At 38.7% G+C, this 72,089-nt stretch overlaps 1 protein-coding gene across 1 annotated transcript; it reads right to left on the minus strand.

The window, feature by feature from the left end:
• Positions 1 to 2,059: 2,059 nt before the first annotated feature.
• CACNG2 (calcium voltage-gated channel auxiliary subunit gamma 2) lies at positions 2,060 to 25,079 on the minus strand. Its single transcript, XM_081958358.1, has 5 exons — positions 25,030 to 25,079; positions 20,580 to 20,663; positions 11,676 to 11,816; positions 9,129 to 9,227; positions 2,060 to 6,883 (listed from the first exon to the last, which is right to left on the minus strand). The coding sequence occupies exons 3-5, from the start codon at positions 11,761 to 11,763 to the stop codon at positions 6,348 to 6,350; spliced, it is 723 nt and encodes a 240-aa protein (XP_081814484.1). The 5' UTR covers positions 11,764 to 11,816; positions 20,580 to 20,663; positions 25,030 to 25,079; the 3' UTR covers positions 2,060 to 6,347.
• Positions 25,080 to 72,089: the final 47,010 nt, after the last annotated feature.

The raw sequence follows: 72,089 nt of genomic DNA on the forward strand, positions 1-72,089 counted from the left end.
TTTTCTGGTCATGCTTTGTCATGCTGTGGTGTTGAAAAGGTAAAATTCTTTAAAAGTAGGTTTTCTTTTTTAAGACTTGGTATTTTATGTTTGAATCACGTTTCCAGGGTCGGCAGAAAATGACACAGAACTAAGAACTTTGTTGGGATTCAGAAAGCCTTATGATACAGTAATTCAGTTTAAACTGACTTTGAAGACCAAGCAAAAGGCAGATGAAATGATGTTGGCTTGTATTTTGTAGAGAAGTGTGAAAAGGAGCTACCTGGTCATAAAATAGAAAGAGATACAGATCAGGATGGATGACAAGGGAAAGCCAAGACGCCAGCCTTAAGGCTGAGTCTGGCTGATGACATTATTACTGATATTGAGTCGGGGGCTTTTCCTGTCTGCGCTATGCAATTAATTATTGAGATCAATCTATTGTCAGGGCACTCAGTCACTTTGGCTTGGAGTCCAATAATGTTAATAATGAAACTTTGTTTCAGGTTTCCATGCTTCACTTTGTATTGTAGTGGATCATTTCCCCCCACAAAACATATTTATTATGGTTCATCGCACAGTCAGCCAGATGTTCAGACTGGATTTGCCATTTTTATATCCCCCTCTGGAGACTTTTCAGGACCTGGGATAGGTAGATGTTGATGTTTTGTTGTATAAGGGAAATCATTGCAGGATGTAGGCTGTTCCGAGTAAAGCTGACTTTTGCAATTTAGGAATGGTGAATTTGTCCTTGCCAAGTGGGGCTTCCAGTTGTTTTGGGATTGCACCCAAGGTATCTATTACTATTGGTACTACTTTTGTTTTCTTTTGCCATAATCATTCTATTTTATTTGCAGGTCTTTCTAGTTTGTTGTCTTATCTAGTTCTTTCTCTTCTCTTTTGCTGTATCCAGATACTGCCATGTTCCATTATCCAGACTTTTTTGTTTTTCTTATTGAAAATTTGTTATTATCGTCCATCGCAGAGTCAGCCAGATCTTCAGACTGGATTTGGCATTTTTGTCCACCTATTGAGTCCTTCCGAAAGACCTTGGCTAGGCAGATGTTTATGTTTGATGGTGTTAAATTATTCTCACAAGATGTAAGCTGTTTTGAGTAAAGCTACCTTTATTTTTGCATTTGATTGATGGTGAATTTGTTGATGATGATGCTGTTCAAGTGATGCTCCAGTTGTTTTGGGATTGTACCCAAGGTGCCCATTCCTATTGTTATTATCTTTGTTTTCTTTTTCTACAGGTGTTCTATTTCTGTATTTGCCACTTCGCCATTTGAAGCAACTCTGACTGGCTTAGATTTGGTCCATTATGCATGATATGAATGTTTAGATTATCCAAACATTATATTATCACAGGATCTGAAAAAAAAAACCCTTTAAATGTAGTTATAGAAAAGTAAGAGATACTGGAAAGATTGCAATTAAGATCATCATCAAAATGTTTTCTCTGGATAGGAGAGAGGGCATATTGAGTGCACACTTATGAAATTGCTTATTAAGAAAGGTGTATTCAGTGCCTTTTTTTTTAAGATGTCAAGGGAACTCCATTTTATAGAATTTTCTTTGGCTTTTTATTATGTTGTTTCTTTAAATGTTTCTCATGATATACAAGTGGCTTTTTAAAAAACACTGACTCTAGATTTGTATTTCTTATTGATTGCAGACAGTTTACTTTTTCTGTATTCTTAATATTTTCATAATTTATCATATTTTTCTACTTTGAACTGCTCTTTAAACTTTGGTAAATAAATCAGCACAAAAATAATCACCATAACCAAAATTAAATGTTGACTTCAGAAAACCTTTGTGAAATTGACTATAGATAGAAACATTTATTATAGGAAGATACCTATTTGCACCTCTAAGTTCTGACTTGTTCAGAATGGATACTTTCATAGTATGAATTAATGCTCTTATAATTTGCAAAATGAATCTATTAGTGGAAATTTATACTCTTTGACAGGCAGAGAAATATATTTCTCTGCCTGCCAGAGAAAAACGAACCATTCCAGTCAATTGCACCTTATTGCTTTTACATATTTTACCAGGTATCTAGACCACTAGCAAGACTGGACTTGGCAAAACCATGGCAAAATAGCTTCCATTCACCTCCACTTGAATCCTGTTTTCTTGGACATTTTTCCACAGAAGAATGGAAGGAAGAAAAGCCTTCACTTCAAACTACAAGACAAATTCATATAAACAAGGACCAAGTGATATATTTTTTTTTTAAAAAAAACTTTATTTCATGTACCAGGATTTTTTTTTTAATTTTTCCTCTTTTTAAAATTTTTCTTTTTAACAGTCTGAAAAAAAAGAAAAAAAAAGAAAATGGAGAGTTGTGTTGAATTGGTTTGAGATGAACATAAGCAATACCCTTGGGAGTAAAACAAAACCTTCGCCAGTCCCAATCTTTCCTCCGTGTCTCTCTCTGTCTCTCTCTCCCTCTCCCTCTCCCCCCCCTCTCTCACACATCTCATCTCATCTCATACACATTTACATGCTCATTCGCATATGCACAAATATTCATTCATGGTATTCGATTAGAAATACTCAAGAACATCACAGTAGCAAAGTCCTTGATAACTGTTTTGGGATTTCAATCAAAATACTATCCTCTGCTTATGCTGGAGTAGAGGAAGCCAATTTTTAACTCATTTCTTGGGCTTTCGGTATTAGCTTATTTAACTCCTCCCAAGTCTTTCATTGTTGATGGGCAGGCTGAGGCTTGGGCTATAGTTGCAGATTTAGACACTCAGTACTGAATGGGAGACTCCCATACTGATTGCTAACAATACTGTGTCTCGGTATCTATTTCAATTTGTTCCTGTCCAGTTATTTTGGGATTGTATTGAATGAGTTATCAGCTAATGCCTGGGGAAGAACTGATTCTGCTATTGTCTCACAGTTTCATATATTGCTCCTCATCCTACCCTGAGTGGGACTCCATTTTTGTATCTAAGAGAATAAACTTAGGAGGAAGCAGCATTAAACTGGGTGGGTAGAGGTTTTTCTCTGACCCTATATAGATCCCAGCAGGTACAGAGTAGCTATGGGTGTGAAGGCTCTTTGAGTTTGAAGCAGCACCAGCATGAGGAGGAAAAATCAAGCAGAAACCTAAAGGTACTGGATATAATGGCTGGGTCAGGTTTACTTAACCCCCAATCTTCTTTCAAGGCAACATAAAAGGCTCAGATATTGCAAGACCACAGAGAATTAATTCTATATATTTTTGTCTAAAGCTCGATCTGCATCTTAAAGCTAACTTAGTGCTACCAACAGTATAACCACATCTCTGCTCTGACTCAAGACCACACTCTTGATCCCTCAGCTGCTGCGGCGCCAAATGTTCTTAACAAGTTTCATGGTGATTTAGATGGATGCTGTGGGCATGTTATGTCTGAAATCTAAGAGGGATTGAGGGTGAGAAAGGGAACATGTCCTTTTTTTGGCTGTTAGGCAGTAGGAGAAGCAATGACATGATTTATGAAGAAGACAATCAGATACTTGAGAAGGAAAGCTAGTATCACTACTGCCCCACAAAGTTTTCTTCAACTGTAAGACCTCCAGATATGTCAACTTTTACTCTCAGACTGTTAACAACGGCCACCTGGAGGACCTTCAGATTGTAAAGGTTGCCTTGTAGAGTTTATGTTCCCATCCTGGGTCAAATATAGAGTTATTTCTGAAATGAGCAACTTTGAGAATTTAGCATCCAAGCTTAGCAGCAAAGTAGAGATAGGAAGCTCATTTTCCAACTGTTTTAACTAAGAATGTTTAATAGATATTTTAATCTCTTTATTTTTCTCCTCACCTTAGATTTTGCTAAGATTATACAAGACATAGGAGACACGTCTTCACCTGGCAGTAGGAACCTACCAACATCAGTTTCTTACTCACTAGTAAAGTCAAAGGAACTCCTTTCACATAAGATTCTAGCAACCTCTGGGATAAATTTTTCAATATTTCTTTAAGGCCATACACAAGGCAGGGCACCAGTAAAAGAATGGAGACCTGGCCTTGGAAATTAGCAAGCCAATTAAGGGGGATTTTAGAAAAACCTTACATAAGCCTGAGAAAGAGGAAAGAAAGAAACTCAAAATAATTCCACCTTGATTTTGTCTGGCATAAGTATGGACAGAAAGAGCCCCTCTCAAATTTTCAAGATTCTGTTATTCTATTCGACAGTAATAAAGAACATTTTTGGAATACCTGCTATGCTGTTTCTTGACTTGACCTATCTCAAAGAGCTGACACCATCAGATCTGAGGTGCAAAAATCTGGACAATGTCTAGATGCAACAAAGAGATGCAAATATATGGAATGCTTTGTTGTTGTATGGTAGCCCTAAAATAAGGAAGAGTCTTGGTAGGTATTCTGTATCTCTCTTTTCCTGTAGCCACCTTCCTTTTCTATCTTACTGCATTTTCTAGAGCTTCCTTTTCTAACATGATCTAGCTAACCTCTGTGATAGAACATACACTATGGTCCCCGCTTTCTTCCTGTCAGATATATCTTCAGTGAGAGGAGGACCAGGTAGAGAGCCTTTCTCAAATTCGGTCGAAATCTATAAAGCTGCCAGATTCCATGTTTGGAGCAGGAAAAAAAAGAGAGAGAAGAAGCTGCAGTTTCTTCCAAATGTTGTGCTCCAGAGGTAGGGAAAGCTGCACTTACCAAGTATTTCCTCTTCTGAATGACTTTTAAAAGCTCATTTAAAAGATAAACTGTCCCGTTCTACATATGGCAACACCATAAGTAGGCCTCAGAGAAAGGCAAGACTGAATGTACAGCCAGGGACTGGCTAGCACTAGCAACAGAAGGAAACCAGAGCATATTTCTTTTAGTGTTATAGATTTGGCACCGGAGCTGAATTTCAGCCAATGACAGCCTGTTCAGTGTACATGAGAGGAACTCCAATGGTTTTGGCAAGATTGATCCACAAAGCAGAAAAGCTACCGATGTAAATGAAGCTGAGGTCAGTGAGCAAATAATAGCTACTTCGCCTAGCATCTTTCTAAAGCCTGCAAATGACCGCAAGGCAGGGGTGTCCACAGAGTTTGGTCAAAGAAAAGTCAAAATAGCAGAGTTTTGCCTGCTTTTATATACAATGCACATTTTAAAAAAGGGTGGTGCTTTGATCACGCCGTTGCAGCCACCATCCTGACCAAAATGTTTTTTTTTACCATGCCCCATGGATATCCCTGCTACGGGGAGAATAACCTCTAGATATTTTTATCAATTTTTCTAAACCAAATGATAGTGGCCTCATTCTCTCCATGGGGAGATTGTTTTCTTAGTCCATAATTTTCATGACTGGCAAGGGAAGTGGGGAGGGAGGGAATGCTATTAATGTCAAACAATAGGTCAAGTACCAGGGTATCTTTTTAAAAAAAGTGCTGTTGATTTTCTTCTAAGATTTTAGTTTTCATAGTTTTAAAGTTGGAAAAAGATGAAAATAAAAATACTATCTCACTTTCTGGCAAGTAAATCCCCTCATTATATTTACATTTATTTATAGCTGTTTTATTTAAAAAATGCCACTTTATATTAAGCTTTTTTCTTTGTTGCAATGTCCCGGTTAACCCCAGAATAGTTGTAGGCTAATGAGGCTGAGCTGCTTAGCTTTAACATCCTGAGACCTGGAGATCAGCACACTGGCACTAACCTTGCCAATCCCCAAGGACAAAGAAGGTGACTGTTAAGCTCTATGGACCAACAAGGACACGTTGAATCCCCAGTCATTCCTGGGGTGGCGGGTTCAAAAAAATTAGGTACGCCCCAATGCATGTACAAATAGGGTAGACACCAAAGTCACTGCATTTTATTTCTGGCTGGAGGCTGCCAGGGACTTGCAAATTCACAATGGGCTAAAAATGAAAATAAAAATAAATGAAGAAATTAAAGAGTAGTTCTTCCCCCCTCCCCTCCCTCCAATCCAAAGAGCTGCCTCCTCTTTTTCCCACTTGTTTTTTTTAAATTATTATTATTATTTTTATTTCTTGGTTCCTTTTTTAAATCTGCTTTTATTAAATGTTAAAATAATGGTACATGGGAAATCATGCATTTTCTTTTAAATTTATTTTCTATTTTTTATATTTTTAAATTTCTTTCTCTTGATTTTTTTATTTTTTATTTTTTTCCTTTTTTTAAAACTTTTTTTTCCTTTCTTTTTGGATGTTTCACTTAAGTTTGCTTGCTGCTGCTGCTGTTGTTTTTTTTTTTTTTTGCTTTTGGAAGGTTCCTATGGTTGCTTTCTTCTTGCCCATACAGGCCCGTCCCACTGTTCCTCCCTCCTGCACCCAAGTCCTTCTCCCGCCTTCCCTGCCCCCCAGTTTCAGCCCCTCGTGACAGCTTCATACAGGGGTGGTCCGGCGGTTGGCTGTGTTAGTGTGGATAGAGTCTTTGTTTTCTTTCTGGATACAGTTGTGTACCTGGAGGAAGCTGTTATCCCTGTCTGAATTGTAGGTAGCTGTGGGGGTAGTAGCAGCCTTCAGGGGGTCCCTGGTCAGGGTATACATCGAGATTTCCGTGGATGGGAGGGTGTTGAACCCTTTGATCCCAACAGGAGAGGCATCCCTGGAGTGTGAAGGCTCAGTGGAACGGGAACTGGAGCGACTGCGTCTCTGATAGCGGTAGCGGTAGCTGGGTATGCGGGTGATGGCAGAGGACTGGAGGTAGTCCGTGGTGTGAGTGCTGGCACGCAGCTGTTTGTGCCGGTCAATGAACATGTGTACAGCCAGCACTCCAACCATCTCAGCTATAATGAAGGACAAGGCCCCAAAGTAGAAGGACCATCCGTAAGAGTAACTGTTCTTCTTGGAGTCACTTTTTGAAGGGTCTCCAGCATTGGCTGATATGTACACAATGATGCCAATTATATTACTCAGACCTGTTGACAAAGAGTAGGAGAAAAAAAAGTTATAAAATGTCTCTTATGCGTACCTAATATAATTAGAAGAGGCTTTGTAGTCAAGGGGGACTATTCTGTTGCTACTGAGATGTTTTGATCTATTTCCCACTAGGATCAATGACATGGCCAATTTGAAAAGCTTAATAGTACAGGACAGCCATTGAAAGACAGCATTTGGGGATTTGTCTGAGATTCTGAATGTTCCAATACTGTGTGTATTCACATCACAGTGACACTTTCTGACTCAAATTCCTTTTGAAAAACTTTTTAGAGCAGCCTTCCCCAACCTGATATTCTCCAAACACGTTGGACTTCAAGTTGTACAATCCTTAGCCAGCACAACTAGGAAGCTCAGTTCTGCTTAATATTAACAATTAAAATCCTTACTTTGGATCACAAAAATATAGAACGGCAGTAGAGGAAACACAACACAATTCTAGCAAATATGTGAATCTGTGTTTGTGTTATCTTGGACTAGTAATTGTCTCCACCATTTGATGACATTGATTTTTCTCTCTACAGCTTTAAATTGATGCTTTTGATCGGTTGAAGCTTACTTAATAATACATAGAAAAATATATTTTGAGGGATTTTTCTAAGATTAAAGTTCAGAGGCAATACATTACAAACCAGATGACCTCTGAAATGGGTCATCTATTATGTGCCTGTTAGTAATACATCTGCATCCAAAACTATCCTTGCCCACTGTCTATTATTATAAGTACTATCCTAATATGTTGTCATATAGATTATTATTCAAATATTTTTGCCCTCTTGTACTGATTTCTTATATGCTATATTGCACCAACCTAACACAGACATTGCCATATCCATAGTATAACATTCACCAACTTGAATTCCTTATCAACTATTTGGAGATACATTTCATTGTATGTTGGAAAACTATTTGGGTTTGTTTTAGGTTCTGTGTTTAAAACAGAATTATACATTTTTTGTCCAAAGAAACCTATTATGATTTGCTGGAATCTCAAGACAGAGATTCAAATTCTTTCCTGATGAAATCATTATTATGATGCCATTTTACTAAACGAACAACTTTACCCTGTTTTGGTAGTTTTTGTGAGTTTGGAGTTGAAGGGATAAAAAAACAGAGAACTTCTACTTCTAGAGTTTGGTTAGCGGGTATATTGTAGTGCCTCCGCTTTGTTGATATCTTTTGTTAAACTGGAATTTATTAGACCTAAATTTTGCCACCTTGGAAAATTATGCTAATGGGCATTAAATAAAATATTGCTATCTGGCCATCATTAAATCTTTAGCAAACTAAAATATAAAGAAAGTGAAACAACTGCTGAATCAGCTTGGCATACTTTGGCATACCTTTACTAGGACTGCAAATCTCTGGACAGCCACCAGATGACAGTCAACATTAAGATTTTCTGTATCTCTGCTGTCATTAAGTAATAATCTGGTTTTGGAGGCCTGCTTGCAGAAGACCTAATCTTAGAGTTATCATGAGCCTACATGTACAAAATCTGAGCCCTTTATGTGAGAGGAGATGAAGCATGGACTTTCATTGACAGATGTTGTACAGTTTCTAACTAAGCTAAGGCTTATATGAATACTGAAATAATGATTTGCCTGCTATGTTTATGGGCATCTTTAATTCAAACTCCTAAAGTTGGTTGCATTCTAGACCCTCATCCTGGGGAGATCACCACGAGATCCTGGATGTCTCATAGAAATCAGATGCGCCAAAGTACTGCATGAAAGCCCCATGCAGAGCATTGATATAATTTAGCCAATAGTGATAGTGGAAGTAGGAAGGAATGGACAAGTATCATCACAAATATTGAACTAGACTCATCATTGACCTTAAAATATGAGATTCCTGATGGATCGGGCCAAAGATTGATCTAATCCAGCATTCTCTTCAGGCAAATATCTTCAGGAAACTCCTAATGTGTGAAGGTGCTAACTTCCCCCTACAATGTGGAGTGTATGTATAATGTTACAGGCATTCTGGGAGAAAAATTAATAACCGACTTTCATCACTAGATGCTGCCACAATCAACATATGAACAGAATAATTTGAAACAAGAGACAAATGCCACAAATAGAGACAGGCTCTTAAAGAAGTCCACATACACACTCCAACATTTTCATTGCTTGAAAGAGGATGTTACAAAGCTGGACTTTTTACACAAGGGGTATATATCTTAGGCATTATTTTGGCCTAGTTCACTCTCTGAGGTAAAAAAACCTGTGTTTAAATTGTACCACTTCTTATTGCAGCCAGGGTTCACATGATCAAATGTTCCTCCATTAAAAAAAATGCTTCTGTATCTGGAAATATTTCCACCTAGGAAAGAACATAATTGGAAGAAAGGTTAAGCAAGAACTTTTCTTCCTGGCATCTGATTTTTCCTAAGATTCCTTCAACCTGTAATGTTGGCCAATGAGAAACTATTCTGGAGGGATTGTACTTCTTTGAAAGATCAGGCAGCCCTTGACCTCCAATTGTCTCTGGATTTGCAGATAATGGCTGTACCAAGGACTGCATTTGCAAAATTATGCCTAATGCACTAGCTACAATTTTTCCTGAGCTGCTTAGATCCGGCAATAGTTACCTGTCCCTTTTGTTACATTATAGTTAAAAGTACTGCAACATGTTTCATATGTGGCAGTCTTAAAGCTGTTCTTTGAACATAAAGGCAACGTAGATGTCATCAGGTAAACACAAAATTAATTTTAACTTGTGCAAAATGCAGCTGCTATGTGGCTTAACACTTCAAAATACCAGTCCTAACATATCTCCAAGTTGTTTTCTAAGTGTAACTTAGGAAGTTATATTTTATGTTGTTGACTATAGGATACAGGAGCTTAGATTCTTTTATCTGAATAACTTTCTATTTGTGTAGATATTAATTTGGCTGATAAAGAAAGACAGCCTTAAACATGTCCCCTGATTTAAGAGACTTCTAGGCCCCCTGAGTGGGGTCTGCTGCATTTTCCCAAGCTATGATACAAATTGTCTTAGGAAATGCATTTTGGAAAATGAGTGAACCCTTGGTCTTCAGCCAGGATCTTCTAATTGGTTGGGGATGACTTTAGCTATTAGGTCATCCTACCTAACTTAAATGGAAGTACATACAGTATTGTTGGTGTCTGTCAGCCGCCATGAGTTCTATGAATGGAAAGGCAAGATTCAAATTGAAACAATAAACAAATATCTATTGTTTGATATGGAGGGATGTTTTCCTACTATTTATTTTGATATGGAAGAAATTGAATCCTGTGAGTCTTCCCCTGCATGCTGCAGTGGTAAAGCCCAAACATAGGCTTATTCTTTCAGTAGTAAACACGCATAGGAGGCCAAATAAAATGTCTTCGTTTTTCTGAGCTGCTCTTTCTTAAAACAACCTACTGGTAGCAAACAGGGCCTAATGTACAAAAAAACTTTATGTGTTAAGATGCTCTTTTCTTCTGGTGAAAGATTATCCATATCACCATCCAATCTAGGGTCAAAGAAAAGATGAAAAGTCTTCTACTAGGGCACTGCTTCTCAACCTTGGCAACTTTAAGATAGACAGACTTCAAGATTGAGAAACATTACACTAGGGGTAAAGAAAAAAAGAGAGGCAGCAGTTAGGTTTCTCTCTTGTGGCCAACAGAGTCATTTCTCTGTATAAAGTACCCTATTTGGCACATGCCTGAACAGACTTGCCACTTCCTTCCTAGAGCAAAAAGAACATGTTCAGCCTAGGAAAGCACTGATAGGGAACTATCAGGAGAATGGGAATAGGAGAGACACATGTCTGATGTTCTTTGCCAAATATGTAGGTTGTCATCCAGGATCTTGGGTTTGCTTTCATTAGTGTTACTTTTAACATTTATGAAATCACGTTACAAACAATGCACTTGAAAAAAAAAATCCTGTCTGAATACAATGTATGCAAGGCAGCTGAATTCTCTCTGAAATTTTAGAGGCACTGTATTGCATTGCCAGGGTCAAACTAAGTATGACAGCAGAAGGTCTATTTGTTTAGACATGATTGGAGAAGCCCAAGTTTCATACCAGGACAGATTTAAAGTGAAGGTGGAACTACATCTCAGGATTTCCAAATGAGGGTGGAAGAGTCTGATTTTTAGAGCAAAAGAGCAGGTGAATATGTGGGATATATGCTCCACCTGCCCTCACCATATATTGAAAACATTGTGGATACATTATCGTTCATCATGCTATTGCTTGGTGTGACTTTAGTTTGTTATTTTTTTCTTCCAATGAACTCCAGCACAGAACTGAATCTGGCTGGGTTTTGGAGGGTGCAGGGAGGGAAGTAATGAGAAATTCCAGTGAAGAAAATAGAGGGCACTAGTCATATCCATGTGTTGCTCTATGATTGGACCTCCTGTTCCCAGCTCTATGCACAAGTGAGACAGACACAAGTTTAAACAAATTATTCTTCCACTGTCAAATCTAGTTGGACTTCCCCTAAAATAGGTTGCAACTCTGAAACATGGAATGCAACTGCAATGCATTCTTCCTCTCCTGCAATCACTTAAGAGTAGAACATCTCCTTTTTCATTTTGCATGATTTAATTCAGATGAGGAAATGAATAATTGTGATTGGAGTTGGGAAATATTAGCATTCCCCGTCTTTTCCTTTTCATTTATGTCCCATCCCAATGCTCTGGGAGCCAGTTGTTCCCTTTACCTCCCAACACATTGGGTCCCTCCCTCCTTTTTGATTTTTGTGATTTTATCCCTGTGCAGAGAGGCAGCCCACTGGTCCCTCAGCCCTTTTACCTGCAGACACGAAGAAAATGCCGGCACTAAGGATGATGTTATGTCGGGTTTTGTAGAACTCGCTGGCTGCAATGCAGAGTCCACCCATAAAAAGCAGAATCACACTCAGGATCGGAAAAATACTAGAGGCTCTTACAGCCCCTGTAAGCAAAGAAAACCAGAGGGGTAGGGGAAGGCAAGGGAGGGGGAGGATGACAGCAAGTGTGGAAGACAAGGAGAGAAGGGAAGACATGCAGTTGGGGGGGGGAATTAAGGAAGAGTGTGGAAGATTGGTGAGGAGTGCAGCAAGGTGGAACGAAAAAGACACAGCAAAGAAGCACAGGAATTGGAAGGCCAGTGATAAGGAAAGAGAAAGAGGAGGAGAATGAAACAGAGCATCAACAGAAGAAGAAAGCTGTTACAAATGAACTATCAACATATTGGATATTAGAAGAGAGCAGTGTACTTAGAGCTGGGGACAGTCAAATGGCGTCTGGTAACCAAAACAAAAACAAAAACAAAAGCACAGTGCCATCCCTTTGAACATACAGAAACTGTAAAGGCCAGAAAATTAAAACGATGCCATGTACTATTCAGCATATTGTTGACAAATTGCAATCAGCAGGAGATGTCCTGAAAATAAACACAGATATTGTGCAGTAGTGGGCATGGAAGACTCTCCAGATGGACCCAGTCCTTGCTCACAGGCAGGCCTGCACACAGACACATGGTGGTGGGGTGGGGAGCAGAGGAGGTTTTTATCATCCAGGATTTGTGCCTCAAGCATGGAATCTTATGAAGATTCCATTTGTCCCAGTCCCCGCTTTTTGGGCCATGTTTCTTTCCACAAAAAAAAAAAAAAAAAAAAAATCATTAAGGAAGAAGAGAGGGAATTGCTGCCCAATTGCCTTTCAGCTGCTAACACTTGACGCTAACTCCCCAGAAGCACATTATGCTTTGGAAATGTGTACATGTATTGCAAATTAATGAAGGCTGTTATAGTTGTTTGTACTCATTTACTGTATTTACCCCAAAGGAAGATGACAACTGATTGAAGGCTTCCTCCAAAAATAAAATTAGACAGGAAAAAATGTCTTGCAACTCCTAGTGTATTATCACACTCCCTGGAAATCTAAGATGACCTTCTCCTTTTAAAGGTAAAATATTTGGGTAAATTTTAACTTCCTTCCATATATTACTTCACTCTTCACAGAGGCTAGCCAGTAGATGGCAGTAGCATGCAGGTACATAAATGCACATAGACAGAATGATTTTCAGATTAAGCATTATGGAGAACGGGGAGCTCTTGCAAAAAATGTGCGTGACTAGTATGACTTTTTTCTGGGAAACATTAAAGCACTCTCTCGTGCACAGTTGTAAGCTTGTACACATATAAAATCTGACTCATCTGTGGTCTCACAAACATACAGTATATTCGATGATTAAACGATAAACATGCACTTTATGGGGTGTCCGTATAATAGACTCAATAGTTTTTATTTCCAGTGTAAAACATAGCAGTATCTAAGTCAGCCTTCCTCAGCTTGATTGCTTCCCTAAACCTGCTGTTCTCTAAGCCTATCCTGGCTGGAAATTATGAAAGCTGAAGAGCAATCTGAATGAAGAGTACCTGGTTGGGATAGACTGATATAAATTATTCAGATTAGAATAATCAGAAATACACTTTGAAAGTGTGGACAAAATCCATCAATTTACAATTCTTTCACCATGGGATGGCTTAGCTACATTAAAATGTATAAACAAAACGTAACAAAATATAATATATTGTTAGGTGTCTTGTGCTTAACTAGATGAAGTATATGTTTCTCTTTTTAAAAGATTAAAAAATTCTTTAACCTAGGGATAGGGAATAAATAACCCCACCAAGATTTTTAATGCATCTGATTTCTTTTTATAAATCTGTATCCAAATGTTCCTTTGTATCCAGTCTTCCATCCCCATTAACTCCTGCAAGTCTACAGGAAAACTTTGCAAGATGCAATAGCAAGACAAGTGTCACGACAAAGAAGTTCACAGGAGACCTTTGGCCCAAGGAACTAATTAATAGCAACTTTCTTTCTTGAAAGGCCCATGTGATTCTAAACTGAACTGCCAAGTTTGGCTAGTGGGTGGGTTATGCAACACAGTAACTGAAGTCTCAATTTACAAAATCTGGTGGTTGTATTTACATCACATCACATACCTCAACAAATCTTACAGCTTGATGTAATGGCTCGGTTCATACGTGTTAAAACAAAGGCTGTGATTCCCACAACATGCTGGATGACAAAGTACCCAACCAGTGGTGGGTTCCGGATCCCGTTGCAACCGGTACGCTGCAATGGGGCCCACTGCCCTGTGACGCTCCAGCTGCTTGGCGGAGGGTTGCACAGGCACCGTACGCTGCATGCGCATGCGCAAATGGCCCGGTTGGCTCAAATACAGGTAAGGAATGCAGGCGGGTGGGTGGGCCCTCCAAAGTACCATTCTGGTACTTTGTTTAGTATATTGTTTAAATCCAATTAACCAAAGTTATCAGTACATATTATTAGGTCATATCCTCCTTGCTGTAACAAGAGTCATATAGGTGCTGAAGCAGGATGATCTGCATGGTACCCTTCTATCAGGGTAGCTTTATCTGCAGTTGTCCCTGCGCTGAGATGCTCTCTGGATCTAGCAAAAGGGCTGAATGCAACAGGAAACTTGACTGCTAATGGGAAACCATCAATGAGTGGTTAGTCATACAGACTGTGACTGGTTGGGGAGCTGAAATCCCACATCTTAACATTGTCAAGATTGGGAAATCCTGGTTTTAAATGGATAGTTTTATTTTCGCAGAGCCTAGGAATTCTAAGAAGAAACACTTATTTATTTGAAAACAAAATGAACACAACACTGCTGTGATATGTCCATTCTTGGGTCATGATACCTGCTTTATTTGGTGTGAATTTTAGTTCTCATGCTGCTTTGGCCTTTTGGTTACCCAGAGGGTGGCACTCACATGCCATGCAATTCTATTTGTCACCAGTTTCTCAGGGGTTTTACTGAAGAATGCATGAGTCAACAAATGATGGAAAAGGGGATAAACCTTTAAATTACAACAAAATACTTAATGTTTAGTGCTTAGAGTCTATGGATGTAATAGACTGTAAGTGCTAAGAATGTTGCTTTTCAGAATTGCAAAGAATTGTTTTGTTGGAAATAAACAAAAGAATTGTTTTGTGGAAATCATGGACATGATTCTGTTCCATTCCAGAGAATTTAAAATCCACTGATTTCAAGTCTGTATTAAATAAGTATCTTTGGCCATGTTTCAGAGATGGAACTATGCTTCACTAAGGACCTCTAGAAAACACTAATGAGATTTAACACTAAGGAATGTCAGTAACTGCCAGGAGAGGCTCATGCTCAAAGGTCTTTTAGAACATAGGTGGATTCTACAATCTCCCTTTTTTTCCACACATTTTAATTAGTCCAACACAATTACAATAAAGACTCTTTTACAGTAACATAAGGCTTTTTCTGGACCAGTTTTGACTGGTTGGAAAAGAGCCATTTCATGAAAAAGTAAGCTGTTTGCTGCGAACTAAGCTTAATTTGCATGATTTATTGCTGTTGCAGGGCATAAATTTAATTACAAACACACTTATCTGCACATCCCATTATTATTACTTTATATGTGTATGTGTATATGCACACACAGACAAACACACACACACACACACCTCAGCCACTCTATGCAGTTGATAAAATACATTAAATTCATCATAAAACAACAGATATAAAGCATGGAAGCTAAAGCTCTTCAATTAGAAAGCCTGGGAAAATAAATATGTTTTGAGTCCCATCTAAACTGTAGCAAAGAGTGGGCTTAATTTAATCATTAATATAGAATTGTGGCCTTGTAAGGTAGGTAGGCAAAATAACATTCTTTGTTACACCATTTGGCGTTTACAATTTGCATATTTGTGTACAGATGATTTACAGAGGCATAGGTGGCTTTGCTGACTGTGGGGTATTGTAGAAAATAACAAATAATGTGGGATTATTGCAACATGGAGCTGCATATAAATACTTTACAAGCTTTAGTTATTATAAAATATGGTAGCAAGAATATGGAACGTCTGTAATATTTTATCAATAATGCATCATTTTCATTCATTCTGGTTTCATTTCCAGATTCAATTCATAGCTTTGGTTTGGGCTGCTGTATTAGACTAAACAGGAAAGTCAAAAGCACCTTAGAAGGTGACAGTGGCAAACCACTTCCATAAGTCTGGGAAGTTTCGGGTGGGCAGGAAGAGAGGTTTCCCCCCCCCTGTTGTTACCCCCTCCTTATGGATCATTCTGCCTCCAGAAGTGAGGCTGACCACCACTCTTCTGGTTTTCTGGAAAGGTGTGAAGACCTTGTTCTTCCAACTGGCATGGGGATTGAAGAGTGGCATACATTCCTGGGGGTGTTTGGTAGCTTGAGGGCACTCCCTCTGCCTTTTAATTTGCTTTTTAACTCTGTTTTGAATTGTGTTTTGATGTGTATATTAAATTGTGCTTTGAATTGTGTTTCATGGCTTTTATTTGTAAATTAGAGTCACTTGGACAGTGAGGTGGATGGTGTCCACATTTGATAAATAATAAATAAATACAAGAAAATTAGATAGATCTACTTGCTCATGAAATGTCTAGGAGTGGAGTTGCCATTGAAGGACACTTTTTATCTGAAGGATTATCTATTGCCTTCCCCTGATCTCCTCCACATATCTTCACATACTGGAATGCAAGAAGTTGTCAGTTATGGTCAAGCACTCATAGGACACATTTCCCAGATAAACCAAACTAGTGCCCGTCTAGTATCTTTTTTAGTGAGAGACTAATTCTTCTCAGCTCATATTGTCACCTTTTAAAAAACCAATTAAATTGACTGATTATGCTTGTTATTTTGTGGGGCTTTTTAAATAGTTTAAATAGTTTACCTGCTGCCTAATTTTACGTTAAAATGGTTTCTTTCCTGGGGAGGGGGGGAGATGGAGAAAACCCGCTTCTTGCATTTTGTTTTTAGTAGTCGATAGTTAACAGATTTTAATTTGTTTTGCTTTGAGATGATTGATTGTAGTTTTCTGGATGTGGCTTTCATTAGATTCTAATTTTTGTGTCATTTATATTTATATAAAGCACCCTGAGAATAATTTGTTTTTAGAGCAGATAATTCATTGATATAAGAATATTATTATTTGGTGAAGGTTCAAGAATTATACTCCATCTTTCCTGGGTATTTGGCATTCATCAAAAAAGCTTCCGTTCTTCTGCTGAAATATCAGCTATGGTTTCAGTCCGTTCCTCATATATTGAAAATGAGGTGAAGATTGTGAAGTTTGGATCTGCACAATATCTCCTGATCCTGTGTAGCTCAAACTACACAAGTGTTCACCTGTTGTTTTCAATATATGAGGAGTGGACAGATTAAGTAAACACAATCTATTCGATCAACTGAAAACCCCACAAATAATTAATAATTGTTGCTGTTATTCCACTCTTCAAGACTATATATGATTACTCCCACTATTAAAACCATGGAATCTGGCATCGCAGACGTCTCAAGGTCAAACTATGTTCAGGATGTATTTATCTCTTAGGCACCTTCTACAAATGGAGGCCACACTATCTGGGATCAACGTTGTTCTCTAGTGTGCCCAGGACATCAAGAGGTTTGTTTGGAGATTGGGAAAGTGGCACAATTAATTTTAGGCGAGCTTCCACTTTTGCAGAAATATTGAAAGATAGATAACGACCTTATCCCACCTAATTATTCCAGAGATTTCCCCTTCTTTTCTACAGTCAGGGTGGACTGGGGTTGATGGCTCAGAAGAGTGGCTTTACTACTCAGCATCAACTGTGGCAAGTGGGCCTTTTCCTAAATTTCTCCTCTTAGTCCAAAAAGCAAACACAACAAAGGGGAAATAAGGATGTGAACAAGCACTTGCAGGACATTATGTTTTGGCACTCTCATATTGCACTGTTGAAGGGAGCATTGGGAGAATAGAGCACTGGAAGACACTCAATTCTGGCTCTGGACCTGTGGCAGAGAGGTTGCCAACCGGGTGGAAATGCTTTTAGTGGAGAGACAAAAGGGGAAGGGCCACAGCTTACTGACAGAATCCATGCTTTCAAAGGCAATTTGCCTAAGCCTTGTCCTCTGCAGTTGCACTGGGTAAAAATTTCCAGAATTTCAGCCACAAATCATGGGTTAATACAATGTGTGAACCCAGGCAATTACTGGATTGGGTAAATAGTTTGAATGAATGAATGAATTCATATGCTCAACATTTTGGCTACATGAAAGGCTAAAATATAATTTTTCTATAACAGTTTGCTGTCAAACTGTTATAGTTTTATATTGCTGATGATTGAGTATACATTGTACATTTCTGTCAGTGGTGGATTTCTAATTTTTTTCCTACTGGTTTGCTTGTGCGCACTTGCGCACTCGCGATATTTCTGCGCATGAGCAGAAGCATCCGGGTGGGTGGATGGAGCCTCCCGCTGCTACTGCTACCAGTTTGCCCAATCCGGGCCGAATCGGGAGCAACCCACCTCTGATTTCTGCAGCCTGGGAGACTGGATCCAATAATATTTTACCTCTTCCCAAATATATAAACAGAATCACGGCGATATAGTGTCCCTCAGAAGGAAGCAAAGAAACCTTGTGTTGAGGTTTAGCCTCTATTTAAAGAAAAATATGTGAATACATTTGGAGCTCAAATTTACTGCAGCTTTTTCTAACCTGACATACCCAAGTAGGTCAACTTGAACCAAGGGCTCAACTGCTACCGTATCATCCCCAGCCAAGCAGGCTATGCTGGCTAAGAAACAAAAATGGAGCGGAAGATTTTCCACACAGAAGCAAGCTAGATTCGAGAGTGGGTCTGGAAAATTGAGACTGGAAAAAATTAGGTTAGAGTCCTAACCTAATTAGAGTCATTCAGTCTTGAAGTATACAATTCACCAGATTAGGTTGTAAAGGGATTGGATAATTTGTGATTCCAAGTTATATTGTGGGAACTCATCATTCCATTATTATTTAGAATGTTGCATAAACCAGGCCATCAGATTAAACCATAATACTGATATCCTTCTAACCCCGGAGGAAAGACAATGTATTAAAAGCATACAGTGTAATAAATACGGTGCACAATATGTGCTAAAGAGGTGAAATATTCTCACTGAACACTTTTTGTTGTCTTTTGCCCTTCAGAAAGTCAGTCTATATGTGTCCTCAGCTGTTCCAGCTTTAAGATTTCAGTCTATTGCCAATTTACGCTTTTGCTTACAGATAATCTATTATGTCTCATGAAAATTCTTGGAGATGACCTGATGATGGAGTGGCATCTTTGGTGTTCCTGTTGTCTGGTTAATGCTCTGCAGGGAGCTCTTTCCTCCATTCACTACCAGTAATCATTGCTGTTCATGGGCAGTTTGGTTTGGGCTACAGAAGAATCCGGATATCTATTCTGTGGTGATGCCTACTTGAATGCTGCCTGACATCTTTTGTTTGTTAGTTTGGGTTGGTTTTTTTTTTTTTTTTGCAATTCATATTCAGACTTTACTTAGGTTCCTTAAATACACTAGTATACGGGTCTTGTGGAAGGCCACTAGCCTTTTTATTACACTTATGTTTAGTGGTCTTTCAAAAACTGGTCAGTAAAAAGATTGGCTGCTAGTCAATTTAAACTGGAAAAAGGGTTTTGCTTCTGTCCCAAATGAGGTTTCTACTAGAGAGTTTCGGGCCTCATAAATCGGGGACTTCTTTTTTGTTGACAATTGATTTGGAGTGGAGTGGACAGAAAGCCAAAGGACTGTATGGATCCCTGCCCTTAGATGATTCCCCAGAGGAACTAGACACACAAGTTCACTTGCAAGATTTGCTACTCAAGCCAATTAGGATTTGATTATCAGGGCACTACAAATTATGTTGGCATATTTTTCTGCCCTCTTGGGAGCTAGTGGTGTGTGTGTGTGTTTGTGTGTGTGTGTGTACATACACCCCCCACACACAAACACCCCCCCACCCACACAAACACCCACACACACTACTTGTGACTCCATAAATGCCAAGATATCTTACGTTCTAAGATCACACAAAAGAAACAATTGGGACAGAAATTCCTCTTGTGCTTATTGCGGAATATGTGTGCATGCGTTTGTGTGCATGCATATACACCATTCACTACAGCCAGTCAACTTTAGTACTTTCTTTGATTCAGTTTAAAACAACAGTATATGAAATGGATTCCCTCCAATTTAATTTATATTATTCTATGCGTATCTATATTAGTTTTATAGCCTCCCATTCTTCCAGGAGCTCAGAGTGGCATATTTCCTCTTCTAATTTGCCCCCATGATAACATCCCTGTAAAGTAATTTGGGGTAAGACATGATGACTGGTACAAAGTTGCCTAGGTCAGTTCAAAGCTGCATGTCTCCACAAATACATGAACCACTACACCATGCTGTTTCTTCTTAGACGTTGTCCTACGGCTGACAATTCTGGGGTGCTGACAATTTCCATAAATAAAAGATGCGCACAACTGGTGGGGTTGTGGAATAATAACCTATCTTAGAAATTAATGTCATGCCCTTGGCTTTTGCAATCTTCAGAGCATATGGAGGCAAAAGTATCCTCTTAAAGATTTTCTTTTAAATAAATTATCAGGGAACCAAATGAGAACATGTATGCAAAAGACACAGCATGGGATTTTAACAGAACATTTTAAGGCAAATACCCAGAAAGCCTGAGAGGTGTTCTATTCAGGTAGCTCAACCAGGGTGTCCATCCTTTGCTAATACATTTTGTCTAATGTCATCAGAAGAGAATGAAGGGCACCCCTGTTCTGCTCAGAGAAGAAACAGAAAGAGAAGTTGCAGACTTACGGAGGAAATATTCTGCTGTGTCGGCTTCATACTCTGTGTCCTCGAGGAAGTGATCGATTTGCTTACACAGACCTTTAAAATTCCCTACAATACAAGAGAAGAAATAATAAATGAGGACACCAGAAATTGGAGGAGGAGCTTCCTTTCAGTCTTCTTTATTTAATTTGATTTAATGTTATTTCACCATTCACCAAATGCCCCATTTTTTGCTATAGGGCATCCAGATGTTCTACCTCTGCTATACTAGTATGTTTTCTGACTGCTAATAGTGTGCTGTTGAGGAAATGTAACTTTCTCCCCTTATCTGTCTCAGCAAGAATTTATATTCATTACAGTGAAGAGAATGTGGAAGGAGATTACACAGGTATCAAAGTCACCTATTCGATAATGCTCATGGCATTATTGTGCTGAGTTTGAGGCATCCATTTTAAAACAGCCCATGCGCACACAGAGTGACATGGGGACATACACAATTTTCTGCAGAAATCCAATTCATTAAAGACAATCATTTAAGACTTCCTTTTTACTTTGAAGGTTACACATCAGTTGTTCTATACACATTTCTGTGTTGTCTTAGCAGCTGGATAATCAGTCTAACTCCTAGCTCAAAACTCAGAGCTACCTTCTTGGTGTCTTCCCTGCATGAGTAGCATTGGATACATTATTGACCCATTGAAACCGTAATAAGATTATATTGCAGCTAAGAATAAAATATAAGTTTTGTTTGTAACTTCTTTTCCATCCCTAGCCAGATACCCATCAAACAACCAAATGCAAATGATGTGGGGTATGATGTCCTTCCATCCACTCCTTATAATTATTTGGTGATATAGCATAACTAGTCACATACACAGAGACACATCCATTTCATATTCATATATACAGGGATTAAATCTATGTCCTATATTCAGATATTGTAATTGTGAATGCCTGTAGCAAGTCATTTTTCACTGACATCAATGAATATGGCAACTCTATACATGGCATTAAGACAGAGGAAATGTTCATATAACACACTGACTTTAGTTATTCAATTAATTTATGTTCTGGCTTCATAGAATTCACTGAATCATAAAGTAATTTAATGGGATGGATTCATACAGACCTTCTCTCCAAAAAATAAACCTCAGCAAATTTAAGGTTAGGCAGACTTCATCTATTATACAATCACTAGATCTTAAATTGACATGGATTAATCATGTTGTATGAAAACAGACACAGAGTCTGCTTCCCAGTATTTACAATCCCATCTCTACAGTTATTTCGGTTGAGAATTACTGGAGAAGACAGCTCACTGTAGGCTGATGACCAACTTCATTGCTGTCATCCTTACTACTGGTAAGTATCAGCTTCACTCAAGCTAGTATCCTACCAGTTGTTGGATCTCATTTTCCATAATTCCCAGACAACCTGGCTAAAGATTGGGTATGAATTAGGGAGCTTCTACCATATTTTTGAAAGACATCAAGAAGACAAGCATGCTATACATAATGGACATTTTAAAATAAAAGAAACCAGATTAAATTCGCTATCATACTAGAAACATTAAGTGTAAAGGAAATGACTGCCAAGTTGCAGGACCAACTTATTCATTAGGCATAGTTGTTACAGTGCCTAGGGACCATGAAAATATTTTAATTTTTAAAAATCAGCAAGAATAAAAATAAAGTATTTTCATGCCTTGAAAACATACACAACAAATAGAATGCAAGCTCATAAATTACAAATAAAATATATACACCATTCAAATTAAAAGCTCAGTCATATATTAAATGCCACTGTGGAAATAATGGAAGCATAATTTTTAATAACTCTATTTTTATAGAGTAAGAGGCCCATGAAGGCAAAAGTGCCCAGGGCCTATAAAAGTCCTGTCCAAGTGGTAAACAAATTAGCTACAGAGATGGCAAGTTACATATCTGACAATTATGCTGGCCTTTGACCAAAGTAAAGATTTGATTGATATCTGACAAAAGAGAATAGAAGAATCTTGCAGTCTGCCAGCTCGAGATCTAGCATGAATACAGATCTAATTTTACCTTGAGGAATAATCATAGATTGTGAGATGGGTTTTCTAATTAAACATTGTGGTTGGATAATTTTGGTCCAATATATTGTGTGGGCCTCGTCAGTATGTATCTTATAAAGATCAGTGTGATTGAGTGTTATTTGCCATGGATTAGTGTATTGTGTGGATATAGCCTGAAGGCAAGGCATAAGTTAAGAAAATACATTTTTAAAGAGGCAATATTTGGAAACCCAGGAAGCATCCTTAGAGCTGAACTCAAGTCTTGCTGAATTCATGAGCACATTGATGTGGTTTTCTTTTGTGTGTTTCTTTGATGTTATGTTTAATCTACAGGCCTGTTATTACGTAGAAATCTCCCACCTGAATACTAACCAAGCCTAATTGTGTTTAGCTTTCAAGCTCATATACTGTAAGGCCAGCCAAGTAAATACTAATGGAGAAGCAAGGCCTCCTTATTCACACTTGTAACTAAAGTGACCATGATTTAAGATAAAAAGGAAATGGCAAAATTACATTTCATTAAATCATAGGCCCCAAAGTGAACTAAGGTCTCATATTGTGTCTATTCGTAATAAAAGAGAAATGAGTGCTTTGGTGATAATGGAAGCTTTCTTTCAGTTACAAGTAGCTGGTGTAGATACAACCGTCCCCCAGTTTTCATAAGGACTGCAACTGAGGTAAAATTAAAAATTTCTCCTGCCATTTTCTAGGGTATTTTATTTACTTATATTTATCAAGAGTTTTCATATTATAAAAGATAATCAGGAACATGCAGGAAAAGAAAAACTAAAGTTGAGAAGCATATAAATGACTTCCAGTTTTTTGAACAGAGTAATATAATCACATTTGTCCTTTGGTCCTCTTAAATATTTTGCAAATCCCCACACACCCCTCCTTTAATTCACATCTTTCCTAGTCTTCAAATCCACGAATCATTTTTTTCTTTTTTCAGCAAAAAATCCATATAAGGATTCCTGGCTCTCAAATATATATATATTATATATATATTTAATGGCTTAATGGCTAAGACTCCTGCCTAAGATATAATAGAGCCCAGGTTCAAATCCCAGTAAGGGTAGGGCTAGCTGATGAGAGCTAATTAGCTCAAAATAGATCTATACTAGTCTCCCTTTATTTATTTATCAGTACAAATACAACACACACACACACACACACACACACACACACACACACACATATGCTGGTTTTGTTGTATTCGGATCTTTTCCCGTGTAAGGTTGAGATTGTCTTTGCAACATTTCGTCAGGATCTCACCTGCCATCTTCAAGCGTGGGCTTAAAAAGCCCACTCTTTTTAAAGCCACGCTTGAAGATGGCAGGTGAGATCCTGCCGAAACGTTGCAAAGACAATCTCAACCTTACACGGGAAAAGACCCGAATACAACAAAACAGCATACCTACACCCATGAAAATCTATATATTTGTTCTCTGATCAAACTGTTCAATTTCACCTTTTCAGCAAGTTCGGACATTTTCAAAATTAAATTCTTCTTCACTGAGGGAATACCATAACTCTTCCATTGTTTTGCATAAAACATCCCTGCTGCAGTTACCTGTGCAACATCAATCTACCATGGGTCTTTTTAAATTTATCATCCATCAGTTCCAATTAGCAATATTAATCTTTAAGTTCTTTTGCCTCGTTATGTCAATTTATAGCCAAATTTTCTTAGCTTTCTGAAAACTTCCAGGGAAGAAATGATGACACGAATATGGCTTCAATGAGAACAGAGACTGACATGAAATAAAGACCCTGAGTCAGTGGTGAAATTCAATTTTTTTTACTACAGGTTCTTTTGAGCACGGCTTGGTGGGCGTGGCAGGGGAAGGAAACTGTATATATATATATACAAAATTTCATAGCTTTTTCATGTCCAGCATGCTTGATAAAATGTCCCCTCATGTTTTTCACATTTCCAACACTGACTTGAAATATATTTGTACATTTTTTATAGTTTCTCTTATGTCATATTCCAATGATATATCAGTTTATAAAAATACAAAACCCCAACTCAGTTACTATGGTACTTTTTATCAGCTCTTTATTTTTAAAGGAAATGAGCACAGTGCCAATGTTTGAATATTGTCAATATAATTGGGCTCCCTGAGCTTGTTTCCTTTTCAAATGTAAATACAGTACTTCTGCAACAAAGGCATACTCTGGAAAAAAGAGTTTTGGATATGAATGTTTTAACAAAATAAAGCAAAAAGAACATTAAGCAAAACTCCAGAAATAGCTTGACAAATCAAACCAAAGTTAATTTGTCCCTATAGTTAACTAGAAATTCAGTTACTGCTCAAGGTCAAAGTATGTTAAGATCCAAGGATCTCAGTAGACCCCCATGTATTAATATTGTGCAACAACTTTCCATGTGAATCAACTTTAAAAAGAAATGTTCACTTGGTATATGAAATAAGTCTGAATCCAAGGTTGAGTTGCAGCAAAATGGCTTGTCCTGTGCACCAGTTTAAAGTGGCCTCTAGGTGGCAGTGGATCTATTTCACTGGCCAATCCTCATAGGTTCTGAGGAGGCTGGTAGCCATTTTGAGGAGTTGTCAATTGAAAACTGCAGTCTTAGACTTCATTGGCCAAACAATAAAAAAGTTTTATAAATGTTATGTGACATCAATAGTGAATCATGGTTACTGAAATCTAACACAACCTTCTGGTATCCTGACTCAACAAAATGTCTATCATTTGCTGAAGCAAAGATTGGCAAAAGACATATAGACCTCTTTCCTCCATTATTGTTGACTTTACTCCAGGGTTGACTAGAGGCATTTTACTGCACGAGACAGAACAATAATTGCAACACATGCACAGAAACACCCTTTGCTTGTAAGGCAAGCTATAGTCCTGAAACCTGGCAAATTATCTTGGCTCAGGGAGCTGAAAAATCCATGACTATCTCCCCCTGCACTTGCAATAAAGATACAAGAATAGTAAATGAATTTAATAACTATTTGTGGCCCTCCCCAGATAGGCAGCCTTTGATCAATAGTACAACTGGCCCTTTTTCCATATGTGCAATTTTAATCTGTATTTCCTTCCTTGTAGAATGAAGAAGATTTGGGAATATTGTTGTTTGGGAAACAATTGTTTGAAATTTGAATTGGTATGGTTTGGAAAACAATTGCCTTGACTTATCTAAAGGGCTTTAAACCAAAACTGGAAGGGGGAGGAGATGAGTAGGATCTAACCCCAAACATAAATCCCACAATAACCAATCAGACAACAAGGAAGGGAATGGTGAGAAGGGGAACTCAGGTATAAAACAGCAGAAATAGGATGCAACATAAGGGCTCAGATACCTATACACTCATACTCAAAGTAAGGGAGAACAAACTTAGTAAACTTGAAGTCCTAGAATATGAGGACAGGTATAATACTGTTATTACTGAAACTTGGTGGGGTGGAACCCATGATTGGAATGTGCTGCTAGAAGGATATTAATTGTTCAAAAGAAACGGATCTAACAAAAGGGGAGGTGGAATTGCATTTTATGAAAGGCATCATAACACTTTTATAGAAATGCACAACATCAACAACGAAAACTTTCGGGAATGGATTTGGGTGCAAATTAGAAGAAAAAGAAATGACAATGCTATAGGTGTATATTACAAGCCACCCAATGATGCAGAGGAAATTAATGCATTTTTTACTATCCAGTTAGCTAAGGTATTCAGAAAACACACTACTATATTAATTGTTGCTCTGTTGCTTAGTTGCTAAGTTATGTCTGACTCTTGGTCTATAGCACGCCAGATCCTCTATCCTCCCCTGTCTCCCAAAGTTTGACAAAATTAGTAAATATAACAAATAAATATATAGTAAATATAATAAAACTGTATTAATGAAGGTCTTTAACTATCCTGATATCAAATGGGAGACAAACTATGCAGCAAGGGGAAGATCAAATAGGTTTCTGATATGCCAAGCTGACAACTTTGTCACTCAAAAGGTAGAGGAGAAGTAGCGGATCAACTATACTCAACTTAATTCTTACCAATAAAGATAAGGTAATAGAAAGAGTAAAAGTTGTAGGAATCATGTGTGAAAGCGATCATGTTATACTAGAATTCAACATAATGCAGGCACAGGTAATGGAACCAAGTCAGATTAGTGTTTTAGACTTTGAGAGAACTGATTTCAACAAACGAAGGGAGAGATTAGGAAATATTCCATGGATAAAAATCCTAAAGGGAAAAACAATTCAAGATGCTTGGGAAACTCTGAAAAATGAGATCATAAAAGCCTAATCAAACATAATACCACAGAGAAAGAAAAACAAGAGACCCTAGATCAGTGTTGGTGAACCTTTTCAGGGCTGAGTGCTAAAACGGGAGCGTGTGTGGGTGCGCATAGGAGCCCTGGAAACTGAAAGAGCAACTCCCTGGTGCAGACATGCAGGAGCCCTGGAAACCGGAAGAGCAGTTCCCTGGCACACAGCTTCTGGAGCATGGGGGCATAAGGCCAGAGGACTGTAAAAGAGCTGATGTGGTTCCAAACTACCCCCCCCCCCCAAAGAGGAAAAAAGTAGAACCAGGAAACTATAGACCTCTCAGCTTGACATCAATTTCTGGGAAAATTCTAGAAAAGATAATCAAGCAGCAGATTTACATCTACATCTACAAATGAACAAAGCAATTACCAGAAGGCAGCATGGTTTTTTGTTAAAAAACAGATCATGCCAGACAAAGCTTATTGCTTTCTTTGATAACGTGACTAAATTAGTGGACCAAGGAAATGCTGGGACTATAGTATACTTAGACTTCAGTAAGCCATTTGATAAAGTAGACCATAGCCTTTTTCTTGGTATGGTAGAATAATGTGCGATGGACACTATTATCACCACTTGGCTGACCAACTGCACTCAGCATGTAGCCCTCAATGCTATATTAATATGGAAGGAATCCTACAGTGGGATACTTCAAGGCTGTGTTTTGGGGCCAATGCTCTACAACATCTTCATAAATGATCTAGAGGAGGGAATAGAGGAGGAGCTCGTCAAATTTGCAGATGACATCAAGTTGGGGGGAGTTGCTAACATTTTGGAGCATAGATTCAAAGTTCAGAAAGAACTTAACAAATTTGAGCATTGGGCCCTATCCAACAAAATGCAGTTTGTGGTGAGAAAAGTAAGACCCTGCATCTAGGCAGGAAAAGTCAAATGCATGGGTATAGAATAGGTAGTACTTGGTGCAACAGTAATAAATATGAGAAGGATCTAAGTGTACTTGTGACCACCACCTTAGTGTGAGCCAGTTGTGTGCTGCATTTACAAAAAAAAAAAAAAAAGCCAATGCAGTCCTAGGCTGCATCAACAGAGGGATAGCATCAAGATCATAAGCAATGATAGTACTGCTTTATTCGGCACTAATAAGACCTTGGAATACTGCATTCAATTCTGATCATCATAATATAAAAAAGATGCTGAGACCCTAGAAAGTGTGCAGAGAAGAGCAACTAAGATGATAAGGGTTTGCAGGATAAATCATGAGGAATAGTTAAAGGAACTAGATACAATATGCCTAGCTTTATGAAGAGAAGAATTAGGGGTCACATGACAGCTGTCTTCTGATACATGAGGGACTACCACAGAGCGGAGGAAGTTGCATTATTCTCCAAAGCTACTGAGAGCAGGACAAAAAGCAATGGGTAGAAACTCCTTAAGAAGAGATCCAACCTGGAACTAAGGAGAAATTTCCTGACAGTGAGAACAATTAATCAATGGAACAGTTGGCCTCCCAGAGTTATGGGTGCATCATCACTTGAGATTTTCAAGAAAAGATTGGACAACCATTTGTTCAGAATGATGTATGGTCTCCTGCCATGGGCAGGGAATTGGATTAGAAGACTTCAAATGTACATTCCATTCCATTCCATTCCATTCCATTCTATTCTATTCTATTCTATTATATCGTATCATATCCAATCCTGTCCTATCCTATCCTATCCTATCCTATCCTATCCTATCCTATCTCTATCTAATTAAAGAAAAACATGGCCATGAATTTCTTTTATTAACTTAGAAGCACCAGGCATCTTAATTTGACAGGTGTAATTAAATGTAGGCCAGCATGAGAGTAGTGCAAAGGGAGGAGTGAAACAGATCCTGATATGATTTGGTAGCTAGTGAGGTTCTGGAGAGTTGAATAACCGACAGTGATCAGCTACTGAACAGCCTCATTGGGACTTGAATGAGTGAAGTGAATGAAATTGAGCATAACTGAGAAAAACTCAGTTCTACAGTCCTCATAGTTCTATCATTTTAGAATTACACAAAGGTGTAGATCTCTGTTCTTTTCTTCTTGGTAGGAAATTTGAGGAGAAGTTAATTTCAAAAAGTGGGAGATGGATGGTACGACAGGAAGTCAGTAAGTATAGCATTAGTTAAAGAGAAGACCCTTGGAGAAGATTGGGAGCAGGAAGGGGAAGGGCTGAAGGGGCATTCCTGCACTTCCCCTTGTGTCCCAAACCTTTATCTTGCAATAGGTCAGAGAACCTGCCTCCAAGGTCATGACTAGCAAAGTGTTATAGATTTTGCATCTCTTTTTTAAAAATAATTTTATTGGTTTTTAAACATTTATGGGAAAAGGTAAGGGGATACATAGAAAATTTTGGCAGCTCCCACGCTAGTGGTAGAAATCCATCCAAATCTCACAATTTTACAATATTAAAAACAAGATATAAAAGATAACAAAAAAAAAAACAAACAGAATCCTATTCTATATTGTGTCAACCATGTGTTCAATCATTTTTCCTTTGTCACTTTCTAGAATATCAACAATTACTAATGTTTCAAATATTTTTATTTTTGTGACCTGAGCCTTTTTGATATTGCTCCTCCCTTGGAACATTATGACTTCTAGCATATGCTGAATTAATCCTATAGACCAGATCCATGTCCCATCACAACTGTTTTTTGTCTCTCTTGATATATTCTGCTAAAACTGTACTCATAATATCCTTGAGATCTTCATTTTCTGTCTCTGGTAGGTTCTGGAATCTGAGAAAAAAGGACATTCTTTCAAATTCTATTTTTGCCAAAAAGTTTTCCAGGTCTACATTTTCCTTCCGGATTGCTTTGACCTCTTCCCCCAGCCCAGCCGCTCCCTCCTCCAACACCACAATTCTCTGTTTATTTTCTGCAATATGATGTTTAACATCTCTGAGTTCCATCTTTAAGCTCTGTCACTTCTTTTTTCAACTCATTTTGACCCCTCATAATTTCTTGAAACATTTGGGAAACAGATAGTTCTTTTGGGCCCTCTCCAGTCCCTTCTTGCTGTAACAATGAAGTAATTTTCATTTGCTGCATGCTTGGACTGGAGGTGGCAGATGCGGGAGCCGAAAATGACTTGCCCGTTGGTGGTTTCTTAGGCCCCATTTGTCTAAATTCAGAGATGTGTATAAGTCTTTTTCAAAGAAGATGGCGTTCGAGGATTGCGCAGCTGTGTCGATCCCGAGAGGCAAGCAAATCCGAAAGCGAAGAGTTAACTCTCCTTCACAGTTCCAAGGCACCGAGGCAAACCAGAGAGAAAAAAATCAGATAGTCAAAGTCCAGGAAGGCCACGTAACAAGGGAGGTCCTGGTCTCCCTCAGAGAGAGTAATAAAACAATTCCAAAGGGGTTTTCTCGAAAGTAGTTTCAAAGGGCAGACTTCATTTGTAAATACAAAAACAAAGAAGGGTGGAAGCCATCTTGGCTCCTCTTTTCACAGGGAGAAAAAACAGAGATCTCTATAAAGTTTTTTTAAAAAGAAAAACAGTTCAGCAATCATCTCTAGCAATTGTGATAACGATCTTTCTCACTTAGTTAGTTCAAGTGACAAGTCAGCCTTTGTTCTCTCTCCATTCCAATAGAGAGAGAGATAGTTCAAATGCCGCTTAATCCGAGGGGGGTAAAAAGAAGAAACACCCCCCTCTAATTTCCCTTCAAGTAAATTGAACACAAATTTACAGGAATCTGCTGCTTATCCTCTAATGATGATCGAAGAGATCAGGATGAATCCCCCACCACCAGCATCCAGCCGCACTTCTCTGGATAAACTCCTTCCTCTGGAGCCATTTGGCGAAAGGGCGGACAGCCCGAAGCTGTCCCACGCCCCCCCTCCGCTCCCCGGCTCCTAGGCGAAGCTGAAAAGCATCCCCGCCGGCTGCCGCTGATTCTGGGGGGCTTCAGCAAGCCGCCCTTCGGCAGGGGACCCTCCCCAAGGCCCCCTGTGCTCCTTACGGAGCCAACTGGGGAGACGAGCGGCGGACAACACATCCGTCGCCAGCAAGAACCGGAAGTCAAACCCGATTTAGCATCTCTTGAAGCTCTATAATCGGATATCCTAAGGGGGTGGTGGTGGGGAGACCAATGTACTTTATGTTAGACTACATAAAGTGAGAACATAAGGACATTTAAACCAAAGGCTGGAGGGATCAAATGAAGCAGCTTTGTGTGACCTATGGTAATACTAGCAAGAGTTGTCAGATCTGTGAAATGGGAAAAGGATCTTAGATCCCTGAATATCTTTCAGCACATTCCGAGACTAGGAATTTGTTTCCTAATGCAAAATCAGCTGCGTTCACAATCATTTGACAAAGAAGTCCAGTCTTGGTTATATTAAGGTTTTTAATTTCCTAACCCTAATTTAGTCTAAGTATGTGTATTGCTACTGTGAAACAATTCAGAACCTATTCTCCCCCCCCCAAATCACTCCAACTTCTTCCCTTTAATCCCCATCTACCTTCTACCAATCCAATCTAGCTCTCCTGAGCCTGTGTTATATACTTACATTCTTGAGAAAGGAAGGCTTGTTATATTTTATTGGTTTAACAGTAAAAACATTAGTCATAATGTAATACCTATTGATTATTATGACGATTATGGTGCCAAATATTTTTTGCAGAACGTAAGAGTCAGCACTGAAAGGAGAAACACAAACACAAATATTGTTCTCTAGTGAGAGAAGGCATCCTGAAGTTGCAAATGGGCTTTCCTTTCTCCCTCAGGCACTCCTTACCTGAGAAGTACTAGAGTTCAAACCTATCTGGAAATCCTAATCCCTGAGATGGGACTTGTGTCCTGGTAGTTAATTTCAATAGGAGAAAGAGATTCTGTTTTTTGAATTTTTCTGCATTGAAAGACACTAGCAATAGTCAAATGCTAATGGCATTTGGGTGCCTTTTTAAAAAACAACAACGCCTTGTTTATGAGAGTGATATTTCCTCTCTATCCACAGGCATGTACTGTAAATGATAAAACAATGGGAATGAAAACAATTCCATTGTGCAGATGATATATCTTTATCTTTGACATTTTTCTACTCAGGTTTTTGAAAGTCAGTGGTTCCCAACTAGATCTAGTGGTTCATCTTTTTCTAACTTATTCTAACTTATCCAGTTAGATAAGCTCCGTCTTGAGACAGAGCCATGATGGCAATGAAGCAGCAGCTTCTCTGCTGAGCTCCTTATGATATTTTTCTTGTCTTATTAATTTTTGTAAATACCCTCCCTACAGATTTTAATTTCTATCTAGCTCTATTTAATAAACACATTCTCTGCGAGATATATTTGAAATCTATTCTAAGATATATTATAGTAGGATATTAATTCTAATATATTCTAAGTTACCAAAACATCATGAAGCTTTAGATGCATGTTGACACTGAAGCAATGGGGAAAAACAAGAAATGCAACAGACAGGTCAAAGCTCACAGACTCCATCTAAAGCAACAAAGTGATAAAAAATTGAAGATTACATGATGTACAAGAAAACTATGAATAAAAATAACAACCAAATACATCCTCTCCAATCCTTCCCTAGCTCCAACAGATACGATATCCAACAAATACTGTATTAGATTCCTCCTCTACTTTTCATGAGGAATTGAACTATCTGATTGAATTCCTGCCTTTATCAGCCTCCCCCTGCTGTTAATACATCTCTGAAGGAGGGGAGAGTTAATCAAGCAATCATCAAAGGAATTCATGATAGGTTTTGCTGCTCGACAGCGTCTATTAACTGCACAAATGGTAAAGCACAAAGGTGGACTCTTTAAAAAGAGCCTTTGAAATCTTTGTGCAAAATTATGCAGATAGGCTAGCAATTTTTACTGAAAATTGAAAACCTTGATTAGTCAAATTGTCCAGGGGAATAAATTAAGGTTAGAAAGGACATCCAAATACAGGAAGAATTTAAGCCTCACTTTCTACAAAAGAGACAAACCCAAGCAAATACAACTGTAAGGTAAAGGTAAAGGTTCCCCTCACACACATGTGCTAGTCATTTCCAACTCTAGAAGGTGGTGCTCTGTTTCAAAGTTGAAGAGCCAGCGCTGTCCGAAGACGTCTCCATGGTCATGTGGCCAGCATGACTAAATGCTGAAGGTGCACGGAACACTGTTACCTTCTCACCAAAGGTGTTTCCTATTTTTCTATTTGTATTTTTATATGCTTTCAAACTGCTAGGTTGGCAGAAGCTGGGACAAGTAAAGGGAGCTCACTCCATTACGCAGCGCTAGTTCGAACTGCCGAACTGCCGACCTTTCTGATCAACAAGTTCAGTGTCTTAGCCACTGAGCCACCATGTCCCTAATACAACTGTACCTTCAAACAAATCAAGTTTCTTTAAGCTTTACACTCAACCAAACATTGGATGTTGGTTTATAAGAAGAGCTATCATTCTATCACTTGGCTCACTTTTATGCCATTGTGATATGATTGATCGAAGTGATATCGAATGGCTTCCTAGCATGACAGGCTACAAATGAATCCTATTGCTTTCCACCATCCTTTGCACAAATGAAATCTTTTCTTCCTATTTTTCAAAGATATCCATGGCACAGATGGAAAAAGGTTGCACTTTTTGTTTTAACATATCAGACAGCAAAGCCCGTGTCTAACGCTATGGGCAGCATGCCAAATGATAAAAACCACAGCAACCTAGCACCTTTAGCTTCTTGACAAGACACTGCTCAAATAATTATACTGAGATGATGGAAGAAAAATGACATTGATGAAGTTCTAGAAACAGAAGTAATTAATTCTTTTGAAGGCTTATCAAATTGCAAACAAGAAGAAATATTGAGTCAAGTGGATGAACTGGAGCAAACACTGCTGTTAAGCTGAGCAGCAGCCAAACCTTTAATTGACTGATATCTTTGGACGCTCATCTGACTACAGCTCTGCAGAAAATCATAATAAATTCTCTGAATTGTGAAAACAACTCTGCCAAAGAAGGAAATCAACCTACACCCCAGAAAGTCTACATGTCCTTCTGTTTCGAACCAGTCCAGATCGATTCTATCTTGTTTAGTTTCAGATGACAACCTGTATCAGTCTGTAGTATATGAGAACAAAAGAAAGTTGCTATATCAAGAGTACATCCTAAACAAGAGCTTCAACTTGCAAATCCAACTAGGCCGAGGTAGCAAACTGATAGTCCAAAGTTGCTTCCTGCTAATGATCCCCATTCTGATTAAGCATCACTATAGCAAAATCAGTATGTTGTTCTTGCACTTAGACAAGACCATACTACTCTGAATGCTACCAGTTGACTTGCTCCTAAGACTCCTAAATACTATCTCTTGAAATATTGCTGGGTGGCGAATTAATTAGCGGATACCTATTTTGAACAGTACCCATCAGAGTTTAATTTCATCTTAATAGAAGAGATATGGTGCCTGGATATTTCCTTTCTTGTTAGGATTCTGCTCATATACCATTCCTGCCATTAAATTCTGTATAGGAGAGCAAGCGGTTTATTATTAGTTTTGATCTCAGGTGATATGAAGGTAACTCTGCAACAAAGACATCGATCAGACATTACTATGCTCAGGTAGTCCATTGCAAATACTTTGGATTTATATAAAATTCTTGAGGATGCCACTCAACGTTAAATCCAGCTTTGAAATGTATCTCAGTGCTCATGGTATCTTCTAATTGTATTGAACAAAATCTCTTATTACTTCCAGCCACCATACTATACTTTCTATTCTGGGAATCTAAATACCTATCCTACACTGGCTGCAGAAAGGTATCGTTTTTCAAAGCACCTACACTTTTGAGTGTTAATTTCACAATGAACCTTGTTCTACTTTACACAGAATAGAAGCATTCCAAATGCCCTCAGAAACATTAATTAGCTAGACTTATAATGGAGGAAAGGATGAATCTATCCTAGCATTTACAGTTCATCATAGTCAAGTCTTTGAGCTAGAGGTTGTCTTTCCAAATGTAAATGTGGTGAAGAGAATACATGTACAAAATAAATGGACTATGCACATTTTTCCTCCATGCCTTTTAGTAATGACCAGGTCAACTCATCTCTTTTTCTAACTGTATGAGCTCCCAATGGACCCTACTTACCTCCATACAAAGTTCCCTCCAATCCCATCTATACCAAAGAAGAGAAGCCTTTTTACTAGCTCATAGTACAGTCCATGGGAGTTCTAACAAAGGCTTTGCAACATAGAGAAGCCTCAACTCTGGATTTCCTTATTGATAGTTTGTGCGAGTTGGAAGAAAAGTTTCCACTCCATCTCCTTGAGTACAGGTTCCCCACAGGGCTGTGCCTTGAGTCCGTTACCGTTTACCTTGATGACCCATGACTGCTGTGCCAAATCTGTTACAAATCATATTGTGAAGTATGCGGATGACACGGCAGTGGTGGGTCTTATCCGGGACAACAATGAAGATGCTTATCGGGAAGAGGTGAAGGCTCTGGTGGATTGATACAATAACAGTAACCTGGTTCTAAATGTTAATAAAACAAAGGAGATCATTGTAGATTTTAGAAAGAGCTGGCACAGTCATACTCCACTTAGCATCAAGGATGCAGCTGTAGAGGTGGTCAACAGTATGAAGTATCTGGGGGTGCAGATAACTAGCAATCCGAATTGCTCTCTCCACACGTCATCCTTAGTGAAGCGTTTTCAATCAGTGTCTACATTTCCTGTGTCAGATGAGGAGAGCACATCTTTCTCCTTCTGTTCTGACCACTTTTTACAGAGGTACAATTGAGGCACAAACTGCATCACTGTTTGGTTTTGTGGCAGCAGTGCCTCAGACAGAAAGTCCATACAGAGAATGGTAAGGACAGCCGAGAAGATTATAGGAAGCTCACTTCTTGTTTTCAGGATACTGCTTATAAGCGCTGTGTGTTTAGAGCTGAAAGCATTGTTAGGGGCCCCACACACCCACTTTATGATCTGTTTCTGTTGCTCCCCTTTGGGACGAGGTTTCGAAGTATTTCTAGCAGGACTACCAGATTCTGTAACAGCTTTGTTCCCTATGCTTTCCATCTGGTAAACTTGCAAGATTAGTTTTTCTTGCCACATACATGTATACATCCAAATGAGACTATGTTGTTTCTCTGTGTCATATAATATATGTGGGTGTTCACATAATTTTGTATTTATTTTATTTTTGTCATGTTTATGTAGTGTATATTGGAAGTGGTGACCCTTTGAGAGCTGTATGCAATGAAATTTCATTTTAATGTATGACGATCAGTGTATATTCAAAGTGACAATAAAGTTATTCTAAGTCTAAGTCTAAACTCCATCTTCAATCAACTCATTAACTCAACATTCCATCTTCCTCACAATGGGGAGATCTGCTGCTGAAATACCCATTTTGCCTAACAATAGAAGTAACCTCAGATATAAGGACAAAGTCCCCAAACTGGCCAGCAAACCAGAGCCCTAGAATTTCTTGCCTTATAGTCCCCATGTCGTATAAAAATATTTGCTTTCCCTTTCTTCCTGGTCCCTCTTCCTTTTAAAGCAGGTCCTCAATGATAGTTGCAATAAATATGTCTTCTACTCCTCCCTGTTGGGCTCCATACTTCTGAATTTTCATTGACAAAGGATTCACTTTGAAATCTTGACTCCAAATGCTCTTGCTGAGTGACAATAGCTGGTTATAAAGAGAGGGACTTTTCAGAGATAGTCCTCAATTTTGGTATGCTATTTCCTTTGGTTATTTCAGTGTCAAAAATTAATTTATCTTCTCAGACCTTTTAAAATTGTGTGTGTGTGTGTGTGTGTGTGTGTATGCTGGTCTTGTTGTATTTGGGTCTTTTCCCATGTAAGGTTGAGATAGTCTTGGCAACATTTCGGCGAGGTCTCACTCACTATCTTCAGGCTGGGTTTTGGGTTTAAAGCGTGGTCGGAGCTGCCATCTTTCTATAAATCTTGGTGGGGGGGTTGGAGTGCTGGCTTTGTTTCAGTAAGTGGAATGATCGGTTGTTTGGTTGTATCATGATTGGTAGATTGGTGCTGATTGGTGCTGGCTGTGTGTACATTGTTGTTTCATGTTGTAACGGCCTGGGTGGTGGGTGGGGCTCGTTTGTTGACTAGGGCTGGTTTCCAGATCTCTGGTAGGTGGGAGCTATCATCACGTTTATTCATGTTGTGGGGGTGTTTCTCTATTTCGATAGCTTCCATAATTATTCTCTTGTTGAAGTGTTCTGCTTTGGAGATTAACCTGGTTCCTTCAAAATTAATTTCATGTCCTGTAGCTTTAAGGTGCTGGAAAAGGGAGGAAGTTTTTTCTTTTTCTTTTTACTGCATTCTTGTGTTCTGTGATGTGTGCATTTATTCTCCTGTTTGTTTGTCCTATGTATGTTGCAGGGCAGATTTTGCATGGTATTTCGTAGACTCCTTGGTTTTCTAGCTGGGTTTTGTCTTTGGGGTTTCTTAAGATGTTAGCTATTTTTGGTCAGTGTTGAAGGCTGTCTTGATATTGTGTTTGTGGAGAATTTTGCTGATTTTATCTGTGGTGCCTTTGATGTAAGGGAGGAGGGCGATGCCATTGTCCTGTTCTGTGTCTTGGTTTTTGAGGGGAGTCTCCCTTTGGATTAGGTTGGTAATTGTTTTTCTTTGGAATCCGTTGGAGATTAATAGGTTTGTGAGAGTGTGTAATTCAGTTTTCAGGTGGTCTTTGTCGGCTAGGCATTTGGTTCTGGAGATGAGGTCTTGGCTACAGAGTTGATCTGTGCAGGGTGGTGATGGATTGTGCATTTAAGTAGCGGTTGGTATGTGTTGGTAGATGGTTAGGCTAATGGCTAGGGAGCCATTGGGTTTTTGTAGATTAGGACATCCAGAAAAGGAAGTTGGTTGTTTGCTTCTATTTTCATGGTGAATTGTATTTTGGGGTGTAGGAAGTTGTCCAGTTTTTCTTTCCCGTGTGGCCAAATCACGAAAGTGTCATCAACATATCTAAGCCAGAGTTTGTGTTTGTGTTCAGATTTATCTAAGGCATTAGTTTCAAAATGTTCCATGTATAAGTTTGCGATGACGGGTGAGAGGGGTAATCCCATGTGTGCTCCTTCTATCTGTTTGTATCTTTGTCCATTATGGATGAAGTATGTGTTGGTTAGGCAGTGGTTGGTCAGGTCCAGGATGTGTTTAGGGGGGTTGTGTTTGTTCTGAAGGAACCAGGTTAATCTCCAAAACTGAACACTTCAACAAGAGAATAATTATGGAAGCTATCGAAATAGAGAAACACCCCCACAACATGAATAAACGTGACGATACCTCCTGCCTACCAGACATCTGGAAACCAGCCCTAGTCAACAAACAAGCCCCACCCACCACCCAGGCCGTTACAACACGAAACAACAACGGACACACAGCCAGCACCAATCTACCAATCATGATACAACCACACAACCGATCTTTCCACTTACTGAAACAAAGCCAGCACTCCAAACCCCCACCAAGATTTATAAAAAGACGGCAGGTCCGACCACGCTTTAAGCCCAAAACCCAACCTGAAGATGGCAAATGAGACCTCGCCGAAATGTTTTTTCATATTTCATATTTTTTTAAAAAAAATTAAGAACAACAACTGTATCACTAGTAGTCTATCCTTAAGAAAAATGAAGCAGCTACTTGGAGTGAGCAATGAGACATTAGTGGAGAGAATCAAGGGAGTCATCTATTGCCTCTGATCTCTCTAAGCTGACCTGATGCCTTTTGGTACGAAGAAGAGGTTTTCTCCTCAACTGCCACGCCAGTCAATTTTTATACATTGCAATACTCAAAGGGAAAGGAGTGACATCCTGTGATTTTCCTTAGATAGCAATTAGTTTGGGGGTTATTCTTGCTTACCACATGCTGCATAATTTGATATTGTTTTCTCTGTGGTGAGAAAAATACCTTTATGTTGTTGGCTTGAGTTGTGATTATGATGGTTTGTTTCTCAAATATTTAATTTTTAGATATTCAATAGAGAGGACTGGAGGTTACAGACTTTAGAGCAGCAGATATAGACAATATGTTAAAGCAGGGGTGTGAAACTCATGGCCCGTGGGCCGGATGCATCATGTGCTGGCCACGCCCAACCCCATTTTAGTGAAGGGGGAAAAAGTCGAGATACGTCACCTGATAACAACACAACAATGCGAGTTAAGACAGACACCCCTGTGTTAAAGACATTCCAACTTCTCTACCCAATTAGGGATAACACAATAGGCATAATTGGAACACACACACACACACACACACACAGACGCACACAGTGTGTGTGTGTATATGTGTGTGTGTGTGTATGTATGTATGTATAATAAACCAGAGACTGACACTTATGAATCACGCTTATGATTATGATTACAGCCCCTCTTTGCAAGAATATACGTGAGAACAAGTATGACTACATGGAAACAGCTTGATTAGTTGTATAAGATATCCCCCAAAAAGGCAGGTATTCATCAACAAGATGAACCTTTCTTGCCTAAATACCTAACAAGAAACCCTGAAAGCCATGAAACAGAAAGACTTGAGTTATAATTGCACTGAAACAATTCTTGAGAGAATGGCTTTTTATATACAGGCAGTCTTCTACTGATGACCAAAATTGAGCCCAGAATTTTTATTGCTAACCAAGGCAGTTGTTAAGTGATTCATGCTCAATTCTACAATCTTTTTGCCATGGTTGTTAAGTGACTCATGTGATTGTTGAGCAAATATGGCTCCCTCCCATTGATTTTATTTGACGCAAGCCAGCTGGGAAAGTCATAAATAATCAAATGACTCCAGGACACTAGAACTGTTATAAATATATGCCAGTCATCAAGCGCCTGACTTTTGATCACATGACCATGGGGATCTTGTGATAGCGGTAAGTGCAAGGGCCAGTCATGTCAATTTTTTCAGTGCCAGTGTAATTTTATTAAATGAATGGTGATAAGTTGAGGACTATCTATAAAGGAATTCTAAAGATTCAGATCATATTTTAATAAAAGAAATAAGAGGTGTGTAATTGAACTAGATTTATTTGCAAAAATAAGAATTAAAGTAGTAAATTAGGCCTCCTGGTTTCTACTTAGCCATTACTGCTACCATAGCAGTACTTGGAAGTATGGGTGACATGTGACCTATGGGAGTATGGGTGACCTATCATTTTTTTATTACTCAGGATCTGAGGTTTTGCTGTTGAATAGGTGTCAATTGCAAACACATTGTGCTTGAAATGTTGGAAGGCAATGCAAATGTTCTGCTTCTCTAGATGCACGATGCATGATCATCTGCAATCCATCTAAGATAAAAAAAGGAGTTAACTGCGAGTGATAAAGCAGAGGGGGGGAAAAAAGGTTTTTATACCCAAGGGCTACTTTAATGGCTGGGAGTGCATGAGTGCTACAAAGCAGTTAGGATAGCATCATGCATTTTGACAAGATGGGAACTGATGAGGTTTTTGGGGAAGGGAACTGTTTTACTTTTTGTATTTTGCATCTCTGAATGGCAGGAAACTAAAATTTGGCAATATAGTAATACTACTACTACTACTACTTTGATTTTGCGTGCGTGAGCAAATTATAAAGCAATCAGATATGACAACCATTTTCTCATCACACTGTTTTCCTAGTTTAAGCAGTACAATTCAACTAACCAACCAACCTTATAACAGGTCTGAAAAAAGAAGCATTTAAGTGTTTTTTAAAAATTTCAGGAGATTACTCTCCAGGCATGATTCCAAGGGGAGTTCTTTCCAAAAAAAAAAAATGGTGCTAGATGGGAAAATGCTGTAAAATATATTTTTAAAAAATCCTAACGAACCCTAATGAATTGGAAGATGAATCGTGATTTGCTGATTCAAAGTACTAGAATTACTTATCTGTTTAGCAGGACCCTAAAAGCCAACATTCACAATTTAAGCTGATTTTGCTCTTGGAGATTCTGCAAATCTAAAGACTGGTGAAAAGAAGGCATAGAAGAAAATGGAAAAAGTCCAGAATTTCATGCACTGTACAATTCTGAAGTTGAACCAAAGGACGGGGAACAACTTTAGGAAGTCCTGCCAGCAAACTACTACAGTAATTTAAACAAGATACCCTAAATCATGAACTTAAATCATGATCATATAAGAGTATGAAAGAGAAGAATACAATACATTTTTTGCAATCAGGAATCCTATGCCAAATTTATATTTGCAAAGGCTCTGTTGCGTTGATGCTATTTTGTTCAAACCTTTGTCTAGTCCATTTTGTTTATATCTCCAGTGTGATACTCACCCACTGGGCCCCCAAATCAACGCTTACCTTCCCTACCAGTTCGCAAATATGAGCGCTCCCGCTTGCTTGGCTCGCACATGCCACCTCCACGCATACACAGATCCTTCCACACATGTGCTTTTGGCAAAAATGGGATGCCATAGAGCCGGGCATGGGTGGGCGGAGTGCTGTGGAATTCTGGGAGTTCAAGTCCACAAGTCGTAAAGTTGCCAAGGTTGGAGAACCCTGTTCTAAAAGACAAGAGTCTCTGGGTTGCCATTGTATTTTTCTAAAACTTGGTTATGCTGTTAGTCGCTAATATATGTGGCAAAGTCAGTTATGTGCATAGGAAGATCAGTTTTGCTACACATGAACTGGCATGATAATGGCACGATATAACAGCTGTTCTTGATTCAGATCCCTCCTTCAAAAATCTTTCAACATTTGTACCTCGGCAACCCAGAATGAAACAGAAAGTAGTGACATGCAGATAACCCTGGGTTATATAAGGCCTGGCTTTCTTAAAATTGAAGTTTAGGCAAACATTTTCATAAGGTATATTTAAGGGACATATAATTCTGTGTTACACATTCCGTGCAAAGTAGCATGGTATTCATATAAACAAATAAATACCACACCACCCCTCCCCCCGGATAGTTGCTTAAACTAGGCTTTCTGGTCCAACTCTATAACTGTGTCCCAATTCAACGAAGGGCCTGAAGAGGACACAGAACTTGGAAAACAAAGTCTGTTGTTCTTCTGGTATCACAGACATGTTAGCATTTACCAAGGATAACTAAACCAGGAAACAAACAAACAAAACATGGGCACATTTTCTTTAGTATCTATTAGTTTTGTGCTAGCTGCTTCCCTCTACCATGAGAAATTCCTGGGGCTACATTATTTGATTGGTTTTCCTTTAGAAGAGAAAGGCACGCGTGAATTACAACCTGTTTGTAAATGTTCACTGGAATCCAGGAAATGGCAGCATACAATCAAACATTGGCCTATCTAAAGCATTATTTATATCAGGGATGAAGATCTACTTGACCTTTGATGCCTATCAATCCAAACCACTGTAGTCAAAATATGTGGAGGACTACAAGCAGAGGTGGTATTCTTCTGGATTGGACCGGTTCACCTGAACCGGTAGCGGAAATTGCAGGTGGCTCCACCCACTCGCCCTGGCTCTATGCTATCCCATTTAGGCCCCCTTTTTTAGCTAAAGCGCATGCACAGAAGGCTGAGTGAATGTGCTGACGGGGTGCGTGCGCTCACATTTGCGAACCGGTAGGGAAGGTAAGTGAATACCACTCCTGATTACAAGCTGGTATATCAATATAACATTGACTACAGTGTTTCCCCCAAAATAAGACAGGGTCTTATTTTCTTTTGACCCCCGAAGTAAGCGCTTGGCCTTATTTTGGGGGCAATCTTATTATTTTTGAGGTGCAGGAGGTGGAGAGCGTGGTCACCTCATGGCTGCTGCTGTGTTGCAATATTTTGGGGGAGGGATTATTTTTGGGGGAGGACTTATTTTAGTGCATGCACTCAAAAGCCTGATTGGGTTTATTATCCAGGGAGGTCTTATTTTCGGGGAAACAGGGTAGCAACTATCACTACCTGAAAGTTCCAGGGACTGAATATAGTATCCCCTTAAGGCAAAACAGATGTATTATAAGCCATCTTCAATTTAGGATGACAATAGGGACAGGAAAATTTGTTGTTAATTGGGATGCATTAAATAAGGCATCATGTTTCTGGACCTGATTTTATAACTTTTTTTTTGCCATTATTAAGCGAAACCCTATGTTCATTAAGTGAGACATCACACGATCCCGCTTTGAGATCTTCCCTGCCAGCTTCTCCATTGACCTTGCCTGACAGAAGCTAGCTGAGAAGGTTGCAACTGGTGATCATGTGACCACAGGACACTGAGGCAGATCATGACGGTTGTCAAACACCCAAATCATGGTTACATGACAGTGGAGATGCTGTGAAGGGGATAAATAGGAAGATTAGTGGTAAGTCATTTTTTTCAGCACTGTCATAACTTCAAATGGTGACTAAAAATGGTCTTAAGTTGAGGACTACCTGTACTGAGGTACACTCTCTGGTTCTATCCTATGCAGATAGATGAAGTAAAGAAATATGCATTCAACTCATGTTGGTTAGTTCATCAAGCTAACTTCAGATCCTCAGAGAGAAGGACCTTGAATGTCAAGGTATTTTTGTATTTTATGCACCTCTGCTTCTCATCTGAAGCAGATGTGCTAAAACATATGAGGAACGGTTTCAGTAACTGAGTATGTCTAGTTTAATGAAAAGAAGGACTAGGGGAGACATGATAGCAGTGTTCCAATATCTCAGAGGTTGCCACAAAGAAGAGGGAGTCAAACTATTCTCCAAGGCACCTGAGGGTGAAACAAGAAGCAATGGGTGGAAACTAATCAAGGAGAGAAGCAACTTAGAACTGAGGAGAAATTTCCTGACAGTTAGAACAATTAATCAATGGAACAATTTGCCTCCAGAAGTTGTGAATGCCCCAACACTGGAAGTTTTTAAGAAGATGTTGGATATCCATTTATCTGTAGTGGTATAGGATTTCCTGCCTAAGCAGGGGGTTGGACTAGAAGACCTCCAAGGTCCCTTCCAACTTTGCCATTATTCTATTCTATTCTATTCTATTCTATTCTATTCTATTCTATTCTATTCTATTTTTAGCACAGAAATGTAATCTAATGTAGTCTAGAGAAATGGTATATTGCCTGAACCTGGTTGGATTTGATTCCATTTATTGTAGAGTGTATAGTGCGTATTTATTTATCTATTTATTCATAATATTTATATAGCCACCAATCTCATTATTAAATGTTTCTCCGTAATTATGTAGAATAAACTTACTAACAAGGTCCACCTTCTTGCATATCCCTTGCCATCATCAAACCAGGGTTGAAAGGCTGATGACAGGATCCTGTCTACTTAAGCCACATTTCCAGATGATCCCCGCATTTGAAGAACCTATAAGTGAAGATCCATTCACGTGGTGCTAGACCTCCATTCTCTGGGTATATATGATTGGGTATACAGCAAACAGGAGTAAAATGTATACAGCTTTGCTTTCCGTGGAATTTCAAGCATTGCTAAAGTGGGTTTATATCTCCCATTCATTCTAATTAAACAAACATTAGACAGTCATTCTGAACCATCAGCAAGCAATTTCCTTAATAAAGGAAGGTTGCCCACTCATAGTAACACTTCTGCAACAGTGCTCCTCCACACTTTCTGTTAATTTTCTAGATTTCTGAAATTGGAAAAAGCAATTGGGGGTGTAGGTGTGGAACCAAAGCAGTTTTTTAAAACTGATAATGATAGAAACATCCTAATGAGTTTTATAAAAATAAAATCTTCCTTACTACTTTATAATTTTTAGGAAGTCAAAATGGATATTGCTCAGTCTGCACATTTTGGAGTTTGTTCTTAAATTAGTAGAATTTCCTGCATCTTTTGACCCCTGGACAAAGAAGCGTGACTTTAGTGGGGAACAATACAAAATCCTGAAATTTGTATCTGAGCAAAAATGAGAAGTTGGTACACATTACAATTTCTTTTCCAAACCGTCTTTTAATCCTATAAAGATGGATAGATGATAGGTAGATGATAGATGAGAGGCAGACAGCAGACATGATAGATAGATGATAGATGATAAATAGATAGATAGATAGATAGATAGATAGATAGATAGATAGATAGATAGACAGACAGACAGATAGATAGATAAATAATTACTATTTCCAAGTACAGCAAATTTTATTTCAATTGAAAGATTCTGGAATAATTGTTTTCATTTTTGAGCTTTATCCTGTTATCTCAGAAGTATATTTTATTCCATAATGGCATTGTTTTGGGGTAACCTGGTGTTTAGTGATCTAGTATGATAACTTTATTCAAACTGAATTCTGCAGCTTTTTACACCTGTAAACAAGAGAAAGGGAACACATTTGAAATAAGTGATAGGTTTTAAAGCCACCTCCTCCAACTTTCACACACAGAGAATACTCAGGGGTCTCTGCCATCTGTACAAATTGTTCCGATTTTTGACGACAGGAACTTCAGATCATGCATCTAGGTCAACTTTTGTCAACCTGGCGACTTTTATTTATTTATTTAGTACATGGCGCCTAAAGAGGTCATGCAATCACTGATATACAACACCAATAAAACACGTTACACATACAAACACAAATATGGATTTAAGTAAAGCCCTAGCAAACATATAGGTCTGGCAAGACTCATCCTGATTCTATTGAGTTGGCTCCATATTTTTCACACCAGCTGCATTTCTGAAAGTGGTTTTGTTGGATCTGTGTGATCTGTTTGATTATGGTTATTAAAGGTCACCCATTTTAATCTCCATTCTTCATCTAGAATTCTAGATAATAAGACTGTGGTATGTTTTCCTAAATTGGTAGATCTCTAAGAGTTGATGGTCTGCTTATCTTAATCCAGTGCCTTGAATTATTCTGACACTGCAACACAAATTGGGAACACATACACTTATATTACAACACCTAAGAAATCAGATTCTTATACAGTATTTGTCTGCAGGTCTGGTACCTATTATTGCTATTGTTCAACCATTCCAGCATCTTCAACACTGGCCAAGCCTATGCAAGCCACTGGAAATTGCAATTTAGCAAGATCTTAAGTTCTTCATATTGTTCATCATTGCGTTTTACACTATAACTAAATTGCGTGGGACTGGCAAAATCCAAAACACGTTTCCTTACTTGCTTTGGTGTGCATGGGCAGATATTTGAGCTTTTCTTCAGAAACTCTTTTAGAACAATACAGTGCTATTTATTATGATTTGAATTTTGATCCAGGATAAGTACTTTTGTGTAGTGGATCTAAGGTGTGGGAGAATACACTTGCCTGGCCCCCAGTTTTGTTTTATTTGAGTAATAAATAAGTTAGCACTCAAGTTTTTAAACAATTCTTACATTATATTTTATCTCCCTGCTCCTGGTTGTATATGAATTGAACATCTATGACAGCTTTCAATGTTCTGCTGTTTTTATGCTTGCTTTGAAATTTGGAAGATTATAAATCTTGAGGGAATATACGCCTAACTTTGGATGTTTTTTGGGTCCAATTGCCTGTGTTTTATTGATACTGGCGGAATCCAATGGGAATTTCTGACAAACCTTTCATAGCAATCAAAATATGGCTGATTTCAAATGTTGTATACCCTGCGACTGCTGCAGTTTCTTTTATAAGGGCTAACATCCTCCTGAGAATAAGCGGTTATTTCCTTCCACTTTGCTAGTGAGCCAAAGAAAAGAAACAGCTTAGAATTTTAATATCTTCCAGATGGGGTTAGAAAGAAAGAGAAGAACACAGGAAGTATTGTATACAGGGTTATCCATTGAAGCTACTGGGGGAAATTCAGGAATGGTAATAAGAAATGAGTCTTTATAGACCATAGGTCTTTTGCAACTTCTGTAGTGATTTATAATGTCTCTCCTGTCACAGAAGATGGCAGCACTTAGCTGACCTTGGTTGATCTTGAAAACAACAACAACAAATGAACAGGGGCAGCAGTATGTGCAAAGTGGGAAATTATGCTTTATAATACCACCTCCAACTTAAACATTGACAATACATAAAGAAGCACCTTTGCAGAATGCATTTTTTATTCTTTGGCTATGATTTTAGTAGCAGCTCCATTGTGACAGAATTTCCTATTTGGGGGATGCAAAAAAACATAGGTTATAGCCAAGGATTTTTGCATTCCAGATTTCAAAGACCTTATGTAACATTCAGAAAAGACCTTTACAGTGCAGTGATTCAGTGTGGAATTGTTATATACACAATGACAACCCCCCCCCCCCCGAAATTTGCTTAGCAAGTGCTGATTACCAATTATAAGGGTTCTCTAAATGTTACTCTGTGCCTTGAGTTTCTCATGTAACTTTGGTATAGTGAGCTGGGTTTAAGTCTTGGCAAGACAAATAAACTTCCGGAACTTGAAGTGATCTGTCTGTCTGTCTGTCTGTCTGCCTGCCTGCCTGCCTGCCTGCCTGCCTGCCTGCCTGCCTGCCTGCCTGCCTGCCTGCCTGCCTGCCTGCCTGCCTGCCTGCCTGCCTGCCTGCCTGCCTGCCTGCCTGCCTGCCTGCCTGCCTGCCTGCCTGCCTGCCTGCCTGCCTGCCTGCCTGCCTGCCTGCCTGCCTGCCTGCCTGCCTGCCTGCCTGCCTGCCTGCCTGCCTGCCTGCCTGCCTGCCTGCCTGTCTGTCTGTCTGTCTGTCTCTATCATCTATCTATCTATCTATCTATCTATCTATCTATCTATCTATCATCTATCTATCTATCTATCTATCTATCTATCTATCTATCTATCTATCTATCTATCTATCTATCTATCTCTATCTTGCCACCCATCTTGCTGCAAGTAAGGTACTTACTGGCTTGGACTACATTTAGTAGAAAAGATGTTGATCCAGCAATTTCCTATACATCACTAAAACTTCAACAGATAATTAGAACTGCAGAAAAAACAATTGCTGCCAACCTGCCTTCCATTGAGGACCTATATACTGCATGAGTCAAAAAGAGGGCTGTGGAAATATATACAAACCCCTCACACCTGGACATAAATTGTTTCAACTCCTACCCTCAAAACGACATTACAGAGCATTGCACACCAGAACAACTAGACAACAGGACAGTTTCCCCCCGAATCCCATCACTCTGCTAAACCAATAATTCCCTCACCACTGTCAAACTATTCACTAAGGCTGTATTACTATTCTTCTTCTCATCCTTCCTATTACCTATCTCCTCCCACTTATGACTATAACCATGTTGCTTGTAACTTTATGATTTATATTGTTTTATTAGTTTCCTAGTATGATTTGATTACTTATTAGTAACCTATGATTTTCACTAAGTGCTGTATCTTATGATTCTTGATGAATGTATTTCTTTTTTTCCCCTTTTATGTACACTGAGAGCGTATGCACCAAATGCAATTTCCTTATATTTGCAATCACACTTGGCCAATAAAGAATTATTCTATTCTATTCTATTCTATTCTATTCTATTCTATTCTATTCTATTCTATCTTTATGAAAGCTGGTAGGGTCAAGATGAACCTGAGGCAGAGCTTGATGCTGATTTTAATCTTTTAGGACTTGACATCATTTTTGAAGCATTAGATTCCAGCAGAGGAAATTGTGCAGATAATGTTTATTCAAGAAGATTCAGAAAAAGATTTTCCCACTGAAGTCCTTTCCAGGCTTCTCCTGGTTATAGGGACATGACATATCCTCTGTTAAAGATGTGTGTGTGTGTGTGTGTGTGTGTGATCAACAGTAGACAGTCTAAGGTTAAAGTTTTGGGGAAGAAACCACAGTATCAGGTAGTGCTCGTGTGTTGTTGTGGTTGAAGCTGAAGTATTCATTGACAAGTAGGACATTGTAGCAGATAAATTTGTATACTACGCCTAGGTCAGATCAAAGATGGCGAAGTTCTAAGTTGTCTAAACCCAAAATTTCAAGTCTTGTTGGCATAAGGTATTCTGTTGTGAGCAGAGGAGTGGCGGACTCTTCTTGTGAAATATCTCTGGACTTTGATTATATTTATGTCTGATATGCAGTGCGGGTTCCAGACAGATGAGCTGTATTCAAGAATTGGTCTAGCAAAAGTTTTGTATGCCCTAGTTTGCAATATTATCGGCGAAGAAGCTATGCAAGATTAGGTTAACAACTCTGAATGCCCTTTTGGCAATGCTGTTACAGTGAGCTCTGGCACTTAGATCATTTGAGATGAGTACTCCAAGGTCCTTGACAGAGTGGGGGTCATCTACAAGGTCATATCCGCCCACCTTGTATTTTGTGTTCTGATTTTTTTTGCCAATGTGTAAGACAGAGCATTTGTTGGTTGAGATTTGGAGTTGCCAATTGTTTGACCATTCTGACACATACTCAAGGTCTTTTTTTGGGTAGCAGCATTGTTGGTGGTGTTGAATAGTTTTACATCATCAGCGAAGGGAATGCAGTTGCTTATAATATGATCCCAAAGGTCATTTATGTAAAGTATAAAGCATGTGAGTCCTAAAACGCTACCATGGGGGACACTGCTGTTAATAGGTGCTGGGTTTCATAGGGCTTTTCCTATATAGGAATGCATACTAACTTTAGTGAGCAACTACTTTATAGGAAATAATGTTATTTCTTGTATATTTATTAGTTATTTTCAAGAGAAATTCAACTTCTCCTTCCCTACTAATTGTCTCACAACATTAAATAACAGTGTGTGTCCATTTGTCTGCATGCATGTAACATATTCACTAGCTAATAGTTGTTTACTTTACAATCCAAAATCTATTGGGTACAAATAACACAAGAGAAGGATAGACAGGGAGCAAACTGTTCTCAAAAGTAAATCTATTAAAGATAGATGAACTTTAGAAAACAACGTTTCAGTCCTAAGGGACTTTGGGGATAATGATTCCAAGGAGAGAGAATGAATGAGAATAAGGAATTTGCTTTTGAAAATTTCCAAAGATTTCTAATAAAGGCAATGTTTTTTTTCCCTAAAAGCCTTTCTGTTCATTAGCAAAAATTAAGGTCTGTCTATATGCTAATTACAGATTGAAACTGCAAGTCAATATCTTTCTTGAACCTGGCGTCTCCTAAATGTGTAATCTCTGTGCTTGAAAAATATCAGCTTTGGAAAGCTGATGTAGAACGTTGGTGGATTGGCCTGTCTTCTGGCATGATTGCAAAAAAAAAAAAAAGATCTTGACCACTTCTACAAGATGTGTAGTTTAAAGACTAATAGCAAGAACTAATTTTCTTAAAACACCCACTTATTGTTGGATGCAATCATATTTTTCCTACAGGCCCCTGGTCATTTCTGTAAATAAAAATAAATATTTTGAATAGCACACTACAAGAAAGCCACGTATTCTCAGGCCCAAACAGATCCAAAACCAAACCAAAACAAACCAAAAAGTGAAAGGTCACCTGACTGCCTGTTACTGAGCCGGATCATACAGTCTTATAAAAGCCGAGAGCAGAAAATCTGCTATTAGATACAATCATAGCGGCTATTTCTAATCTTTCAATTCTGATTAGTTAAAAATAAAAAGATGTGATTTGATGTTTTTGAGTTGGGCTCTGCTCTCTGTACTCAAGAATTGCACTTTGGGGTCTTCAGTAAGGGAAATGTGGAAGAGCCTTTCTTTAAGTGCAGAATAGCTGCATGATATCAGGGAGAGTCTAGATGTAAGCAATTGTCTACCAAATATATATATGGCGCAACAGTTCCCACGTCACCTGGAGGAAGCAGTCTATCTTGACCCGCGCCAGTCCGGCTTTCGACCCGGTCACAGCACGGAGACGGCCTTGGTCGCGTTGGTAGATGATCTATGGAGGGCCAGAGATAGGGGTTGTTCCTCTATCCTGGTCCTATTAGATCTATCAGCGGCTTTCGATACCATCGACCATGGTATCTTATTGCGCCGGCTGGAAGAGATGGGCGTGGGGGGCACCGTTTTGTGGTGGTTCCGCTCCTATCTCTCCGACCGGACGCAGTGTGTGTTGGCAGGGGAGCAGAGGTCGACCCTGAGGCCACTCACTTGTGGGGTGCCTCAGGGTTCGGTCCTCTCGCCCCTCCTGTTCAACACATACATGAAGCCGCTGGGTGAGATCATCCGTGGTTTTGGGGTTGGATACCATCTGTACGCTGATGATACACAACTGTACATTTCCACCCCAAACCACCCCAACGAGGCTGTCGAAATGTTGTCCCGGTGTTTGGAAGCCGTGCGGGTCTGGATGGGGGACAACAGACTTAAACTCAACCCTTCCAAGACTGAGTGGCTGAGGCTACCGGCGCCCCGATTTAACCAGTTGACGCCATCACTGGCCATAAGGGGCAAATTATTGCCCCCCGTGGAACGGGCGCGCAATCTGGGCGTCCTCCTTGATGCCCGGCTGTCGATGGATGACCATCTGACAGCCGTGGCGAGGGGGGCGTTCCACCAGGTTCACCTGGTGCGTCAATTGCGCCCCCTATTGGATCGGGACGCCCTACGCACAGTCACTCATGCGCTGGTGACGTCTCGCCTGGACTACTGCAATGCTCTCTACATGGGGCTCCCCTTGAGATGCACCCGAAGACTGCAGCTAGTTCAGAATGCGGCCGCGCGGGTTATTATGGGAGGATCAAGATACTCCCACATAACACCATTCCTGCGCGAGCTGCACTGGCTGCCTGTGGTTTTTCGGGTGCGTTTCAAGGTGTTGGTTACTATCTTCAAAGCGCTCCATGGCATGGGACCTAGTTACCTGCGGGACCGCATCTCACCTCATACATCCCTACGACCTATCCGCTCTCACAGGGAGGGACTCCTCCAGGTGCCATCCGCCAAGCAGTGCCAGCAGGTGACGCCTAGGAGTAGAGCCTTCTCTGTGATGGGCCCAACCCTCTGGAATGACCTCCCTCCCGATATTAGAATTACCAATGACCTCCGCTCCTTCCGACAGAAGCTCAAGACTCACCTGTTCCGACTAGCTGGCTTAGCTGATTGACAGTTCCATCTTCCACCTCCTGGCAAACATTTTATTGGGGAATTTTTAAGGGAATTTTAATATTTGTATTTTAACTAAGAATTGTACAGTATATTTTTTACCTCCTCCGTCTATGTCCACGTCTATGTCTATGTCTATGTTCATGTCTATGTATTTGTATATGGTTTTAACATGACTGTACACCGCCCCGAGTCCTGCCTAGGAAAGGGTGCGGTCTAGAAATAAAAGTTGTTGTTGTTGTTGTTGTTGTTGTTGTTGTTGTTGTTATTATTATTATTATTATTATTATTATTATTATTATTATTATTATTATTATTATTATTATTATTATTATTATTATTATATTGGCCCCTTTATAGGAATTGAAGTGAGAACTGGGTGAATCATACTGTTTTTACAGTTGAAGTGTCAGTTAGGACATTCCCAGTAATCAGGAGCAAGGAAGTTACCGTGTCCAACAACGACGACAACAACAACAACAACAACAAAACAGCTTTCTCATATTTCAGCTTCACCATATATTGGAACAATGGCCATTATACTCAGAGAGAGTTTTTAAGTTGGGGAAGGCTACCACATTTAGTGTTGCACATTGGGGATTTTCCTATCACGCCAGTTTTGGTTTTTTTAGTCTATGTTTTATTTGTAGTTTTCCTTTAAACAATCAGAATATGTTGTGGACAGTGTAATGGCTGGATCAATATATTTTTTACACAATGCTAACAATAATAATACAATTACATATACATAGTTTTGTCTTCCAACTTTTAACCTTAATATGCTCATTATAAATTACAATATATTATTTTATGTATCAATGTATATAATATGATTTTCCCAATTTGTACTTATTTCTTCCCCCCCTTTTTTTCTTTTTCCCACTTCTTGGGGTTCTTCCATATTAACCTCTTTGTCTTTAAACCGTACTATTCTCTCTTTATGATTCTTTATCACTTTCTCCAGAAATATATTTAAACATCAATTACTTTTCTTCATTCAATGTATTTGTTGACCCATATTAAATCACTAATATTTTAATATTTTAAATATTACTCAAAGTTCCACCATATTTCCAATATCTCAATTTTCTATAAACACCAATAAAACCAATTATTCATAAAATTTAATCAGTCCTGGGATTATATCTCTAAATCCCCCGAATTTATGGTTTTTAAAAGCTATAAATTCCAGTATGTTTTTTGCACCCTGTTAATCATAATAATGCATTTAAATATGCCTAATCATAGTCTTCCTAACCATAGTATATTTGTGGTTATAATGAATTCTATTATATATCTATATATGTGCTACTATTTTCCCAATTTATATTTTCTACTTATTTCTATTAGTTTTTAATGCAATCACAATTGTTACAAGTTAGGGTCTCCTGGCAAGCAGTTGCTGGCTGCATTTCATGGAATCCGGCGGAGCTCCACTGTTTTCCAGCCATTCCTGCCGTGACGTCAACCAGAAGTCCTATCACACCAGTTTTATGACTGTCCTTCTCCCCCTCCCCCCTCCCTTTTTCCATTCATCATTGTGGAAGGCTTATGGGAACAAAACTTTGCTTTGGAGGGAGGAAAGGGAAAGATAACTAGGAGTCTGCACCATTTAAAAATGTACTAGATAAGCATATACTACACAATGCACAACATTTTTTATTTTAAAAATTGTATCATTTGAAGTGTCATTTTGATGCCATTGTAGCCCATGTACCATTTACAGAATAGATCAATTTCTGCTCCACAGTATTGCTTTGCAAGATGGGCATGACTCAAGTACATTGCTTTACCCTAAGAGCTGCCAAATTGAATATTGGTGTCTGTTGTTCTCCATCAATGACCAAGCCAAATCAAGCCCAGAGAGAAAAGCTGTCTTTTACTTTGTTCATCATTAATAGCATTTCTCATGACAACACATTTGATAACAAACTTATCTTGAAGGACAGAAGTCTAAAGCATTGGAGCTGAAGATGCATTACGTCATGTTTCATCCTTTAAAATGCTTTTTGCATCTGTGTAATCTTGCCCCATTCCAAACTATCCTATTTCTTTCCTAAATAAATGTCATGCTTGGTTTACTGTAAATCAGATTCGAAGTGTTGGAGGTGCCAAAAGGTTCTGAACAGAACTGAAATAGCTGTAGAGTGGAAGGGAAGGTAGCCTGTTCTATAAGGGTACTACTTCCCCAAAGGCTGAGTATTCTAAGAGGCTCAAAACCTGGATTTTGCCCGCTAGGTACTTTTTTAAAAAGAAAAGGTCAAGATTGATCACTCAATTGCCGCTGTACTTCTTTCTTCTTGTTAATCAGGTAGTTAGGTGGGGAGGGTACGATGGTTCAGTGGTTAAAGACACTGAGTTTTGTCAGCTGGAAATCTGACAGCCTGGTTCAAGACCCAATACCATGCAATGAGGTGAGCTCCCGTAACATGCCTGCTCACTTAGCAGGTTGAAAGATGTAAACATGAGTAGATGAATAGGTACCACTTTGGTGGGAAGGTGACAACATTCATGCTGGCCACATGAACATGGAAGTGTCTTTGGACAGCACTGACTCCCTTGGCTAAGAAACATGACTGGACAGGGGAAACCTTTAGATTTGGGAAACCTTTAGATTTGGATGATCATATTTGAACTTTTTAAATAGAAGGTGTACTATATAGTTAGTTGTTGTGTAGTAAACAAGAATGCATATATTGCATTTATATTCTTCCTTTCCAGTAGGCAATCTATGTGGGAAGGGGGAATTGTCATAATTTTAGGCCCCAAACAGAACATTGGGCTGGCAGAATGACGATCCCAAATTCATCCACTGAAAGGGAACAAATTCCATCTCAAAGCCCAACACATGAATCATTCAAATACCGTTCTAAACATATATGCATGCTGTCATATTCTCTGCTCATTAACTGTATCTCCTTTGTTGTCTGTCTCTTACTATAGTAAAAAAAATAGTAGGAATAATAGCAATAACAAAAGGAAAACTGGAACCTGGAATGATTGAATCCTAGTTGAGGCAGGAAATGGAACTGATATTGAGTGTAAAGTGTGAGCTGGGGCACATTGATGAGAAGCAGTTGCAGGAAAATAGAATAAAATATTGGAAAACCAAAGGATTTAGGATATGGGAGAAGTAGAAAGCCAGAAGAGGGATGAAGTAGAATGCCACTGATCATACATTGAGGAAGGGAAAAAAAAGAGTAGGGCACTTACTCAGCTTTAGTTATTTTAAAAATAAATGAGGAGCCCCGAATTTGACCTCTTTCTGGATTCCTGGCCAGGCAGAGCAATTCAGAGACTATAAATGGGACACTTCTGAAAAATACCAGAGCATGCTAATTCTAAATGAGTATTAATTAACTGAGGTTGGGTTTAGGAAACAGTGGCACCTTCAGGGACTGTTAGTTGGCTAACCTAATCTAAATATTTTAAGAGAGCAACTTTAAAGGTTGGGATAGAGCCACATTTTTGGGGTCAATTAAAATGGGGAAATTCGAGGGCATGCCATGGGTGCTTTATAAAATGGCTTCTGTGGGAGATTGCCAATTTACAATGGTTCCCATCAAAAATATCCATTTACCACAAGACTCCCCATCTTCTCCTTGGTCTCTTTTTCTGGAAAGATGGGTACCGAGCAAAACTTTAATTTGTAGTCACGCACCATTTTTATTTTTTAAGAATGTAAATGGAATCCATGTCATTTCAGAAATAAAGATGATTCTACAGGCAGATTCTTTGCTCTGCAACATGACAGTCTTCCATTTATTTAAAAAAAATTAAAATAATTAAAATGAATAGAAAATCCCAACTAAAGCCAGAAGGCAAGGGCATTTGAAGACTCCAAAGGAGATGTTCACGGTAGCATAATTTTACTGTATTTCCATGATTTAAACCAAGATTTAGAATTTGGGGGTAGGGAATTGACAATATATATCTCCCCTTTGACTACTGCATTGTGAGACCAAGGAAAAGAATTTCTTTCCTGTATCATGGAATGTAAGATGGAAAAACCATCTTCCATTCCATGATATATGAAATATATCTTTCCATTCCATGTATTTTCTAAGTTAAAATATTGATAGTGGTGGGAATGCAGATGGCATTGACCTCATATCATATTCCCCAAAAGTTTCAAGAAAAGAAGGTCTCCGTGGAGGCTGCTACATGTTTAAAATTGGTGTGATTTTATCAACGGAGCAATAAATGTCTTCCTTGCTGTTTGGATATTCCATAAAACACTTACAGGCAGTGTTTTTGCTGATTTCCAATCAGAGCCAGAATATGTCTTCCTGTACAATCCTGTGTTCAATAGCTAAATTAATAATTATAGCTGAGTTAATAATTATTAATTCAACTATATTGTATGTAGGGCAAAATAAAATTGCTCTACCCCCCCCCCCCCGGCACCCCCTGTCAACCAAGTCTTTATTGGAGTCATGACCTTGCAGAATGTATGGACAATCCGGTTTTTATTAGTGGGCATTTGTTCTTTACTTTGCCTCCAGGCATCAGATGCCACATGAGTCTGTTCCTTAAAGCAGAAAGATTGCCTAAGGGGTTTACTTGTTTCCCTTTACTGTGTTCTTTCTTTCTTTCTTTCTTTCTTTCTTTCTTTCTTTCTTTCTTTCTTTCTTTCTTTCTTTCTTTCTTCCTTCCTTCCTTCCTTCCTTCCTTCCTTCCTTCCTTCCTTCCTTCTCTTTCTTTTTTCTTTTTTTCTCTTTCTCTTTTCCTTCCTTCCTTCCTTCCTTCCTTCCTTCCTTCCTTCCTTCCTTCCTTTTTCTTTCTTTCTTATTATTTTTCTTTCTTCTTTCTTTTCATTCTTTTCTTTCTTTCTTTCTTTTCTTTATCTTTCTTTTCTTTCTTTCTTTCTCTTTTCCTTCCTTTCTTCCTTCCCTCCCTCCCTCTTTCTTTCTTTCTTTCTTTCTTTCTCTCTTTTACTTCCTTCTTTCCTTCTCTTTCTTTCTTTCTTTCTTTCTTTCATTCTTTCTCTTTCTTTTCTTTCTTTTCTTTATTTCTCTCTTTTCCTTCCTTCTCTTTCTTTCTTTCTTTCTTTCTTTCTCTTTCTTTCTTATTATTTTTCTTTCTTTCTTTCCTTCTCTGTTCCTTCCTTTTCTTTTTTCCTTCCTTCCTTTCTTCCATCCCTCCCTCTTTCTTTTTTCCTTTCTCTGTTTTCTTTCTTTCTTTCTTTCTTTCTTTCTTTCTTTCTTTCTTTCTTTCTTTCTTTCTTTCTTTCTTTCTTTCTTTCTCTTTTTCTCCTATTGTTATTTCAGGTTTTTTTGCAGTGACTGATTACATTTTTTGCACTCCGCAATTGATCGATTGGAGTGAGAGCACAAATTGGCTCAAGATCATCTTCTAATTTGTTCTCTGCATTCTGAGGTTTGCATCACTGAAGATGATTGCAGAGCTAATTGTAAAACTGTGTAGAGAGATCGGGGAGTAGAAATAGGGTTCTACAGAAATACCAAGAGGATCCATTTTTCAGAGTGCATTGTTTAAGATAACAGCAACTGACCTCATTCATTACCGGCCTGAAATATTTCTGATCAGATGAAAGATTTAAGTTTGGGGAAATCCAAATGAATATGCAATGTTTTTTTCTTTTTCTTTCTTTCGGCATTGACATCTGTGTATATCATAACTTAGCCCTCAGTCTTTTAAGAACATTTCTCATCTGAAAAGGTGCCATCTGCTGAGTGTCATTTCATCTTTTGCTGAATGAATACAAAATTTCTGCCTTTAATTCCACACCCAACAGCTCATATAGAACTCTACAGCATAAACACAGTGTCTCTATTTTGTCTCTCAGACACCGAAACCCATTGTATGTGTTGAACTAACCTCCCCATTCCCTCCAACCACAGTATAGCTGAGTATGTTGCATTACAACCAGAGGTTTCAGTGTCAAGGTGAAATTTCATCTGGTGGCAATGTTACAATACAGGCACAAAAGGGGTGGAGCTCTGTGGCTGCACCCATTTCATGATTTTGGCCCTTGACCCAGCCAGGCAGCCACCATTACAACTAGAATTCTCAGCGACCAGACTGCTTAGGAGAAAACATACAAAAATCCATTTCATTTTATTATGCATTTCCTTGTCCTGTCTTCAAATTTGGAAATACCTAGTTTATTTCGGTTTCTCCACATACTAGGCCTTTTGATTTTGTTGCTTTGGAAAATCAGAGACTTTTGGCTATAGAATGGAATAACATAAGGACAGCTGTACAATGTATGAAATTACACATGGAATGCTATGAAATGAGCTTAGCTGAATGATAATAGCCAGAGACGAGTGCGCCGCATACTCCTAGAGCAGCCATCCATGCATATCCTTTGTTTTGCATGCAGTGATTTTCAAAGTCATTCAACCAAATGTAATGTGGTATCTCAGGCAATCAGCAGTGTTTCTATAAAATTTCTTTTTCACAGAGCATTCCATACAGATACAATCCAGCTATGATTCTTCTCCCTAGTTCAGCAATCTCCCCCCCCCCCCCCCATCTGCTTCAGCTACTGGAACAAAAAGTGAATTGAATACATGTTTTCTTTGTTCTATTCTTAATCTGACATTTCCTATTCTGAAGATTGGTCATTATTATGCCTATTATTTGTGCACAAGCAAGACAATACTCTATAGTAGGGGTGTCAAACTCGATTTCATTGAGGACCACATCAGGGTTGGCGCATCAGTGGGCGCATCAGTGATCCTGTGTGTGTGGCCAGGGGGTGGGCGTGGTCCTGGTGGGCGTGACACAGGACTCATGTTGGGAGCACCTGTGGTGGCCAAGTGCTAAGGCAGGACTTCCCTGAGACCCACCCTCACTCTCATTATAATCCCCTCCCTCCCTCCCTCCCTTCCTTCCTTCATTTTCTTCTTTTTCCTTCCCTCGTCATTCTTTCCCCTCTTTCCTTATTTTTCCTTCCTTGCTCTCTTCCCACCTGTCTTTCTTTTCCTTTTTCTCTTTTCCTGTCTCCCTTCCTATCTCTTCTTGCATGCTCAAATGTAAAAGGGAAAACATTTCTCCTTCTGTTTTTTTTATAGTTTGTTTGATAGCCCTCTGTCAGTTAAAATGGAGCTCTGTTTTTGCTGGCAGAGGGCTGCAGGATGCCATTGCAGCTGAAAATGAGGCACGGGGTGGGGAGCGGGCATGTGTGCCTCCCCAAGCTTCATTTTTGCTAGCTGAGGCACCACGGACTGACCTTTATTGTTTCCCGGCTAGTCCCGCAGGCCAGAACTAAGCACCCGCAGGCCAGATCTGGCCCGCGGGCCTTGAGTTTGACACCCCTGCTCTATAGCAAAGATGGATTATGCTGTGCAACAGTGGCCCTGCAGCTATTATTCAGCCACACTAATTTCACAGGGCTGAGGTAAGGACACCTCATGATAGCCTCTTCCCCAACTTTCAATTTGTCAGTCTTTAAAGGTGGATACTCTACAAGCAAAAAATGCCCATATCCCTAACTAGGGAGAGGAAGAAATACGTTTTAGAGCTGTGCATTATTTTATATTTATATGGAAAGGTACTTCTAAGTGCTGCAAGCAGTACCTTGTCTGAATAAATTACATTCGAAAGAGAAGCTCAAGTCAAAACGATAACCTGTTTGAATGCTTTATAAATGTCCTGCCAATGAATGTTTGGAAATCAAAATAATGATCTTGCTATAGTCAAGAAGGCAGATTTTCAGATATAGATGGCAAACCACAATTGTTATTTTGTAGTAATCCTTTCACTTGTCACACACTAAGATACTCAGCATGCCAAAACCCAGCACATGCCAGTGAAGTTGTGAAATTCAGAGCCCAAGTAGGACAGACACGAAACGTTGGCAGACAGTTGAAGTTTGCCACTTTCCTTGACAGACACTTTCCCTGATAGACTGTGCCTTTAAAAACTGTCTGACAATCATAAATTCAGTGGGTGATATTTTTCTCTATCATTTTTCCCATCCTGTGAAAAGTTTCACCTGCCAAATGTTTGTCGGTCAAACAGTTTTAAAGGCACAGGAGAAGTATTGCAGGAAGAACAAAAGAAAAAGAAAAAGAGAAAATAAATGTGATAGTAGAAGTTAACTGAGCATAGTTGCCTTTAGAATTCCAGTGATAGGTAAAATTTAACAGAAAAAAGTAGAGTCTCCTTTGAATTGGTTCATGTTGTTTTCTTAGTGACAGCAGTGAGCCGGTTTGCCATTATTTTCTTCTACAGTGTTTTTCAGCTTCATCTCCCATCCAAGTGCTTTCTAGGTCGAATCCTGGGGGTATTTTTGAGATCAACTGATAGCTGCCAGCAATTAATGCATTGTGTGAGAAAAGGACTGCTGCTTCAGCAGGAGTCCCCAACTGAGTGGATGTAGTTTACATTTGGAAAGCAGAAAATACCTCCCCATGGGGAGTGGACCTGTCCATTCACAAAATGGTTGCTGCAGTTGGTACAGTGAGTCACAAAATACAAATTTGCCACAAGACAAGCTGGTGAGAGTGTTTCTTATTAATGTCTCTATCGCGCCACTATCTACTCACTATCAGCTCCCTACATAACTTTAGCTTTATTTGTAAATAGATGAGCACAATAAAACACAGGGTAGATCTGGCCGGCTATTTTTATTTTTATTTTTCCAAGAATATCCAAAAATCGCTGGTCTATCAAACAGTCTGTGTTTTGCTATACATGCAGCAAGATATAGACTGTTCAAAGCGGTGCCTTGTTCTATCCATTTCCATTACAAAACTGAATTTGCAAAAATCTAGGGCATTATGTGCCCCTTGGGACTACCGAATTAACACAGATTCACAATTCCTGTACTACAGTATGCATTTTAATTCATCTTAGTCATTCCTTGGGACTGCCTCTCCCTCTCCCAACTGCAATACAATTAGTGAGTTCAAGCCCACATTTCCAGATCTGGAACCATCCTGTTTGATTTGATTTTTATTTTAAGAACTATACAGTCTTTAAAAACTTTGCTTTCCTTCTAAAATATTTGAAAAGACACTTTTCCAATGTGACTTGCAAAATAGCATGGATGCCTAGTTTTGAATTCTGTGTAACAGCTTGCAAATATTCTCAGCATTGTTTGAGTCCTATGTGCTGCTGGACATTTATCTCAAACATCTCCCAATTTTTTTTAAAAAAGATAAAATTTCCAAAATTGAAGATAGAATACAAGTTTAAAATTGTAGTGTATTTTTAGAATTTGAGACATCAGAAAGTTTTTCGGTGGTGCTCTGTTGTAATGAATACTCTCTCTTTCACATGTCCTTTCCTTTATTTTCTCATTTTCAAACTCAAGTTAATATTTCACAAAATCAGAATGACAAATTTGTTTCAAATTTTCAAATGAAATCTTTCCAAGTTCAATGTACACATATTCAGGACTGTCTTCTTTCCCTTTTCCTCTATTGATCTGCTGTCTCAGTGAAGAACTATAAATTTTAAGAGCAGAGACGTTAATTCCCTCCAAAAGTAATGAAGAAGTTTGCTTAACCATGGTATTCCTGTAGAAAGCCTGCATTAGAAGATTTCCAGCAGAGAATCAAAGAACATCCCACACTTAGCTGGAAGTTCTGTGCATGGAATATTCACTGATATAGATACAGAGGCAATTCTGGATCCATTCCAAAAACAATACTGCAAAACTAAGACTTATTGTGAAAGCTGCAAAATTGTAATGACGGGAAAAGAACAGTCAGACAAAGGATGGGGGAGGGGGAGGATTACAGTTGTGTAAAATTCTCTTTCTAAGTCCTTGTAGCACTGAATTTTGTCAGCATCCAACTCACTGACTCAATTATATATTGCACTGAGGGATGGTTTAATTTTCTGAATAAATCCCAATTTTCTGAGTTTATACAAAATGCTAAGTTAAAACCAAATAAATAAATTTGACTTAGAGCACTGTGAGATATAACGGCCTCCTATTGGCTGCAGTTTTGCACTGATTTTCTAGCAGTCAAAGCAACTGAATTTGACAAGCCTGGCATTTGAATAGACATGAACGGCATCGCACTGGGTAAATTTTCATAATTAACTGAGTTTCACCCTGTTTTTGAAATGCTAAAATTAAGATACAAGATTCAAACTCTGACTGAATTAATACAGTATGCAAAAATAACATTAGGTGTCTAAAAGGGATAATTTATCTGAAATTCTATCTCAAAGATCATCATAGCCAAATCAGCCTAATGCAGATGTACTATTTTAAGAGTGAGTTTTTTTATGTAACTGAAAAATGATTTTTTTTCAATTAATATTACAGATAAGAAAGTCAAATAAAAGTTGATAAAACAATAAAAGCCTATGATTCTAACCTTAAAGTAAATGTAACAATGCATAAAACTGATTCCCATTTTTGATTTTGTAATTAACTTTGAAGCAAAATTAAGAATAAAACATATTCTTAAAGGGAGAGCCTTCTCTGTGGGAGCGCCTTCTCTCTGGAACGAGCTGCCCCTGGAGCTTTGCATAATCCCTGACCTCTGGTCCTTCCGACGCGCCCTAAAAAGTTGGCTTTTCCAGCAAGCCGGCCTGGCCTGTTAATTTTATCTAATTTTTTAGATGTTATTGTCATATTAATTGGGTTTGTTTTTTTGGATATTTATCTAATTTCCTTTTAACTTTTGTGATATGTGTTTTTTAATGTTGTACGCCGCCATGAGTCCTTTGGGAGAAGGGCGGCATATAAATCCTATAAAACAAACAAACAAAACAAACAAATATAAAAATGATTAAAGTTGTGATTATCTGGCTTAAGTAGAGTTTTACCAACTCTGAGATATAATTAATAATTGTAGACATCATTGTGTTTTCTCAATAGTGATACAGTTTGTTTTTATGTGTGGCATTTCTTCATTTAATACTCAGCCTACTGTGCCTGTCAAGGGAGATAAAGATTGCAATCCTACAATAAACAATAGAAAGACGCAATTCTTCATCCAGCCTATTCCTGAGCTATTCTGTCATTAGAGGAGATCAGCACATAATTAAAAATAAGAAAGATTTGCACAGTTACTTGCCAAGCCTCAAATAGCTGGCAAAACCAAGGAAGCAAGGCTAACATTGATTTCAGGAAGGTATCTATAATACCAATCTGGGATACAAGCAGGATCCTGAAAACTGTAAGAGAAAATGTTCAACTCAGTTTGAGTGAGTTAATTGGGATGGAGTCTTTTTGAAACACTTTTTTCCCATGTCTCTCACGTTTGGATTAAATTGCCACTTCTCTGATAAACCAGATGCCTTATTCTTCACTTTTCCACAGTCTACTCCCCTCCACCCAAATGAGATTGCAAGGCTGGCTGGGGAATTCTGAGCATTGAGGCCCACACTTCTTACAGTTATGAAGATTGAGAAACACCGGTGGTAAATACTATACATATAAATGTACCCTAGAGGACTTATTGACATCCCAGTAAAATAAATCAGTGTTTGAATGATGATTTTGCATACTGTACATATATCATCACCTTAAGGAAACTATTGACATCCCACTAAAATAAATAAACGTCTGATTGGTCAACACCCATGTTGATCATGCAATTGGCATAAACCATTAAGGAAAACAGTGTGAAGAACAAGTTGAAGGATATTAACATAATGTTCTTAAATGGTCTTTTTCCTTGGTCTTAAAAGGCAGAAGCCATCTGAAGTAAAATGTGTTCTGGGCTTTTGATGCATCTGATTCATTGTAAGGCTACTATGAATTGGAAAATTTATGGGAAAGCACAATAATTATACACACTCACAAAATTTCTACTTAAGTTCTTAAGTTTCTTGTGAGAAACAGACTTATTTTGGTTATCTTGGCTATTGTAAGCTATAACAAAGATAAGGGAAATACAAATGATAAACCAAGAGAATGACCTGAAAAATGTTTCTTATTGGACTTACAAAGGAGGTTTGTTAAAGCCTTGGAAAAATTTTGCGTGATGGAATAAAGAATTGAAGATAAATCATGTCCTATAAAAATATTTTGAATTAAGGAGGAAAGATTAAAAGAAGATATTTTTTCCAATGTTCTTGCAATACTTTATGGACTTTTTATTCATACCATGATTGAAAAAATGATGTTTCATAGATTTGCTTATAAATAAGGATGGGATATAGGATGAAGAAATATTAATTTGTAACCTTATAGGGAGTGAGTGTTACTCAATTTGTTTATACTTGTAAAGAAGATTGGTAGAAATTTCCTTTATATATTTTTTCTTTTTCTTTTTTTTCCTGCACTTTTTATACTACACTCTCTTTCTCTAAGTTGAATTTGTATTGGTTTTTACTCTTGTAATCAAAATTTTTAATAAAAATTATATAGGTGAGAAGAAATGGAGTAAAGACATTTGGGGGCAGGAAGGGAAGGGAGGACAACTAATTCATTATAATTCTGCACTGCAGGATTTGTCTAGGGATCTTGATGTGTTTCCAAGCAAAGAAGTGGGATTGGGACCTGCCTCCAGTTTATTTCCAGAACATCATTCCAGGTTTTCTTTGGGGTGGGAGAGGAGTTTGAGTCTAACACAAGGGTGTCCAAACTTGGCAACTTTAAGACTTGTGGACTTCAACTCCCAGAACTCCCCAGCTGGCTGGGGAATTCTGGGAGTTAAAGCCCATAAGTCTTAAAGTTGCCAAGTTCGGACACCCCTAGTCTAACAAGAAAAATGGTGTGGCCAACTATGGAGAAAGTATATATGACAGTTAGCAAAGCATGAACCAAACCTGGAAGAAGAAAAAAAAAGCATTAGAAATAAACTTAATATGGCCTTGATGTTCTTTGGTATAAGAGGGAGAGAAGGAAAAAAGACTGCCAGGATTTTAGGATTCTGTTATCGTAGTCTAGATCAGTAGAGTTCTGATTTTTTTTCCTTTGACTTTCATTACTAAATTTTCAGCTCATGTACACTTTCAGTTACAGAGCAGCAGTTTTGGAATAGGGTAGGTTACTAAAGATGTTTTTCCTCCATTTTCTAACCAGACGAGTCTTCCAATCTAGCTTCGCTCAATATATATTCAGTATGTAGACTGAATAAATATGAAGAGAGTACATGATTGTGTTTGAACTCACTTTACTGACCAGGAACCAACCTGACATGGGTCTAAGGTGTTTCACAATCCATGTTCAATCTGGATTGTAGTTTCATATCTTGTGTATAGATTTTGCATGAGGACAATTGGGATGTCCTTTGATACCTATTTTCATAAGGTCATTCTAAAGCTTGAACTAGTTAATACAATCTAAGAACTTTCTACTGTACAGTCAAGAAAGCTTACATCGATTTTTTTTAATTCTTTGGTTTTTTCATTAGCTATAATATATCTTGTTCTTCAGCCTTTTCTAAAACCAGTTTGAATAACTGACATTTCATTTCCATGTAGGGTTCTCACATGCATTTTTTTTGCTAGCATGTGAAATTAAGGATAATGTGTTTTCATGCTCTGTTAAATCTCCTTTGTTTGGTATTTGTTTATAAACAGGTTCCTTCCAATCTGTTGGCCATTGTGCTATTTTGCAAATTTGCTGGTATGGTCTAGTTGATCGATTCTTTTTCTGTTGCTTGCTATGTTTCTATAGGTGTTCCATCAATTCCTCTAGCTTTTTGATTTGATAATAACTGAAGCGTCTTCTGGTACTAGATGTACTTGTAAATAAGGAATATCTTCTTAAGTATATTTGGCGTTGACTTCCCTAGTTTGCAGAATTTTATTATATGCCTTCCATAGTCCCTTGATGATCTTGAGTCCATTATTATCTTTTACCATTCCCGTCTGAGGTTAGGACATCTTTCTGAGCTCAAGAATTTCTTAGAAAACTTTCCTTGTTTTCCTATGTCTGTTTCTATGTTCATTTTTTTTTTTTACATACAGTAACTGGTGATACTGCACTGATTCTCATCTCCTCTAATAGTTTTCTGAAAGTTTTTGTTATGTTCCCTCCTGAGACTTTGAGTTTATTTGGCCGTAGCTTCTTGGCAATTTCAACTAGGAAACCATGGATTCGAGGCTTCCCTCAATCATGAAAATTAGATGGGTGTCTCTGGGCCAGTGGTGGGTTCTGGATCCCGTTGCAACCGATACGCTGTGACGGGGCCGGGTGTCAACCATGAGCAAGCGTGCTGCGCATGCGTGCACACCCACCACCCTGCGATGGTCCAGCTGCTCGGTGGAGCATCGCGCAGGCGTCATACGGTGCATGTGCATGCGCAAATGGCCCAGTTGGGTCACATACAGGTAAGGAACGTGGGCGGGCAGGTGGGTCCTCCGAAGCACCGTACCGGAATGGTGCCTGCTGCTCCCATACCGGGGCGTACCAGCCGGAACCCACCACTTCTCTGGGCCAATGAACAGAAAGGGAATTTTAAAAATAAAATGGTAAAATAAAAATGTGTAACTCTGTATGTGTCTGGTTGGCCAATTTCTGCCCCTTCCTTTAGCACATTTCTAAAAAAGAAGGATGGAGCAGTATCAGCCGGGGTGGAATTTGGGGCTGACACAAAATTGCTCACAACTGGCAAAGTCACTGCCATTCCTATGTAGCCCTTTGGGAGGCCTAGAAGTGGACAAATGAACAGCTGGAATATGTATGTGTATACACATCTGTGTTTATATATTGATGGACTGTCAGGTGCAGCATGCTTCTTTTTTCCTGTAATATTACAGGAGTTCCAAGGTGTAACCTGAAATATGCATCACACCTGATATAGCTTTCTCTAGTCAAGATTGCTATCTCTTTCTACACTCTGCCTGGAATTTCTTAAAATTCAAAATATATGTAGATTCCACGGACACAATTCCAACATGAGGCCAACTTTTTCTATTCTTCATTCCTCATCTCTTTATGTTGGGTTTGATATGCAGCCGAGATGGAAATATCTGGGGATATTGAAAGCTTTTGGTAGGTTTTAAAAAATATTTCATACTATACATTTTGAATATGTACTGTCATATAGATATACAGTTAGAATGTTAAAGCAAGTCTTGTGTTTCTATGAAAGTAAAGATTGCACTTCACTTACAATACAATACAATAACAGAGTTGGAAGGGACCTTGGAGGTCTTCTAGTCCAACCCCCTGCCTAGGCAGGAAATCCTATACCATTTCAGACAAATGGCTATCCAACATCTTCTGAAAGACTACCAGTGTTGGGGCATTCACAACTTCTGGAGGCAAGCTGTTCCACTGATTCCACTGAAGTCTCCTTCACTGACCTTGTTAAGAATTTTTAATTCTGATTAGGAAAAAGTGAGTGACAGAAACTCCACTGAAATGTTTGTTTTGGGCTATCTGATGGGGTTTAAAGCAACCATTTTCTTTAATTTAGTTCCTAGATATATTCGGGTTAAGTTCAAAGCATGGCAATTGCACATATTTGAATGATTTCATATGCAGACATATCAGAGTATGCATTATGCAGTCATGCACCCTTAACTCCACTGGAAAAAAAGCCATTAAAATGAATATAAACAACACTGATGCAAGTTTAAACAGCTACGCAGGCATCATCAATTATGCATTCAGTGCTGGAACCAACAGCTGCTAATCAGTCTCTCGCCTAAACGCAGAGAAGGTGACTGTGAGTAGTATGATGCTACAAAAGATGGGAAGCAGGAAGAGAGGGTATTTAAATGAGAAGGCAGGCAAGGCAAATGTATGAGAGTTTTATTTCCAAGGTGCAATTATCACCTTCAATAGTAGAATGTTACTTTCTCAAGAGATCACTGAAGCCAGGACGAGTCAGAACAGCATTTCTCAAATTGGGTGCTCATTTTCAAACCTACCTCATCTCAGAAAGCATGTCCCTATCACAAATATATTCAAAACAAATGGATGTTGCCTGCTCTTTTAAAAGACCCCCTAGTGATAGTTTGAGGGGGCAGTTGCAAGTCCTTTCTATTGCACCAGGCTGTTCCCCCGAAGTTGAGAGAGTACAGTATGTCTAACTTAGGGCAAGACCAAAGTGCACTATATCACATATCTATTTCCCCCCGTTTTTTCTTGCATAGTTCATTAAATTATTCTGTCTAGTTGAATTTCCTCCTCCTTTGATAAGTATTTTTCCTTCATTTGTGCAATTCCTTTACTCCATTTTTCACATTCTATTATGCTTATACATAAGTATGCCCTTTACCTATGATGGCTGCTATTTCGGTGCATTTTAAAGCTGTCATTCATTTTTGTAGCTTCGCCATGTCAACCCATAAGTCTACCACACAATACTACTATTGCAACTTTGAAACAATCATCCACTGTCAAGAGCAGATTGGCATTAACCCAATGCAAAATCTCTGAAGTCCTACTTCCTCACCACTCTTAACATTTGTCAGAGGGATATTCAACCTGGAAATAAGGAGAACTTTCCTGACAGTGAGAATGATTAATCAGTGGAACAGTTTGCCTTCTAGAGTTATGATGCTTCATTGCTGGAGGTTTTCAAGAAAAGATTGGTCAACCATTTGTATGGAATGGTATAAGGACTCCTGCCTTGGGCAGGCGGTTGAACTAGAAGACCTCCAAAGTCTTTTCCAGCTCTAGGTGTCTATGATTCTAAGACCAGACCCAAAGGTGCTTTTTCAAGAGGCAACTGGAGTTCCTTGTTTTTCTTTGAAGACATTTCGCTTCTCATGCAAGAAGGTTCCTCAGCTCTGACTGGATGGTGGGTAATGGAAGGATTTTTCTTCCTTGCAGACAGCTGGTCATTTTGCATTCTTTTTAGAGAGTTGTTGAGGCCATTTGGAGGATTATTTGTGCCTTCAGGGTCACCTGAGTTGTGCAAATGGGTGTGGGGCCTTCTTGGAACTACTGAAAGGACTGTGTTGTAGACTGGAGATAGATGATGCCATATTCCTCCCCCTCTGTTGAGAGAGGGCTGTTCAATTTTATATAGATGGCTTTGAAATGTCTTCAAAGAAAAACAAGAAAATCCAGTTGCTTTTGCAAAAGCAACTTTAGGACAACCATGGCTTGATGACTGAGAATCTCCCTAGACTTCTAAGACCAGAGTTTTTAGTTTTCATTGGACAGACTGCTTATCAAACCTGGCAACTTTAAGACTTTAAGTCCACAAGCTATGCTGGCTGGAGAATTCTTGGAGTTGAAGTTCACAAGTCTTAAAAGTTGCCAAGTTTGGGCACCCCTAGCTTAACTTCTTTTCCGAACTACCAGTTACACCTTCCTACACACCCATGTGCATTTAAAAAAAGCACTGAGACTCTGAAAATGAAAGTAACACTTATAACTCTGCTGTCCTCTAAAGTTTGTGAGAGGTATATTTGGCATCCTGGAGTGGAGGAAGCAACAGGGCAGTTATTGAGCCCTTTGCTATAGAATTACAGCCCTTAATAGACTGTAGATTGATTTTGTCTCAGAGGCCCGAAACATTAAAACCATTGAATGGAGAAACATACAAGTTTTTAATAAAGTGCATAACTTCCATGATTAGCAATGGGGTCCAATATGGTTTTACAGTAATATGGATGAAAATAGCCGCACTATAAAATTTCAATGTAACAAATAAAAACCACAACCAACAAGATCCTAAGAAATATCAACAAAGGTTTAAAATCAATTAAATTCTCTCTGTTATTAATACAGTCACTAAAGGCAAGGGAAGACAAGTTTATCATTGAATGAAATGTAAGTCTTTATATAAAAATGCCTAGGAAGCAACCTTTGCTGTGAGGGAGCCGTTATTGACTAGGTCTTCTTTTTATTTCTGTACTAGTTGATAACCTGGCATTGCCCGGTTATTTATTTATAGGGGGAAATGTCCAGACCAAATGTAATTTCAAAGAGAACCTCCTTGTGGAGAACTGTGAAACCATGGCAACTCCACTGCACTGTACAGTAGAAGTCATTTGAAGGCACAGCAGGCTGTATCTTAACAGAACACTCACCCTGAGGGGTATTAGATGTGTATTACCCCCACAGTATTTGTTTCCAGAGAGTAAGTCATCTGTGTACCAAGTTTCGTTGAAATTGCTCAAGGCGTTCCAGAGTTATGCTGGAACATACACACACAGCCATACACACACACACACACACACACACACACACACACACAGAATAATGTTAGAAATCACAATGATTAAATCAAGATAGTATTCCTAGAAAAACATAAAGCAGGTGCAATTGGCAGATTTATACAGAATAAATCAATTCATTTTGACAGAAAAATTTCAAGACGTTTCAAACTTTGAAGGCCGAGTCCTTTAAACCATGTCCCAAAAGAGTGACAATCCATAAATACAGGCAGTCCTTGACTTATGACAATTGAACCCCAAATTTCTATTGCTAAGAGAGACATTTGTTAAGTGAGCTCTGCCTCATTTTATGACCTTTCTTGCCGCAGATATGAAGTGAATCACTACAGTTGTTAAGCTAATAACATGGTTGTTAAATGAAACTGGTTTCCTCATTAACTTGGCTTGTCAGAAGGTTACAAAAGGGGATCCCATGACCCCCGATACACTACAACGGTCATAAACATGACTCAGTTGCCAAGAGTCTGAATCTTGATCACTTGACATGAGAAGACTGCAACAATTGTAAGTGTGAAAAATGATCGTGGCACTTTTTAAAGTCCCGTTGTAACTTTGAACGGTCACTCAATGAACTGTTTTAATTCGAGGACTACCTGGCAGCCTTTGCCAGCTGCCTGATCATGGCAACTCAGTCAGGACCAGATAGTTGCTGCTTTCAAGGCTTCCAAGGCTGTTCAATGCAATCTGTTTGGTGTAGCAGTTACAGGAGCAGCTAGAAACCAGGAGATAGTGATTCTTCTTCTGCATTCCCCCTCTGGGAAAAAATACAGTTGTGACACTTACCAATCCTGGTATGCAAGAAACACAAACCAAATTTTGCAAGTCTGAAAGTACATCTCTCCCTGCTCAACTTTAGAGTCCAAGAAACCAGGGAAAACCCCTTCAGAGACATTGCCATGCCGCTCCTTCTCTGGGCTCAGCTACCTCTTGTCTGACTGCTGTCTGGTTTGTAGCTCTTCCTCCTATCTCCCAAGGCCATTCCCACATATCAATACAATAGCAATAGCATTCAGATGTATATACAGTACCACTTCAAAGGGCTTTACTGCCCTCTCTAAGCGGTTTACAGAGTCAGCCTATTGCCCCCAACAATCTGGGTCCTCATTTTATCCACCTCAGAAGGATGGAAGGCTGAATCAACCTTGAGCCTGGTGAGATTCGAACTGCCAAACTGCTGGCAGCCGGTGATCAGCAGAAGGAGCCTGCAGTACTGCACCCTAGCCACTGAGCTCCCACGGCTCCCACATATTATTACAGATAGTAATATTGCAGTATATACTACAATCCTTCGGCAATAAAATGGATAAAAGCACTTCGAACTGCAAATATAAAGGTATACTCTATTGAGAAACAAATTGACTATACTTGTCCAGCAATGAAACATCATGAAAAAACTAGCTTTTGCCCTGAATATAAAGCTATTAATTTTTTACATTCTCTCCAACACATTACAGACTCCAATCATATTGCTGTTACTTTTAGGATGCCAATAATTCAGTGAACCTCAAGAATGAACTTCTCATTCTATGACAAGCAGAGAAAAAAATATAATTGTGTACCTATCACATTATATTTTGGGGGGATAGGCATCATTATACAAAGAATAGAGAAAGAATAAGAAACTGAAAACATATCCATGCCCCTACTGACTAATTAAAGTTTCTTTCCAGATGAACTATGGTTGGGTCCATGTGATGATGGAAGCTTCTTTGTGGGAGGGGATGGACTAAAAGGCAATAATCTGCCCCTTCCTCAATCAATCAGATCTGGATGGTTTCTCTCCAATCTCCAACCTTCCTTTTTAAGGAAAATTTGGGAGAAGGGGGGCGGGGTACAGTTCTAAAGGCATTGGGGAAAGGAAATGATTTGGATCCTTTCAGTCTAAATTCATACCTGCCCATAGAACAAACATGGCATTGATTGTACTTGCTGATTACTTGGGGGGAGGGGGGACATTGGGATGGCAGTAGTGCCACCACATTTAGTTGGTGGTTTGATTGGTTTTATTGCTTCTTTTTTTGTAGTGAATTGAGAATGACTTTTCATGACCTCATAATTTGGTTATGCAAATCATTAGTTGTTCAGTTTTATTGTTGTTTAACTTCTTGTATGCTGCCCAGAGTCATTGTTAAGATAGATATGGTTATATAAATTGTTCAAATGAACAAACAAATCATGTTTAAGACCACAACATTCATTGTACTACTCTATACCTGTCCACACATCATTTGGTTAAAATTCATTCTTCTAATATTATTTTTGTGTGACCACTCATTTTTGTACTGAATCCATCACCCTTTGGTCTTGACTTTGTCTCCTATTTGCAATACTCACACTTTAAGTA

Source organism: Natrix helvetica (genome assembly GCF_964273705.1).
Source record: "Natrix helvetica genome assembly, chromosome: 6".
In the NCBI taxonomy this organism is placed as follows: domain Eukaryota; kingdom Metazoa; phylum Chordata; class Lepidosauria; order Squamata; family Natricidae; genus Natrix; species Natrix helvetica.

What these genes read in the sequence shown, in the direction of transcription:
- CACNG2 (XM_081958358.1), bottom strand. Translation starts at nt 11,763, where the DNA reads ATGGGTGGACTCTGCATTGCAGCCAGCGAGTTCTACAAAACCCGACAT. An exon ending in CATTTTCTTCGTGTCTGCAG is followed by an intron (nt 9,228 to 11,675) that starts GTAAAAGGGCTG and finishes GTTCTTTCCTAG; the next exon opens with GTGGAAATATTTCCAGATAC. An exon ending in GTGGTACAATTTAAACACAG is followed by an intron (nt 6,884 to 9,128) that starts GTTTTTTTACCT and finishes CTTTGTCAACAG; the next exon opens with GTCTGAGTAATATAATTGGC.